Below are 72,089 nucleotides of genomic sequence, written 5' to 3'. Positions count from 1 at the left end.
TCTCACTTCATGAAGGCCAAAGTCAAATAAGGAAACAAAAAAATAACTACTAGATCTACCTGACAACGACAAATAACTAAACGTCAATTACAATTTTTGAAAGAAAGCTCAGAAGAACTAAAACTGGACATCAGCTACAATTTCATAGCAAAATAGATAGGAGATAGCTCGCAGAGCACATGCTTAGCTGCACAGAGCTCAAATTTAAGAGAAATGAGGCCAAATAGGGGCTGGAATCAACAAGCTTAAAGCCTAGACCAAAAGTTAATTACAAAGAAACACTGAACTAAGCTATAAAGCACCATAAAACAAAGTAGTAAGGCTGAACTCATAACAGAAAGCTGAAAACATATTTTGAAACTTTAGAATTTCCATCTTTATTCCTCAAATCAATCTTCATATGAGGTAGAATGTAGAAGTGTACCTAGAAATCGAAAAAAGAAACAAAGAAATATGGAGTCAATGACCAACAGCAGTGGAGCAGTAACAGGAATCAGCTTCAGATTCAATAAAATCGCAAAAACGGCTGATGAACACCAATGGAACAGCAACCACCCAGCAGAATTCAAACCAAAACTTTCTAAAATCCGAATTTAAACTATTTCAATCTCAGAGAATCAGAAAATGTTTCAGTAATTGAAGAACTTCAGAGATCAAAATAGGGAATTCAACGGAACAGTATTTTCTTTAGATTTTCAGCCATCTCTGATTTTTCTGTATTTTCTATCTAAAAAAACCCCTATTCAATTCCCATTAGCAATGCCTTTATAGGCAAGCTATTAGGGCAGCCTCAAGGGTTCAATTTTACTCAGAGCCCCCTTTTCAATTAATATTTTTGCTACTTGGTCCCTAACTTTCTGACTTGTTGGCCAAGTAAGCCTATTTTCAACTTCTAAGAAGCTTCCTAAGGCTGTTATTGAAAGATTCCCTAAGTGAACCACCCAAATTACCCCTTAGTTACCCCTGTTATTTACTGTAGGACACCAGGAGGGTCAAAGTTTGACCCAAAGTTCCCATTCTAAAGCTGGGCTAGCCAGATTGGGTCAAGTCCCTTTGTCGGGCCTCTGGTTTTTAGAGTCCCATTATCAACAATCCATGATTCCCAATTTGAAAGGTTGACCCAACATTCCTTAAGAGAAACCCGGGACCCCATTCTTTTAAAACTCAAACAACAACAAACAAGAAATTGACTAAACTAAGACCTAATTAACTAAGCGATTTTAACGAACCAGAAATTCATCATGCTTAACAAACTAAAACAGAGTTCTCAAAGAAAGGGAAGAAAGGAGAAAAAAATACTGAATGGAGGAATAGCCTGAACTCCAAAGACGAATTGAATTCCACCAGATTATTATGAAACTAAGGTAAAGAAAAGGGAGAATGAGGATAGTAAGATGATGGCAGAAAGAAAACCAAAAGGAGAAAGGGCCTTACCGGATTGAACCTTGAAACCAGACGGAGACACAGGGGCTTAACCAAACTTATGTCGATCCTTTGTTCTTTATCAAGAATAAATGAATCGGCATCAGTTTCGTTGAGTCCGGACCTCAAGATTTGGAGGAATAGCAATGCATGCTACCAGGCTTAATGGAAGATGCTTTTGAACTTTTGGGTTTGAACTCGGATTTAAGATTCGATGAGTTCAACGTTGATTCGAGGAGTATGGGTTAGGGATTTGGAGAGAGGAGATCATGGGGGCTTCAGGGTGTTAGTTTGGGGCTGTTTGATAGTGGCGCCACCAGGTTTATGATGGTGGAGAAAAGGGGCGGTGGGTAAGGTTTAGGAGGGGTCTCTGAGGTGGGGTGTTGTGAGAGAGACGATTGAGAGGGGGGAGACGATTTGGACACTTATATATTAAGTGTCCCTCACTTCTGAACCGTTGGATTAAGCGAGTTTAATGGCTCAGATCACCTGCTTGCTGAAATGGGGTTGTTTGGATAAGTGGGGGAGCGGGTAATTTTGGAGTGGGTTTTGGGTCGGGTTTGGTTGGTTTGGACGGGTATTCAATTGTGCTGGGAGAAAAATCAATTAATTTTGGCCCAAATTTCTATCTCTTCAATTCCCTTTCCTCTTTTCCAAAGTAATCCTTTTTATTTCAAACTCTTTTTAAATTAATTTTCAAATAAAACCCAAAATAAATCCTAAATCAAATCAATCATAACACATTAAATTAATTAATTCTAATTAAAACCAAATCTAAGGAAAAACTACCAAAATTCAAAAATAAAATGAAAAGTACAAATTAAACTATTTTTCGTAACTTTCCCATTTTTATAAAACAACTAATTTGTTAATTAATCCTAAAATGTGAAATTAAATTCTAAATGCAAATGCAACATTTTTTTTATTTTTATTAATTAAATAAAATAAACATGCACAGACAAATGCAAACAATTGACAGAAAATGCTACAAAAATCTACGAAATTGCAAATAATGGAAAAAATTATTTTGTTTTGAATTTGTGGGAGTAATTCATATAGGGCAAAAATCACGTGATCACAGGGGTCTTAGCACTGACGTCTCTCACAAAGACCAAATAAGATAAACAACTCTTCCCAACCATCTGTTGGGCCTTCAAATAAGAAATCACTCTACTGGGGACATAATCTAAATAACCTCGCCACTCAATCTGTGACAACCCCGGCATCGCCATCGTCAGAGTCTTAGCGTGAAAGTCCAAAATAGCATGACATGGAGACAACCAACACATACCCAATATCACGTCAAAATTGACCATACTGAGCAGCAAAAGATCAACTCTAGTCTCAAATCCCCCAATAGTCACTACACACGACCTATACACATGGTCCACGATAATAGTATTGCCTATCGGAGTAGATACATGAACAGATGAAACTAAGGACTCATGGGGCATATCCAAGTAATGTTCAAAATACAATGATACATATAAATAGGTTGAACCAGGGTCAAATAATACATAAGCATCTCGGTGAATACTGAGACAATACCTGTGATCACTATGTCTAAAGAAATAACATCTGGTCTGGCAGGGAGTGCATAGAAACATGCCTGACATCTACCTAATCGTCCTCCCCCTCTAGGGCGACCCCTAACTGACTGAGCTCCACCCCGAACTAACTGGTGGGTGGTGAAGTAATTGGCGCTGAAGTCGAATGCTAACTCTTCTATTGAGATGAACCTCCCAAAAGGCGGGGATAATACCTCTTGATATGACCCAAATCTCCATACTCAAAGCAACCTCTCCCGGCAAATAGCGGTGGGGAATGAAGGGAGTCCCGATCACCGGAATAACCACTAGAAGGACCTGATATAGATGAACCTCGAGCCGATGGTGCATGAGACAAACTCTGAACTGGAAGGGCACAGAGAGATGAGTGACCCTGCTGAGAACTATGAGAACCATGGCCAGATAATGCACCATGGTGAACTGGGCGAGCCATCTGAGCATGCCTGTAGGGACGACCCCTGCCATAGTGAAACTGACCTCTAGAAGGAATGCCACCAAAACTACTTGATCCACAGACCTCTTGGTCTCCCTCTCAACCCGCTATTGGCTGCGGACCAACTCTATCATTCCGATCAATGTCAATAACCTCATCAAAAGTAGCACCAGACACCCGCTCTCTAGTCATAAGCACTCGCAGTTGAAATGTGAGGCCATCAATAAACCTCTTGATCCTCTCCATATTAGTGGGAACTAGCCAAACCGCATGATGGGCCAAATCAGAAAACCTCATCTCGTACTGTGTCACTATCATATCATCCTAACACAACCTCTCAAACTATCTACACAGCTCCTCTCTGTGAGACTACATCATATATTCTCCAAGAAGAGAATGGAGAACTCCTGCCACGTAAGTGGCGCTGTACCAACCCGCCTACACCCCTCAAAAGCCTCCCATCAGGTGAAGGTAGCTTCAGTAAATTGAAAAGTAGTGAACGATACCCACTGGTCTCCAAAATACCTGTTGTACGGAAGGATCCTCTAACATTTGTCCAAGAAAACCTAGGCATCCTCCGACTCTGCCCTGCTGAAAGATGGAGGCTGAAGTATACCACACCTTTTTAGTCTCCGCTGCTCATCATCATTCATAGCAGGAACCTCATGGCCATGAGCAGCTACCACTGGCAGGCCTGGTAGTGCCCTCGATGTCTGGAGTCCCTGCATCACCTGCTCTGGTGTACGGGTGGTAGGAGTCTGAGTTCCTCCCCCGGCCTGAGAAGTAGATGATGCGGCCAGAACAGAGACTGCCTGATCAAGACTAGTGCACACGGTCAAAATCTGAGCCAAGGACTCCTGAAGGCCTGGAATGACAATGGGCACAACTGGTGCTTGAGCTTGTCCCGCTGGTGCACCCGTATTTGGGACCTGATCCTAGATTGGGGCAACTGGTGGATCTGCAGGTGTTGCCCCGACTGCTGTGCAAGCTGCGCCTCTGCCCCTACCATGACCTCTACCTTGACCTTGACCTCTCGCGGCCCTAGCTGGTGGTACTGGTGGTTGTCTGTCCTGCCTAGTAGTATGTGTCCTCACCATCTGTGAGAGAATAGAATAACAGAAGTTTAGTTACCAAAATCAACAAATTTGCAAGACAAGAATTCAAGAATGTGAAGTTTTCTAAGGGTTCTTCAGCCTCTCGAAGATAAGTACAGACTTCTCCGTACTGATCCGCAAGACTCTACTAAACCCGCTCATAGCTCGTGAGACCTATGTAACCTAGTCTCTAATACCAACTTGTCACGACCCAAAACCAATTGTCGTAATGGCGCATATCGCGGAGCTAGGCTAGCCTCTACTTAACAACTCATCATAGCAAAATAACTTTAAAATTAAAGACGGAAGCAGTTTACATTAAAGAGCCCTTTTTGAAAACAGAATAAATCCCAAAATATGATACAATCCAACCCAGAACCGGAGAGTCACTGAGTACATGAGCGTCTAAATCAGAATACAGTCCACTATAGTGTTTAGAGAAATAACTAAAAATACAACTATTGATAACGAAGGAGAGTCAAGGCCTGCGAAGGTCGTGCAACTGCATTGATAGTCTCTGAACTCTGAAGCCTCGATCAGCAACTACCGCCGTGACCAGAAGGGTAGTGACGAGTCCAACCGGTACAGATAAAATAGAATAATTGTGCAGAAACATAGGCATGCTTTCAAATTAAATAGGCAGCTCAAAACAGTAAAGTAAAGTAGGTCTGAACAGTATAAAGAGTATAACTCTGCTATCTTTACATGCCAATGCACATGATGTATGTGATGCACCATGATGTCAGTCTCATATGCTCACACTCTAAATGCTCAACCACTCGGTAGTGTATATGGCCCAAACGGCCCAGGAAAGATCCATCCTGGAACATATACATTACTGACTATATGTCACCCAGTACCGAGGAAGGCCAATCCAGCCCTGTGGAGAAGATCCATCTCTAGGTATCAAGTACTTCGGACAAGATCTATGTCCAAAGAAGATACATCCCTCAATAATATCAATCGCGCTCACTGGGGGGTGTGCACAGACTCCGGAGGGGCTCCTACAGCCCCAAGCGCTATCAAAATTTGGTATAACCGCTGCAGTGCAGCCCGATCCCATAATTGTCACTCATAATTAGGCTTTCGGCCTCACTCAGTCATCAATCTCTCCAGTCTCACTCACGGGCTCACAATGTCATGAAAACTAGCCCGAAACAATGATATGATGTATCAATAAATAACAACTAAGACTGAGATATGATATGAAAAGCATGTACATGGCTGAGTACAAAATATCAATGAAATTAGTGAGATAACAGCAAGAAACGACCACTATAGGTCCCAACAGTATCGGCATAAAGCCTAAACATGATAACTAGCGTGATTGACAGCTCTATTACTTTATCACATGGTGAAAATACGGATATCAACAAGATAAGGTAACTATACAATGCCATAGAATCAACCAGGTCACAATTCTCACGGTGCACGCCCGCACGGCCGTCACTTGGCATGTGCGTCACCTCAATACTAATCCCATAACATGTAATTTGGGGTTTCGAACCATCAAAACCAAGTTTGAAATCATTACTTACCTCAAACCGAGCAAATCTCTACTCCGAAATGCCTTTGCCTCTAAAATCGGTCTCCAAACGTCCCGAATCTAGCCACAAGTAGAACAATACAATCAATATAGGCTAAAGGGATCAATTCCACAAGAAAAGCACCAAATTATAGCCAAAAATCCAAAATTGCCCCGAACCCGGCCCCCAGACCCACGTCTCGAAGTTCGACAAAAGTCACAAAACCCGAAAGTCCATTCACTCACTAGTCTAACCTTACCAAATTTGCTCAAATCCAATAACAAAATCTCATTCAAAACCTCAAAAATCCATCTCAACACTTCCTCTTTTTCCCCAATTTCTCACCCCAAATCACAAATTAGATGATAAAATTAAGGATATAATCATGGGATTTAACCAAAACCAAGTAAGAATCACTTACCCCAATCAACTCCACGAAAATCCCTTCAAGAGTTGCCCAAATCTTTTGTCTCTAGCTCAAAATATGAAAATGGGTTCAAACCCTCGTTTTGAAATTAATATTGTCTTCCCAGATATCCTTCATCGCTAACACGACCGTCCTCTCGCGTTCGCGTAGACCAATTTGACTGCCTCTCAGCTTAACTCATTATGAATGCGTCCCTCTCTATGCGAACGCGGTGCTTTACCAATTCTAACTGCGCGAATGTGACCCATGCCTCACGAACGCGTAGAACAAAAGGCTGGGGGTACCCAGCTACCTCTCTCCTCTTCATGAACGCGACCCCACTCCCGCGTTCGTGATGCACACGTAGACAAAACCTTCGCGTTCGTGTCCTCTTCTTCACGAACACGAAGAATAAGTCATCCTCAGCTCAGCAACACTCTTCACGAATGCGAGGCTCCTCTCGCGAATGCGTAAGAGGTAGCTAGACACATACAACAGTAGATAACAACTATCTCACAAAGGCCAAAAATGATCCATTAACCACCCGAAACTCACCCGAGGCCCTCGGGACCTCAACCAAACATACCAACAAGTCCCAAAACATCATACAAACTTAGTCAAATCCTAAAATCACCTCAAACAACATCAAAAACACAAATTACACACAGATTCAAGCCTAATGAACTTCGAAATTTCCAAATTCTACAAATGACATCAAAACATATCAAATCACGTCCGATTGAACTCAAATTTTGCACACAAGTCATAAATGATACCACAGAGCCAGTCCAACTTGTGGAAATCCAATCCGACCTTGATATCAAAAAGTCCACTCCCAGTCAAACTTTCCAAATTTCCAACTTTTGGCATTTCAAGCCTAATTCTACTACAGACCTCCAAAATACAATCCGAACGCGCTCCTAAATCTAAAATTACCTAACGGAGCTAACGAAACCATCAATATCCAAAAACGAGATTGTTTACACATAATTCAACATCCGGTCACCTTTCCAACTTAAGTTTTCAAATAAGAGACTAAGTGTCTCAATTCACTCTAAAATTTCTCCGGACTCGAACCAACCAATCTGATGAGACAAATACAGCTGAAGAACACAAAAGAAGCATAAAATAGGGGAATGAGGCTACAACTCTTGAAACGATCGGCTGGGTCGTTATAGAAGACTGTCGTTGCCATGATTTGAACATTGTTGCTCCTGATCTAGTAGAGTGTGTGACCATATCCAAGTAGGTTTTTACATATTTTTACATATACCCCTTTACTTTGGGTGCATTCTCTTTGAGTGGAGAGCTTGACTTCGTTATTACAGAGTTCTACATCCGCTACCAGGTGTGTTTGGAACAAGTGCTTATCTCTGGCGCTTGTGCCAAGAGATGAGAGAGGAGATATCTTTAGCTCATGTGATTAATCTCTATTCCCCCAAAATCTTCATCAAGGGAATGATAATTTTTAGCAAACATGGCCATCATACCCTGTTATCTAGCATGGATGATGATAACGACCATGGGTAGATGGAATGGTTTGTTGCAGTTGCCACCAATGACATCATTCTGGAAACGGCTTCATCCTTTCCAGAAGCGTGGAACCACACTCGTAAGCTTCTTGTTTAATATTTCATATTTCTTTTGTTAGGGATTCTTCCATATCCGTATTGATCCTCCATCTTTCGCCTATTTCAACAACTCGATGGGTTCCACCTATGGTTGAAGGCTTGGACTAGTGTGTCCAAAAACTCTTTGATGTCACTATGCCCGAAACCCGCACGTGGAAAGAACTGGCCCTCAAATATAGATAGAAGGCCAATAATCATGGTAAATCAGATTCACCTTGTTTCAACTTTTTACGTGAAGAAATTTATTGATCCCTTCCACCATTTCTCTAAAATAAGGTCTACCCATGGGCTTAGTTGTTGTCCCCGAGAAGGATGTTTTGGCTGACCATGCTGAGCGGCGAGGCTACTTCAGGAGGCGCTTACTCGAACAGGTGTCTTCAAGCTTGCTTTGGGTACACGCATTTCATTACGAAGTCCCCAGCCTGAGAACAAGCAACCTAAAAGAAGGCTTCCTTCCCGGCCGGGGGAAAGAATAAGAGGGCGAAGACTATAGCCCCTCAGTCATCTCCGAAAGTTTTGATGACTAGCCCTCTTCCCCGGCTGGTCATAGACACCATGATGAACGATTATGATGGAGAAACTAGTGATGAGGGAGCTTCTCTAAATAGAAGACGACGATCCTTATCATCTCAATAGGATGCTCAACCTAGTGAGTTAGTTACACCAACCGAGAATGATATCTCGGCGCTCTTGGGGTAGTTTGAAATGGTAGAGAATTCCAACTCTCGTTGCCTCATCCTAGTTGCTATGCCAGGTATCGTGAGGCTGAGTATCGGTCCCCTGTCGTCTTCAATTAATAAGCAACCAACAACTAGCACTGCGTTCCCCGCAGTTGCTTCTCACTCTTCACCGCCATCAGCTCCATCTCCTTCTCTACCAACTCTTCCATCAGCAACTACTACATCATCTACATCGGCCGCACCTGACCAAGAAGAAGAAGTTCCTCTTCCCTAGTCCCCAGTTCATGGAAATTTGGGGCAAAATTATGCTGCCTCTTCTGAAGATCCACAAAGGAGGAGGAACATTACTATTTCGGTCTCCACCGGATGCAACTTGCAGTTCTGGTGGAACTTACTAATTACCTGAAGCCTTTGGCTTTAGAGAAAGATTGGGAAAAGATACATGCTCTCTCGGAAGAGTGCTTGTCGAACAATGTCACAGTGGTACATTATTTACTTTCTTTATTATTTCTTCTATTTTTGACTAAACATATCCTGAGTTTGCATTTCTTACATTGTAGGCCAACTTTCTTGCTTCTGAGGGCCTTCAGAGGTTGATTCGGGAAAAGAGGAACTTACCTCCGAGCGGGATCAACTTTTGGTCAAACGAGATCAAGTGATTATTTGCCTCTCGAAATTGAAAACCAAAGCTGTTGAGGTTGTTGTGTTGGAAACTCGTTTGCAGCAAAGTGAGCAGGAAGTGGAGACCCTTAGTCAAGAGATTGCCCCATTGAGGGTTCAATTTGAAGAGGCTAAAGCCAAATGGGTCAAAGTTCATAATGTTGTTCTTGTTGCATCCGATCGTGAGGCTGCCTCCACTGAAATATTGACCAACTTAGAGGCAGCCTTGAATTCCAAGACTGAAGAGCTTGCTGCTGCGGGGATTAAATATGCCTAGTTTGAGGACAAGCATAAGAGGACCATTGAGAATAATAGAATTTTCAACTCTACTGTTCGCGATATTGATGTTAGCCTCATGTCCATTAGATCCGCCCAGGAAAACCTTTCTACCGAATTGACCTGCGTGAATGTGGGATGCTTTGTGCGTCGGGCGGAAGGACCCTGCATAAATATGTGATAACCCGATAGGTCATCTCATGTTTTAGAACTAAATTATGTGTTCCAAAGCTTTAAATATCTTATTTTAGCCTTTCTCGATTTGCGTGCATGGTCCGAATATTTTTTCGAAAGACTTATATGTTAAAATCTGACAAAAATAAGAATTTTTGCCTTAAAAATTAAATTGAGTTGACTTCGGTCAACGTTTTGAGTAAACAGGCCCGGATACATATTCTGACAGTCCTGGTGGGTCCGTATCGAAATATGGGACCTGGGCGTATGTCCAGAATCGAATTCGGAGGTCCTTAGCTCGAGTTATGAATTTTTGTTGAAAATTGAAAGTCTAAAAATTTAATGATTTTTAAGAATTGATTGATGTTTGGTCTTGTTGACACCAGATCCATATTTTGGTTTCGGAGTCCGGTATAAGTCCATTATAATATTTATGACTTGTTTGTGAAATTTTTTGTGAAACAGAATTGGTTTGACGTGATTTGACGTTCGGTTGAGAAAATAGAAGTTGTAAAGCTTTCTTGAAAATTTCATTCGATTTGGTGTTCAATTCATAGTTTTAGGTGTTATTTTGGAGATTTAATCACACGATCAAGTTCGTATGATATTTTTAGACTTGTATGCACTTTTGGTTTAGAGATCCGAGGGCTCGAGTGAGTTTCGGATAGGCTACGGAATAAAAATTGGACTTAGAGCATTGCTGGTTCTGCAATTTCTGTGACTAGTGTCTGATCTCGCATTTGCGAGATCAGTGATCACATTTGCAAACATTCTCCATGCTAGCAGTCTCGCAATTGCGAGCACATTCTTCGCATTTGCGAAGTGTTCCTGGGTCAAGCTTAGTTCGCATTTGCGATCATGAGGTCGCATTTGCGGGGAGGCAGCGTTCACATTTGCGGACAAACCTTCGCAATTGCGAAGTGGGAGCTGGACAAGGAGTGATCGCAAATGCAATCAATGGGTCGCATTTGAGGAAAAATCAGAGTTCCCATTTGCGAACTATTTGTCACAAATGCGATGAAGATAGTAATGTGAAACCTTCGCATTTGCGATATGTTCTTCGCATTTACGGGGCTCGCATTTGCGAACCCAATGTCGTAAACACGATACCTGCAACTGATCAAAACTTAAGTTAGATGGGATTTTTGTCTCATTCCTCAAATTTTCAAATCCTAGAACCTTAGAGGCGATTTTTCCAAGACCATTTCTTCCCTAAAATATTGGTAAGTGATTCTAACCCATTTTCTTTCGATCTTTCTTTACATTTCACAAATCTTTAACCTATATAATAGGATTTTGAGAAATTGGGATTTAGGCCTCAAATTAGTGTTGGATTCCAAAACAAATTACATAACCGGGCTCGGGGTGAATGGGTAATCGGATTTTGGTCCTAATTTTGGGTTTGGACCAAGCGGGCCCGGGGGTTGACTTTTGTTGACTTTTTCAATAATGACCTACATTGAATCTTTTGCAATCGTGGGTGATTCCTAAGACTTATTTTGAATCGTTTGGTTGGTAATTTGCTAGATATTATTGGTTCAGAGGATTATTTGAAAGGAAAAGTTGTGGTTGAGCTTTGAGTGGTCGTTGGCGCGAGGTAGGTGTTGTGTCTAACCTTGACTTGAGGGAATTAGGAACCCTTGGACTATATGCTATGTGATACTCATGTGAGTAGCGTATATGCGAGGTGACGAGTACTTATACCCCGCCGAATTATCTGCTTTCCCTAATTTTCCGCTCTTCCTTAATTATTTCCTTTCCTGTCTTAACTGTAATATGCTCTAAATGCTTTCCATGCTTAACTGCTACTTGTTAATCAATATCTTCTCATGTTAATGATGTTAGTTCTTCCATAGTTTTATGATTCCTTGCTATTTGTTTAAATTGACTTACTTGCACCTTCTAATTGTCAATTACTGGATTGGTCTTGCTGTATAGTATTACTCGTGTAAATTTCTTTACTATACAAGTTCCTTTTTGGTTCAGTTTGGTATTTATTGACCGTAAAGGCTTTGCGGTTGAACTATTGATATGATTGTGCCTTGAGTATTTGGTACTGATATGGTGGGATCGGGCTGCACGCCGTAGCAAGTGTAATAATGGTGGATTGATATAGTAGAATAAGGGTGAATATGTTCTATACGGTGGGATCGGGTTGTATGCCGCAAAAGGTAAATAAGGGTGGATCGACATGGTGAAATAAGGGTGAATTATGATATTGATATTGACATATGGTGGGATCGGGTTGCGCGTATATATATATATATATATATATATATTATTTACTATTGTTGAAACTATTACGGTAAAATAAGGAAGGATTTTGTGTTGTCTGGTGGGATCGGATTGTGTGCCGCAACAACCTATATGTTTCCATTTCTTAAGTTGTGTTGGCTTTCTGGTATTTGTATTTGAACTATTTGAGGCTGTGGTTATTATTTTCTGTTGATTGTTAAATTCTATTTAGTATTCCCATTTCATGTCATTATTATATACTGCGTACAGGTTGTAATGTAGGTGACTCGCCTTAGCCACGTCACTACTTCGTCGAGGTTAGGCTCGGCACTTACCAGTACATAGGGTCTGTTGTGCACACTGTGCAGATTTTAGAGTCGTCCCAGCGGCCGTTATTAGCGTGCTCGGATTGGACAGTTGCGGAGACTTGAGGCACAACTATTCAGCGCCCGCAGCTCCTGGAGTCCCCATCCTCTTTCTATTTAGCTGTGTATTTTCATTCAAATAGCTTTGTTATTATTTCATACCCTTGTGTGTATTACTTTAGAAGTTTTTGCACCCGTGACACTGGGTTCAGGGATTTTGTAGTAGGAGTTAAACAGTTTTAGCTTCCGCATTTATATTTTAATTATTGCAGTTAAATCAGTTCTTCTTCATTAATTAATTTTAGACTGTTAAAAGGGATAAATTGTTCTATGTTGGCTTGCCTACCAAGTGAAATGTTAGGCGCCATCACGGTCCCGATGGTAAAAATTCTGGATCTTCACAAAATACGAGATGTTTTGTGCGTCGGACTGCCCTTTAAATAATACCCCAATAATAATCCGTGATAAATCTTAATTCACTGTACAGTGTACCTGGTTAATATTGAGCTCATGCAATATGCAATATGCAATCATTAAAATTAAGGTCATATTATTCTATTTAAAATAAGCTAAAATTAATACTAATACGATGACAAATCTTATCGTATATAGGGCAACTTTCAACAAGTACAACAGTACGTCCTTCCTTCGACCTTGGCTTCATCACCGGAACATATCACCAGTGGAGGATGTGGCTATCATGCTATGCGTTCTAACTGAACTCTATAATAACGGTATGTTTTGCACGTTAATGGATTCTCATCATCAAATTAAATTAAACCATTTGACTTCTGCTAAATTTTAAAAAGAAAACATCTTATGAAGAGCGATGGTTTATAGTACAATTTTTTTTTTTCCGATTCTCGTACAATAATTGTGATGTGGAATTTAAAGACATTTTCTATAGTTTATTCCATGTGCGTGCATGCATTGAAACAAGCGTAGTTTTGTTTCAATCGTTTCATTTCCCTTTATTGGCACACTAGTTCTTTTCATTTTACTAATTCTTAATATAAATATATGTTAATAGTGTAAATATTTTAAATGCTTAATGTAAAATTAATTCGACATTATTCAAAATTAATTCGACAATGATTCCTATTTAGTTAACTCGGCAAAGAATGAATGCCATATCTTTGATGAATTAACGTGCAGGCTTCTAGCCAAATAGAAATATTACAAAAGTACTTGACAATGATTCAAAATTCTATAAAGAACTATACTACCTTCTGACATTAACAAAATGAAATATTATTTATATTCTTCTTAATATTTACAAATGGTACAACTTCATAATTCTTTTCAAATTACATTGCATGTTTAGGGTACCTAGCATATGCTATGTGAGTCAGGTTGCCCAAAGTAGTTGATGCATGGAAAGTGGTGGATGGTGTAATATTACCAATTCTTTGTTTTGCTTTCTTCCCATCTTCGATAAGTAATCGTCACAATTGTTACCTTATCTCAAAGTATGAACTAGACAAATTTGAAGTTCGGACATGAGGCGCCTACATTCTTCTATCACATCATGATCAAGGTGACTTTCGACATCATTTCTCACACTTAGCAACATTAGGGCATCATTTGAGTCAGTTTCAATTATAACCTTCTTTTAAGTTGTAATTTTAGTTAGGGTTGGACCACCATGTATAGCCCATAATTCCATAGTAAGGTAGATGTTGCTTTCCTACTAAGCTTGCCGTAGAATCCGCCTATCCACCTTCCTTTGTCGTCTCGTGCAACACTTCCAAATCCCGCTAATCCCGAATTGGATATAAAATTGTCATCCTAATCGTGAAGGAGGGAAAGACCAACTGATATAGACGGGCGCATTGCTCTGTTTGATTGTTCACTGAGCATGGCAACCCGAGCTGTGTGTTCAATACCGGAAAAATGAATAGCTTGCCCATTAGTACAAGGCACATACAATGCCATGCTTTACGCACTGGATTCTGATTACTAAGTGTAATGTGAAAACAAAGGGAATGAAGAGTATAAATAATAGTAGTAATAAGGATCTGTCAAATCCTAAATGGTTTGGGATTAACCATTTAGGAAAAGCAAAAGAATCCAAATTGTTTAGGATTAGGATTCTAACGTTTAATAGAAGGGAAATAGGAAAAGACTTATATTACTTCAATTGAACATCTCTTTCTGTTTTTTTACAATTCTATTAATTTATAGTTAAAATTGGTTAAAATATTTGTCAAAAGTATATTTAACGGATTATTTAAACATACGCCCAAATATAAGTGATACTTTTGTCATTTTTGCGCATCACATAACTTTTAATGCTTATTAAAGTCAAAGGGAATATGATGTTTGCAATCAAGTTAGCCGCATATATACATACTAGTTGGATTAGCCGGGGCTGTGCCCGGGCCCAATTACCATATCTTCCTCATCTTGTATAGCATGAATAACTCCATATGTTGGAAATTGAATACTTTTGATTCCCTTCAAATGTAACTTTTCAAATTTTAAGTTTGAAACACAAGAAATCAACATCGCATGAGATTTTATATGATTTAACATAAAAAAAATTATTTTAAGAAAAATCTTTACCAAACTCCAAAACTAATGTACAAAAAGCAAAACTTTTCATATAAAACAACAAATTAGAATAACAAAAATCTCCTTTTTGAATAAAAATTACCATCAGAAACAGCTTAACACCACAAAGCTATATTCAAAAATTACACTCTGTTTAAAAATTTATCACATGTCTATAAAATTACAAGGCCCACACGATATGCCGTTAGACGCGGGTGCAATTTTATTAATAAAATTAACATTGTATACTTTGTTGGACGGATAACTAGACGGAGGATATCTATAAACCATTTATCAAATGACAAGGGTAGTTTAGATCCTTTTATGTATATAGTATACATTTTACATAGAAATCCTAAAAGTTAAATAGCTTCAAAACAATCAGCTACTATATTTTACAAGTATTTCATCACAACATGTTTGGATCATTGTTACCTATTGTATTTTATCGTACTGTTACTTTAAATATATTATTTATTTTGATTATTACTTATTATTATTTTGTATTGCTAAATTGATCATTACTTAACGATGAAATATTTCATTTTATGTAATCAATCTCATGTGCTCAGGTCGTTACCTTTTTTTTTTCCTTCTCATTTCGTCCTTAATAATTTTTTGATATTTATATTTCACCTTTTATTCTATTTTAATAATAAGTCTATCTCGTATCATACTTTTTCTTTATACTATTGTAAATGTATCCTCCAAACTGTTGATGTGTGATATTAAAAAACGATGAGAAATGATATAATCTATCCAAACGTTGTAATCGAAATAATACAGTATAATACATACAATAGAATACGATATACACTATAAAACATGGATAACGATCATCCAAAAAATACAACAAAAGTTGCAATTTCAACGCACGCACACCTGCTTTGCTTGCATAAGTTACTCATTTCACGAAAGTTTAATTATTAAAAATCTCTGTTCTTTTTCTTTTGATAGGACATAAGTTATCTTTTCTTTGCACATAATTATTTTTCATCTATCATGCTTACGGTATCATCATATATTTAATCTAGACAAATAAAATATTCCAATGATATCTTCCTATGCACTGCTAATTAGTTTTAATTAGTTTCATCTAGCCTTTTGTCCTTTCCACGTCTTTAATTCGTCTTACAATTTTTATTTTCTAAATTTTAGTTAGTAGAAAGTTTAGTTGACCAATGCAATATCTTTTAACGAAAATAATACTATGCTACAATTTTCATTTGAAATGATTTTGTCATTTTTGTAAAAAGAAACTCTATAATAAATTAATTAAATTGAGGTATCTAGTATGCATTTACAAAACATTGCACGTGACTATTACAGTTGAGTGAGCACGAGGAAGAAATTCAAATGGGGCCCACTTATTAGAAAAGCTATACACACAGTACTCACGTTAGCCAAATGGTAACTTGAGAGCTGTCAAACTATGGGTGTTTATCTGGCGGGCTGGGACGGGTTGAACGGGGAAAACCCCAATCCGTTCGGTTAGCGGGCGGGCTGGGGATAGCGGGTTCTTAGTGGGCTGTGTTTTTTCGGGTTTTTGTAGGCCCGTAAGGGTTAGGGCTCAAACGGGCTCGGGCGGGCCGAGCTCCAGTTTTTTTTTTTTTTCTAATTTAAATTTTATTTTTTTATTCAATGTTATTGATGGTTAAGTATTTGCAAACATTTAAGGGTTAGAATTAAACTTTGAAGTTTAAAGTTTAAAGTTTTAAATTTGAAATTTGTATTTTAAAATTATAAAATAAAAATTAGAAAGTAAGTGGCTACAAAAAATTATTTAATAAGAGTATAAGACCAATAGGCAATGTAAGGAACAAACTCCGAAGGCTTTCATTTATATTTTTAATACTTCAAATTAATTTGCAAGTTCTTTTTTTATTTTTTTTATTTTTGAACTTGCAAATTAAAACTTAAAAGTTTACAATAATTATAAAAAATAAGAAGTAGTACATCACATGCTTTGCATCATTTTTGTAAGTTTTTCCATGTCAACATGAGGTTTTTGGTTTCCGACATTGGTTGAATCGGAACCATAAACCATTATATCTCCATTTTCTTGGTCATCCTCTTTGTCTACCTCGTCATGCCCTTGAATTCGCCGTTATGATCTTATCCAATCTCTGAAGCACACTAGAATTTTCAAAGCGTTGCTGCCCAATGAATGACAAGTATCTCCTAGTTGCTGCCTTGCTTGGCTAAATGCGCTCTCTGATGCGATTGTTGAAATCGGCACATTTAGCACGTCTTGAGCCATGGCCGAAAGAACAGTAAATTGATTTGAGTTGCTCCTCCACCAACCCAGCGGTAGAAAATCCTTTGTGAGAGGCTCTGGTGACTTTTGCAAGTAGAATTGTAGTTCATCAATATTTCTGCTACTGGTTTGTTGATGCTCTCCTAGTGTAGACCAAATCTGATAATCTTGAACACAATCATCATCATCCATAGTGATGTTGAAGGATTGGTTGAAGGAATATTTGCATCTACAACCGAAGAAGCATCAACAATGTTCGCATAATAATTATATAAAGTTTGTAAATGTGTGTGTAGCTCAGAAATACAAGTGTCACTATCAGGAGTTTCAGTTGGGTCAATATCCATATAAGTATATAAAACTCTAATTAATTGGCGACACTTTATCATTTGACAATAGGGTTTAAAATAGCACCAATTAGGTAAATATAGGGAATTAGATAGAAATACTTTTTAAACTTATCTAGCATAGATTCAACAACAGTATCATATCCTTCTTTTTGCTTTATATTATGTAGTAAAAGAGAAATTTCAGCAATATGAACTAAACCATTTGAAATGGTAGGATAATAAGCTCCAGAAAACTCAAGTGTAGCCACATAAAATTTTTGTAAAAATTGTATAACATCATGAATGACTTCCCAAGTTCTAGATGTTAACAAACGGTTAGGATCGGTACAATTAGAATTAGCAACTTCAGTTATAAGCATTCTATATTTATAACATCTTAAGAACAAATAAGTATAATTCCACCTAGTAACTATTTCTTCAGGCATGAGTCTTGGTATTAGTCCATAGTGTACACATTTTTTCTTAAATGCATTTAATCTAGCACTTCTATTATTTCTTTGAATTACACCAACAGCTCTTCTAACTAAAGTAATTTCATCTCTAAATAATTCAAGGTCACTCTTCACAATCAAGTTATAAATATGACATGCACATCTAACATGAAATATTTCAGGAATTGGTGGGTGTAGATGCAATTTTAATATTGTAATAGCAGCAGTGTTGTTAGAAGCATTATCAAATGACATACACAAAACTTTTTCTGCAAGATTATAAAATATAGCAACTTCATGTATAGTATTACTTATAAATGCACCAGTATGACTTTGATCTTCATCATATTTAAAAGCAATAATACGTTTTTGCATACAAAAATTATCATCTATCCAATGGCATGTAACAGTCAAATAATCATTTCCATTCACAGCACGACCAATATCAGAAGTAAGAGAAACTTTACAAGGAAGACTTGCGAACAAATAACGTATATATGTCTGATATTGTCCAAAAAGCCTAAAGATATCAGCTCTACAAGTACTTCTAGGAATACCTTTAAACATAGGGTTATAAATTCTTTGAATATAAGTAACAAGATACGGTGAAGAAGCAAAACTAAAAGGTAAACAACCTAAAACAATCATTTTAGCTAATTCTTCCCGATCTTTCTTAATATCATTTTCCAAATAACCCACCAGTACTCGGGTTAAGTCTTTGTTGCCCAGATAACTCATCTACTCCCCAATCAAGAGGGTGTTTCTCTTCCATATGCTTACGAATTTGACTTGTTCCCCCTCCTTTACCGGGATACAAATTTTACATTTTACATAATTTTTTTGATCTTCTAATTTTTCAAAAAACATCCAACACTTGCTTCTTAATCGACGATTCTTCTTAATAGGGAAAGGAGGCCTACTTGTTGCACCCCTAATATTTTGAGTTTGACTAGCATTACCAGGTATAGGTGATGATGTTTCAAGATTATCGGGTGATTGAATATTATCTAACAAAGCATCTAAATCATCATCTACACCATAATTTTCTTTCATTCGCTTATAATCTACATTTAAATTTTCAGGTGAACTTTCAGAAATATGTGTAAAGCTACTAGAAGAACTAACACCACCTCTTATTCTTTTTGAAGTTTTCTTACTACCACCTCTACTAGTGCACGCTTTTTTGGCCGCTCTAAGTAAATCCATTATATAAATTAAAGTAAGAAATTAAATTAAGAAATTAAAGTAAGAAACTAAATTAATAAATCTAAATAATAAAATAAGTGTACACCAAATAAGAGAAAGAGACGAAACGAGTGTACCAGGATTTCTTATGCCGCACTAATTTTGAATTTTTGATATCAAAATTCAAACTTCAATTGATAGACCGAAACTTGATAGTTGATAATACTTGATACCACACTTCACTTGAATAATTGATATTTGATAATAATAATTTGTAATGACTAAACTAAATCATTGATGAAACTTGAAATAATAAATAATTGAGAATTTGAGATTTGAGAATTTAAGAACTATAATATCAAGAGAGAATTGAGACTTGAGAGTGAATTGTCAGAAAAAATGAAGAAGAAGGGGGCTATTTATAGATTTTAAAAGGTTAAAAAAGTAATTTGCAATTATTAGAGGTGGGAGGGCTATATTTTTAATGTGGGGGGGGGGGGCAAAATTGGCCATTTTTGCAATTTCTGGCCGTTGCCCAATGGTCATTTCTCAATTTGACCGTAGGGAACGGTCCAATTAAATTAAAAAAAAAAATCCAACGGTAACCGGGCTGCTGTGTTCAGCCCGTTAAGACATTTTCGGGTTCAACGGGTTAGGACCACCGTTAAACTAAACGTGAACGTCCACAACCCGCTCCCCTAAACAACCCGTCCCAACCCATCCATTAATGAATAGTAGCGGGCTGAACCGGGCTGACCCGGGTTGAAGCGGGCTGAAAACGGGTCAGCCCGACCCGATTAACACCCTTATGTCAAAATGCGCTCCACGTATTAGGCTATAATTGCAATTACAATTTTATTTTTGGGCCAGACAGACATGTTGACCATGAGCTGCCTAGTTATTCCCATTTATAGTATAGGAATAGAAAACTTCATAATCTGCATAAAGAATGTTAACTATAGAGGAATTTACATAGAATACAACCTTTTTAATATTTATTTAAATTTTCTACAACTACTTTCACAAAATTACATACGATACAAATTATTTTAAAATTTACAACATTTTATATCCCTAATATATCTCTTATGAAATTCTCTCACCTAAAATGTACCTTAACATCTCTCTCTTAAGATTCTCTCACCTAAAAGTATCTATCATATCAATTTTCCCCCAATTTCTCTATTAATGTATTGTATACTGCATATTTTCTTATATAAATTTTATGTTATCTATATTATATTAAAAGCACGAAGGCCCTTAGCGAAATATCGTTCGCCTTTTTTTATCCCTTTAAAGATAAATTTCATATTGGACAAAATAGTCATTTAATTATTTTTTTAAAAATTTAGGACTTTAAAATTAATTGCTAAAATTTTGACCATTAACTCTTTCTTTATTTGAATAAAGTAAGTCTTCCTATTAGGGATTTCAAATCAAAAACCAATTTATTCATATGAATATTTTGACTAACGTTTAGTGCATTGGAATTCTAAGGTAAATTAAGTAATTGTACAAACTAATAATAATGGTTTTTTTTTTTATGTAAGGAGTATTTTACCTTTTTATCGAGCATCCAACGTATAGTGCATTTATATTATTTTTATTTTATTTTTCCAGTCATTTCAATAAATTATTCCTAATTATTTTTTTATATAATAAATAATTTACTGTAGATTAACATTGGTTAGATTGCCTATTTCTTATCTTCAATATTTACAAATTACCCATTATTGTTAATTTTTTTAAGATACTATTTTTTTTTAAATTTTCAAGTTCTGAACATTCAACAGAATAATTAATACAATCAACCAAATACCCAAAAAAAAAGTATTTACTAGCAACAAGAAGTATTTTAATTTTTTTTTTTAAATATCGTTCATCTTCATATAGAATTTATTGCCACGACAAGAACAAATTAAAAGATTGAAGAATAAAGATAAAAAGATGAAAAATAAGAACTAATTTGATAATGTTAAGTAATGAGAGCAAACAAGAAGGAGAATCTCAAGACTGGATCCAAAGTTCTAATAATTTAAACTGTACGTAGTTAGATTATTCCAAGTTTTAAACATAATTAATAGTTATAATTTTGTTCAATAAGAATCTATCTTCAAAGGGTAGAATACTTATTTTCATACTAGACATAATTTTTATTTAATTATTTTTAAATATTTAAAATTTTGTAACATTTAAATATGTAAGAATTCTAACATTGGGTTGGGGGTGGTGTTGTTCAACAATTACCTAAATATGCACTCTCTCCCGAGTTATATGAGGGATCAATAACCGAGGGTTTAAAGGCGGGATTAGGGATAACGAAGCCTTGGGTGCGATCTGAAGTGAGCTGTATCAAAAGCCAGCTAGCGTAGCTCGGGAGAGTGCGTCTAGTAAATTGTCGTGATTACTCGGGAGAGATTTACGGTAATAAGAGTGCTCATGATCGGTAGAGAATACTTAGGCGAAATTATAGAAGACATAGCGGGAAGGATTCCGACAATTGGGGAAATCATAACTCTAGACCTCCTTAATCTTGTCTCTAACTCTTAGTATCTTTAGTTGTTAATTTATTATTTTAATTTGTTAATCAATTAGTTAAACACAAGAATCTAAATATCTATAAGTTAGGAACTGTTCAAGCTTGTCTTCTTGGTGATAGTGAACAGCTGTAGCTAAGCCTTAGTTCTCTGTGGGATTCGACTCCGGACTTGTAAACCGGATTATATTTGCAACGACCGCATTGTCCTTTTTATAAGGCATAGTTGGGCGTGATCAAATTTTGGCGCCGTTGCCGGGGAACTAACGGTGTAGCTGTAGGTGTACATATAATCCGGTTTACAAGTCCGGAGTCGAATTCCACAGAGAGTTAACCTATCAATCACAATCTTTAGACCCACTAAACTCTTCAGAACCAGCTTCCCAATTGTTTGAATCACAAGTTGATGGTTTCTTTAGTAACTAAGATTGCAAGTAAATTAAACAAGTTGTAAACTAAAACGCTAAGGTTGTAAACAATGATGAGATAAAGCTAAGGTAAAGATTTCCCCTATTGATGGAATCCCTTCTGTTTATACTTCATACAAATGTACCAACACTTCTCTATCAATCATGAACGCTCGTCTTACCATAAATCTCTCCTGAGTAATCACAGTAATATACTATTGCACTCTCCCGAGATACACTAGCTAGCTTTAATTAACACAGTTCACTTAAGATTGCACCCAAGGCTTTGTTATCCCTAATCCCGCCTTTAATCCCGCAGTTATAGATTCCTCTTATACTTTAGGAGTGGTGTTATTCAACAATAAACTAAATATGCACTCTCTCCCGAGTTATGCACACTAAATAGGCACAACTAATTGAGGATCCTGTCAATTAACTACAACAAGAACATAGTTGAATAAATAATGATTGAAACTAGCAATTTGTATTCACATAAACAAGAAGTTCATCCCCCAATAGATTCCATCAAAACCTTAGACAAAAGATTTAGCTACTCATAACTATGGGTAAACAAACTAAGAGAAGATCCATCATAAACTAGCAATCAAAATCAAAGAAAAGAAGAAAGATGTTTTGGGTGATCTCTCACATTGTTTTTCTTGCCAAGATACCCTAAAAATCAATACATGCCTCTCTTGGGCGAAGTCTAGTGTTTAAAATAGGTTTTAGGCTAAAAATCCCGTGTTTGCACTTTAGTCCCTGCACTTTTCTCGCGCCTGCCGCGGTTCTGCCGCGGTCGCGGTGGAACCGCGGCCAAACAGCTCCTCTGAATCTCCTTCTGTCCGCGAGCATCCTTCACCACGGTTCTACCGCGGTCGCGGTGGAACCGCGGCAGAGTCATTTTTCTGATTCTTCAGCCTGTTTTTGCGTGGTTCACTTGGGACATTTCACGGTTGGCCTCTCTTTCTTCATTTTTTGACTCCAAAAGTGCTCTCTAGCCTTCCCTAGTCATATATAACCTGCAAATCATGAAAAGCACTAATAAGAGCATTTTGTTATCACTTTTATTATTAAAACTATGCAAGAAGGCGGTTATTTATGGCCTGAATATAGTTAAATTCACCTATTATCAACACCCCACACTTAAACCCTTGCTCGTCCTCGAGCAAGCTAAACCACACTTAAAAGCCTAACCATTTGATGCTTTACCCCAAATATGTCACACCCACCATTTTGACGGAACAACCTTAGCAATGTGTCGGTCATACCCCAGATGTAGACTCTACTGCCATGACACACTTGCGCTCACTCTAGTTACTCTAACAAAGGTGAAGACTTACTTTTCCTTCCCGAGTCACATTCCCTCACATCAAAAGTCTGAGAGAAGTTCCACACGCATAAAATTCAAACACAAGGAACTGAAGATAGAAAGAATTCACTCACTCTCAGCAAAGAACATTCACATGCCGCACAGACACCATAAGCTTGCCCCTAGTGTAGTACTCTACTAATCGAGCTGTTTTAGTCAAAGATCAAGAGGTCTTTATTTGGTTGTAATGTAGGCTAAGGGACGGGTAGGATACATTTGGACGTAGTGACTAACCTCCCTAAGCACTTTTAATGCACACATCCTTTTATCTCAATTTCCCTGCTCAGCCTAATCATTCCTCCACATTTTTATTTCACAAGTGACCCCTACTTTCCTTTAGGTGCAACTGGCTTCTTTCTTTTTTTTTTCTTTTTTTTCTAAGGTACCAGTGCACCATTCAAATAATTCATTCCTGATTCCCCATTTTTTTCGCTAACTCCCTACCACCCCACACTTTGACTTTTGTATGTTCTTTAGTGATTCAAGTGCTTTTCGGAGGTATAGGTTCAAACAATCAGCTATTCAAACACAGGGATATAGGTCATTATAGGGTTATTAGAGAACATGCTTCAGGCTCAAAGGGGTTAACTATGGCAATATAGATAGGAGGATTCACCATTATATGTAGGCTTACACAAAGAAATGCCTCAATCATCTCTAAAACCCAACAACTTCTATTTCGCTTTGCAAACACACAGGGAAAGTTCTAGGTATCGCACGCACGCACAGAATGCAAGTAAAATCTCACACACACTTAGCATGTAACTCGTTCGGGATCAGTCTATCAACACCCTCATACAAGCGTTCAAGCAAAGAAAGATGTGCAAAGTTAAGGCATAGATTTACAAGTCCACAACTGAGCCTAGACGTCACACTCTCAAGTTCATTTTAGTTAGTTGCAGGTGTGTACATCAGAGGTAGCATTACAGCCTTTACCCATCTTAGTCTTAACTACAAAAGAAAAATCTACCTAACCCGGTTCAAGAAAAACCCTTGGAAAAGAACCGTGACCAAAAGAAAAACCAAGGGGGACTTACTATACTACCTAAAAAGAAAAATAAATAAAATAAAAAATTCTTCATGGACTTCTTCCCTCAAGAGTACTGTCCCAGTGGTCCATCCTCAGGAAGAGTCCTCTACCTTTAAATTTTTTTTTTATATAAATATATCCGACTTGGACCCTCAAGAGACCCGTCGACAAGTGTCCGTCGTTGAGCCAAGTCAGACTCCTAATATAATTACAGTCAATTATATACAGCAACATCAATTTCATGCTACAACATACACAATGTCTATGTATAATACACATATAACTAGAGCAAGTCTCCCACCCCACACTTAAAATCATGGCATGTCCCCATGTCATATCAAGAACGTAAAGAGCAGAAGGGTAAGGAGACTTCCCTAAGACTCAATCAGAGTCGGAGACTGTGCTGGGGTCGACATGGCAAGCTCTCCCCAAAGCACAGAACCAGGCCATAAACCTGTTCTCAGACCGAGCCTGCCTCTGAGACATGGCATCCATCCGTGTGTGTAGGCCATCCACTGAGGTGCGGAGATCCGCGACCTCTTCCTCCATGGAACGCAGCATAGGCCTGGTAGACTGAGATCTGGCAAAGCCTGCCCCAGTATGGGGGTGCCGAGAGGGTCCGGCACTGTCATGAGATCTCCTGGACGGTGCAAGAGGAACCAGGTCATCAGCCTCATCATCTAGCACAATTGTTGTACATGTGCCCCTGCCCACTCTAATGCGTGAAGCTCGGAATGATGCTTCAGGTGCCAATGCTCCATCAGCAGGATTAGTGGGGACCCTCCTCCGCAAGCACAGTGCAGTTACCATGGAAGGGAAGTAAAATCCCTTTGACAACAGCGGTCCCCGCAGGACTATTTCGTCACCAATTACCTGTGCTGCATCAAAATCCTTCTTCGCCACAAAGCACCAAGTCAATAGGGCTTTGTTGAAGTTCAAGTCTGTGGTGTTGCTGGAGGGCATGAACCGGCTGCAGATGATAGTCAATCAACACTTAGCCAAGTGCGTGAATGAGTTGGAGTTCAGGGTGATGTGGTCCTTGATCCAGGTTGGTCGCCCACCAGCACAAACTACATCAGTCATAAATTCCCACGTGACACCTGGTCTGTCGTGGTAGTAGTCAATATCGCCCGTGAACCGGGGTAGCCTCAATACCTAGCGGATAGTTTCAATTGAGACATCTACCCCTGTGCCTCGCATAGTCACCTCCCGCAGCATATGTGTTGGGTAGTTCGCGTAGAACTCCCTAACCATCATCCAGTTCACTGGGCCGGGGTCATCAAAGAGGAATTTCATTTCTCGCCTTCGAATTTCTTCATACATTTCCTCATGTTCCACGCGGAGGTCTGTCCAGTCAATTTGCAACTCATGAATGAAGTTCTTACCAGCCTTGGCATTAAAATCGTCCTATGCTCGTTTCGATTCAAACCTGGACTCATCATATGTCGGTTGTTGGGATGTGCCCGCCCCTCTCTTTTGCTTTTTATGGGCCATAATACCTGCAATGAGTCAGGAAAATTCATAACCATCAAATTCATCCTAATTAGTGTCCGTCAGATGGGTACTCCGACTTCGCCACCCGATGGCACCAAAACACCATCCCCATTGAGTTCTTCTTGGCAGACTAGCCACACAAGCAAGGTAGGTAAGGTTACAATCTTCACAGAGGCCTCACAACAGAACTACGTACAACATTCGGCCTACAGCACCTCACACTACTCCTGCACATATTATCAAACAGTGACAATACCCCCAATCACCAAGTATAACACCCCCTAATTAGGAGTGAGTATAACCCACCCCATAATATCACAAAAACTCCAATATTTCAACCCACATGGTGCATAATACAACTACACCCCAAAAAATGATTTCTAGGCTAAAACACCATGAAGGCCCACACACTATGACACCAAACAATTTCACAACAGTACCATACAATAATAAAAACCATGAAAGAAAGCAAAAATTGACAAAAGTTATACTAACCCTACCTAGGGTTAAACTAAATACAATTATGCTAAATTATACTAAGTTAGAAGATGAAATAGAGAGAGAGAGAAAGAGCAACTTACTTGTTTGGTTGAGGGAAAGCGGATGAAGAAGGTGGATAGTAGGGGAGGATGATAATGGAGTGATGTGAAGGTGAGAAGAGAAGAGAGAAGATAGAGAGAAGTGGGAGAGGAATTAGAGAGAAGGGAGTAGGGGGTGATTTGCTGAATCTGGGCGAATTGGGGGGGGGGGGGGTTTAGTGGTAGGTGGGGGGTATTTTGGGTAAAAGGTGAAAAGAGAAAAAATTTAAAACGAAAAACTAACCTGGACCCCGTCTGCGTCTGCCGCGGTCGCGGTAGGACCGCGGTAGACCAAGTTCAGAGGGTCTCCTTGGCCGCGGTTGTACCGCGATCGTGGTGTAACCGCGATGGCCTGGGTTCAGAGAAGGGTCAGTACTGCAGTTTGACCGCGGTCTGACTGCGTCTCTGATTCTGACGTTTTTTTAGGGAGAGTTACACTTACAACAATTTCATGGGTTGCCTCCCATGCAGCACCTGATTTAACGTCGCGGCACGACCCAGATGAATGCAGTTAAAGCTCGCTCGACCTCCCCGGTTCAGTCAACTGCAGTTGAGACCCTTCCTTGGGCTCGCTCATACCCACATACAACTTCAATCTCTGACCATTGACTCTAAATGTACGAGAGTCATTCTCAGTGGCAACTTCAACTGCTCCTGACGGGAAACTTCAACTACTCGAAATGGTCCAGACCATCATGACTTCAGCTTACCCGGGAACAACCTTAGTCTTGAGTTGTATAGCAATATTATGTTCCCAGGTTTGAAGTTCCGCTCAACGATGTTCTGATCGTGTAGCCTCTTTATTCTCTCTTTGTACAGCCTTGTGCTCTCAAAAGCAAGATACCGGAACTCCTTAAGCTCATGCAGTTCTGTGACCCTTGACGTGCCTGCAGCTTCTATGTCTAAATTTAGTTGTTTCAGTGCCCACCACGCTCTTTGCTCAAGTTGTACAGGTAGGTGACAGGCCTTCCCAAACACTAACTTGTATGGTGACATACCAATTAGTGTCTTGAAAGCTGTCCTGTAGGCCCAAAGTGCATCATCTAACTTCCTCGCCCAATCAGTTCTCATAGCGTTCACAGTTTTCGTTAACACACTCTTGATTTCCCTGTTGGATACCTCAACCTATCCACTAGTCTGCGGGTGGTAAGGAGTAGCCACCTTGTGGCGCATATCGTATTTTGTAAGCAACTTCTCGAAGGCTCTATTGCAGAAGTGAGTGCCTCCGTCGCTGATAATCGCTCGTGGTGTCCCGAAGCGGGTGAATATGTTCTTCTTTAGAAACCCCACCACCACTTTCGCATCGTTGGTGGGCAATGCTACAGCTTCCACCCACTTGGACATATAGTCTACGGCAACAAGGATGTACTTATTACCATAAGAGCTGACGAAGGGACCCATGAAATCAATCCCCCAGACGTCGAACACTTCTATCTCCTGAATTGGGTTCATGGGCATCTCGTGGCGCCGGGAAATGTTCCCGGTGCGTTGACATTCATTACAAACCTTCACCCATGAGTGGGCATCTTTAAACACAGTCGACCAGAAAAATCCGGCCTCTAGCACCTTTGCTGCTGTCCTGATCCCTCCAAAGTGTCCACCATAAGCCGATGCATGACAAGCCTGCAAAATAGAAGATTGTTCTATCTCGGAGGCGCATCTCCGGATCATGTTATCCAGGCATATTCTAAAGAGATACGACTCATCCCAATAGTACAAGCGGCTTTCACGAAAAAATCGCTTCCTCTGGACCGATGAAAGGTCGTGAGGAACTATACCACTGGCCAGGTAATTAGCCAAGTCCGCATACCATGGCGCTTCCTGATGAGTGATGGCGAGCAGTTGCTCATCTGGAAAAGTTTCCAGAATTTCCTTAACTTCAATTGCATTTTCAGCTCCCTCAAGTCGTGATAGGTGATCAACGACTTGATTCTCAGTGCCTTTGCGGTCACGTATTTCAAGATCGAACTCTTGCAGTAGCAACACCCAACGAATCAGGCATGGCTTAGAGTCTTTCTTTTCTATTACGTACCTGAGAGCAGCATGGTCAGTGTATACAATTACCTTTGATCCTATCAGGTAGGGCCAGAACTTGTCGAATGCGAACACCACAGCTAGCATCTCCTTTTCAGTCACCGTATAGTTCAATTGAGCTCCACTCAGCGTTCGACTGGCATAGTAGATTGGGTGCATCAATTTGTCCTTCCGCTGGCCCAGCAATGCCCCCACTGCGTAGTCACTAGCGTCACACATTGGTTCGAACGGTTGCTTCCAGTTGGGGGCAACAATGATGGGTGTTGTGACCAGCTTCTGCTTCAACTCCTCAAACGCTACCCTACAATCATCAAAAAACACAAACGGGTGATCTTTCTCTAATAACTTACAAAGAGGGTTGGTGATTTTGGAAAAGTCTTTTATGAACCGCCGGTAGAAACCGGCATGTCCAAGAAAACTTCTGATTGCTTTGACCGAAGTTGGTGGAGGCAGCTTTGCTATTACATCAACCTTTGCTCGATCTACCGCTATTCCCTTGCTAGACACCCGGTACCCCAAGACTATGCCTTCTTGTACCATGAAATGGCACTTCTCCCAGTTCAGCACCAGATTAGTCTCGATGCACCATTTCAGCACACGCGTCAAATTCACCAGGCACTCATCAAATGAACTCCCCACCACTGAGAAGTCATCCATGAACACCTCCATTATATCCTCAACCATGTCAGTGAATATGGCCATCATGCACCGTTGGAATGTGGCAGGTGCATTGCATAGGCCAAAGGACATCTTCCTAAAGGCATAAATGCCATAAGGGCATGTGAAGGAGGTCTTCTCTCAGTCCTCAGGTGCAATGGAAATCTGATTGTACCCTGAGTACCCATCCAGAAAACAAAAGTGTGACCTCCCTTCCAATCTATCCAGCATTTGATCAATGAAGGGAAGTGGGAAGTGGTCTTTCCGGGTGGCTAGATTCAACTTTTGATAATCCATGCAAATTCTCCAGCTTGTGACGGCTCTCGTTGAGATTAGTTCATTGTTGTCATTCTTCACAACCGTCATGCCACCCTTATTAGGCACACATTGAACTGGGCTCACCTAGTTGCTGTCAGAGATTGGGAAAATAATTCCCGCATCTAACCACTTTATCACCTCCTTCTTCACCACTTCCTTCATATTTAGATTCAGCCTCCTCTAATGTTCCATGGAAGGTTTGTGCCCTTCTTCCAGCAGAATTTTATGCATGCATTAAGCGGGGTTGATCCCCTTGATGTCTGCCATAGTCCACTCAATGGCAGATTTGCACTCCTTCAATACCTGTAGAAGCTGTTGGACCTGTACATCTAACAAACCAGATGAGATAATAACAGGTAGAGTGGAGTCGGGTCCCAGAAATTCATACCTGAGGTGGGTTGGTAGTGGCTTTAGTTCCAGCTTCGGTGGTTCTTCAATGGATGGCTTAGCTGGAGGAGTTTCTCTCTTTCCTAAGTGTAGAGGATCGAACTCTAGTTCTCTATCCCAAAACCCTCGACCTTCCAATGCCAACACCCATTCTGCCAAGTCCTCACCGTTCACTTCCTCCAAATTCGTCAAACATGCAGCGAGGGGATCCTCAATCGTCAACACTTCATCATCACACTGTACGATTACATCCACGACATCAATAAGAGAGCAATTTGCGAACTCACTTGGGTGCCTCATATATTTCTGCACATTGAATATGATCTCTTCGTCATTGAGCCTCATCTTAAGCTCCCCGGTCTCACAATCAATAAGAGCTCTCCCTGTGGCCAAGAAAGGTCTTCCTAAGATTATAGGAATTTCTTCATCCACCTTGCAATCCAATATTACAAAATCTGCAGAGAACACGAATTTCCCCACCTGAATAAGTACATCATCCAGGATCCCAAATGGACGCTTCACAGTCCTGTCAGCCAGCTGCAGCAACATAGAGGTGAGTCTAGCTCTCCCAATGCCCAACCTCTTGTAAATGACCAGGGGCATAAGATTAATGCTGGCCCCTAAATCACAGAGTGCTTTCGTAAAAGCAAAGTTTCCAATTGTACATGGAATAGTAAAACTCCCTGGATCAGAGAGCTTTTCAGCAACAGGTCTAGTTACCACTGCACTGCACGTCTGAGTAAGTGTCACCGTAGCCAAGTATTGGAAATCAAATTTCCGGGACATTAAGTCTTTCATCATTTTTGCGTATCCAGGCATATCCTTTAAGACTTCAATCAATGGAATATTTACCTGAATTTGCTTGAGCATCTCAAAGAACTTTTTGTACTACTCATTCTTTTGATGCTTGGCTAACCTCTGTGGAAATGGTGGAGGAGGTCTTTTCTTCCCAATCACTTGGGACTTTTCTTCCTCGGCTACTATCTCCACTACCGGCTCTTCAACCGCTTCAGCAACTTTCTCGGTCTCCTGCAGAGTATTCTTTTCTTCCTGAGCAGGCTGGACTGTCACATCTGTCAACCTTGTGGATTCATCCAGCTCAATGGGTACCTGAATGAGTGTCTCAGCCTGTATATTGTCACGAGCTCTCTCTTGCTCTTCGTCGAGATCCCTACCGATACGGAGACTCACCGCCATCAGCTGCTTCGGGCCCTGATCTTTAGGATTGATTTGGGTATCTGCAGGTAGCATCCCTTGAGGACGATTGTTCAGAGACATTGAAATTTGGCCCACTTGCACTTCAATATTTTTGATAGCTGCGTCATGTGCATCTACTCTCTCATTTATCTTCGCAGTGGACCCAATAACCTGCTGCATCATTGCTTCCAGTCTAGCAAACCCATTGTCCTATCTTCCACCATGCTGCTGCTGAGGAGGTTGTTACCCCTGATGCTGGTTGTTGTACCCCTGTGGTCTAGGATACGGTGCCATGTTGTTGGGGGGTCTCATACCTCCCATGTTTCCGGCGTTATATTGTGGCTGAGGTGGTATGTACTGTTGCTGAGTCTGCTGACCCCAGTTCTGATTTCCCTGTCTCTGACCCCCATAGTTAGCAACATAGTTCATATCTTCAGGGTGCTGATGATGATGATCAAGCTCTGTATTCCAAGGATTACCAATTGGCTGACTAATGCAAGATGTGCACATGCCCCCATTGGTAGTATCTACTATGTGTACCTGCTGCTTCTGTCCTGATTCCTCCACCTTTTTGGTGAGGATGCTCATTTGTGTCAGGAGAGTCGCCATATTTTCAGCCATAGTGTTTGAAGTATCAAGAGGCACTGAGTGCACCACTGGAGTGATGGGTGCATTCCTGGATGTCCATCCCGAATTCTGTGCTATTTTATCTAGTAAACTCTGACCTTCACTCCATGTCTTGCTCAGGAATGCCCCACCAGCTGAGGCATCCACAATATTTTTCAACCCATCTGATAGTCCCATATAAAATCGTTGTCCCAACATCTGTTCTGGAATACCATGATGTGGACACATAACCAACATTCCTTTGAACCTGCCCCATGTTTCATGCAGTGTCTCCATTGGTTTCTGCTTGAAGCTCACGATCTCATCAATTTGTTGGGCAGTTTTGTTGGGTGGATGAAACTTGTTATGAAACTGCTTGACTAACTCATCCCACGTTGCTATAGAATTTATGGGGAGTGAGTTTAGCCAAACCTGTGCAGCTCCTGTCGCCGAGAATGGGAACAATAATAGCCTGATAGCCTCTGAGTGACATTGGGCTGCCTCTGGGTCTTGCAGATTGATAGGAAGTTCTTCAGGTGTTGCTGAGGATCTTCAAGTTGTGTCCCAGGGAAGAGTCCCTTGTTTTGCAACAAGTGCAGCATGTTATTTGTGATCTGGAATGACTCAGCTTGTATTGCGGGCACAACTATGGCAGTAGCCAAATTGTCAGATGTGGGTTGTGCCCAGTCATACAGTGCACCCTCGGGCACTAGAGGTGCTACTTCTTTGACATTCAAGTTGACTTGCTCATGCCTGCCGTTTCCATTGGGGTCGATTGCGTCTCCCATGTTAGTTTCGAATTTGTCTGTTTGTTGAGGTGGTTGAAGTCTTCTGTTGGCACGGTTCAATGCCCTGAATATTTTCGCAAGGGTCTGAGAGTCCTTCAAGTAGTTCTCCAGTCCTGGTAGAGATTCTAGGCATACACCTGTGCAACCAAGTCAACAACCGTCAAAAGTTTCAATCAAAAATTGGGTGTAGAGAAACTGGCTACACTAAGAATTTTTTTGTATTTTTATCAATGGTAATTGATAATTCCGTTAACTCCCCGGCAACGGCGCCAAAATTTGATCACGCCCAACTATGTCTTATAAAAAGGACAATGCGGTCGTTGCAAATATAATCCGGTTTACAAGTTCGGAGTCGAATCCCACAGAGAGTTAACCTATCAATCACAATCTTTAGACCCACTAAACTCTTCAGAACCAGCTTCCCAAATGTTTGAATCACAAGTTGATGGTTTCTTTAGTAATTAAGATTGCAAGTAAATTAAACAAGCTGTAAACTAAAACGCTAAGGTTGTAAACAATGATGAGATAAAGCTAAGGTAAAGATTTCCCCTATTGATGGAATCCCTTCTGTTTATGCTTCATACAAATGTACCAACACTTCTCTATCAATCATGAACGCTCGTCTTACCATAAATCTCTCCCCAGTAATCACAGTAATATACTATTGCACTCTCCCGAGATACACTAGCTAGCTTTAATTAACACAATTCACTTAACTTTAAACCCGCAGTTATAGATTCCTCTTATACTTTAGGAGTGGTGTTATTCAACAATAACCTAAATATGCACTCTCTCCCGAGTTATGCACACTAAATAGGCACAGCTAATTGAGGATCCTGTCAATTAACTACAACAAGAACATAGTTGAATAAATAAAGATTGAAACTAGCAATTTGTATTCACATAAACAAGAAGTTCATCCCCCAATAGGTTCCATCAAAACCTTAGACAAAAGATTTAGCTACTCATAACTATGGGTAAACAAACTAAGATAAGATCCATCATAAACTAGCAATCAAAATCAAAGAAAAGAAGAAAGATGTTTTGGGTGATCTCTCACAATTGTTTTTCTTGCCAAGATACTCTAAAAATCAATACATGCCTCTCTTGGGCGAAGTCTAGTGTTTAAAATAGGTTTTAGGGCAAAAAATCCCGTGTTTGCACTTTAGTCCCTGCACTTTTCTCGCGCCTGCCGCGGTTCTGCCGCGGTCGCGGTGGAACCGCGGCCAAACAGCTCCTCTGAATCTCCTTCTGTCCGCGAGCATCCTTCACCACGGTTCTACCGCGGTCGCGGTGGAACCGCGGCAGAGTCATTTTTCTGATTCTTCAGCCTGTTTTTGCGTGGTTCACTTGGGACATTTCACGGTTGTCCTCTCTTTCTTCATTTTTTTGACTCCAAAAGTGCTCCCCAGCCTTCCCTAGTCATATATAACCTGCAAATCATGAAAAGCACTAATAAGAGCATTTTGTTATCACTTTTATTATTAAAACTATGCAAGAAGGCAGTTATTTAGGGCCTGAATATAGTTAAATTCACCTATTATCAGGGGGATACGAAAAAATCGATTATTGTATAATATTAAGCTTCAAATTGGAAACATACAAGATTATAGCAATAAGGATGAATTAGTAGACAACAAATATATTCTAAATGCAAACTTATAGCAATAAGTTTGTATTTTATATGAGATGTCATTAGTTATTTTTCTTTTTTTCTGCATTCATTCTGACCAGTGGCAACTTCATATAATTTTTTAATATATTAAATTATTTGTTATAAATATTAATTCAACATTAATTATTCATAGACATTATAATATCACTTGCCAATCTTTTTCTAGAAGCTAAAGGGTCAACCTCTTCATTCGCAAATCTCCATAGACCAAAATATTCAATTTTTTTAATTTTATTATTTTGAAAAATCTTTGAAGATTTGTGATTAAAGTATGTTTGTATTACTTGTTTGTTTTTTGTATTAAGTGGCAAAAATAACAACAAATTCATAAGATATTCACAGCCATATCAGGAGTTCTGTGGGGCATGATTTCTTCTTTTATTGAGCTAGCTAAATAGATATCAATATTACTATTTTCAAAAACTTATACTATTTTATATATCTTTTTATTAAATAAAAAACTTAAACACATTGTTTAATATTAATATTTATGTAAGTTTTTGAAACTATATAAGGGTATACGTGCAAAGCGGGTACTCTAAGACTAGTATAATTAAAATATATAATAATATGTTATAATATATTGAATATATATAAGTTTAAGAAAAGTTCAGTGGTATATGCTATAGTAACATTAAGTTATCTTTTTTGAACTTTCAAAAAATGAGGAGTATTATGTCAAAGAGCAAGAGAGTTATATCTCGATGCAAATTACTCTCCGAATGAGGTAGAGTTTAATGAAGAGAGAATAAATATGTTAACAAGTTCCAGCAAGATTACCACTACTGCTTTGGATGGAAGTTATCCATATAAGTTAGTTTTAACCATAGTAGTTAATTCTCTGCAAGTTAATTAGACAAAGGACACCTTAAAGTGATTAAATTAGCAGCCTTTACATTTTGCCAGCTTGAACTAGGAATTTATTGTTTAAAACTATTAGCCAGTTTTTCATCTATTTTGATTGAAATTAAGTAGTCATACAAACAGAAGAATTGTGAAAGGCTCATAGCTAATCTGTACTAATAGTATAAGAAACATTCTTGGACCAACACTAGTGCAATTCTTCTATTATTTACTTCTTGATTTAAATATTAGTTATGATCATCATATGCATTAGCATTAGACAAACAGCTGAAGGGATTTTGCTGTATATATGTCGCTTTGATCTTCGAGTCCATTAGCAAATGGTCACTCAACTATTCGAAATTACCTATTAAAGTCATGTTTCTTTCGTTTATAACAGAATAGTCACTTAACCGTGCATATAGCACTAAAAAGGTCATACAAGCAAATTTTATCTATAAGTTCTAAATCATCAAATTGAAAAATTGAGATCAATAAATCAGGTTAAATTTTTTATAAAGCTCTATCCATCTGTAATACACTTCTTTAAATGCCTATTTTTCAATTGCTATACAATCTATTTTGAGATGTCATTTACAAAACTTAATGATAATGAATCAATAAACAAGAAGCTGCCGGTTTCCCCATTCTTGGTGTAAAGAAGAAGTTGAACAACAACATGAAGTAACTGAGAGGAGCAATACTTTGTGAAGATCTCCAGCAGCTGCACCTTTCTTGATTAGTGAAATGATGTAGTCCATGATGACTAAATCACATGGTAATGTAATAGGGCCGCCACTTGTCAACCCCAACTCTTCTTCAGACGTGTTTAGAAGTTGCAAAATGACCTCATTTTCCAGATAAGCCAATGGAATCACAAAGCGTCATTGATCACTTGCAAACAACAAACTGGCCTTTTCCGGCTGTAAAAGATGAAGATGTACTATAACTGTTTGCAGCATTGACATTTCTTGGAAGTGAAATCCTCCTCCTCTGCATAGCCGCAAACTTCTGCCATTTCCTGGCCATCTTGATGAGTTTCTTAACGTTGAGCATTGTTCTTTTCTCCGAAGACTGAAAGCAAGAAAGTAAAGTAAATATCTAGAGGCCTTTGATAGCTGAATAGGTTCATGGAAGGTGGAATATTTATATAAGAGGCTGGAGACAGAGATTGAGTTGGAGTTAAAATTTTTGTCACTAACTACCAAAGGCAAAGTCATGTGCTGATGCTTGTTGGCCAAGTTATATGGGGCCTTAAATTTGAAATATATATAAGATGATCCGTTTCTTCATCTCTTCACATTCGTCGACAACAGAATGTGGAAGTCATATGTAGGACTTTCCACAAGTGCCAATAGTTTGTGAGACCTTTAATTAAAGATTTGATTTTTCGGTGGCAGATTATGTTTTGTTGATGAAAGGCAAGACCATGCGTTGCTGCCTGCTTGGTCATGTAGATAGGTCTCTTCGGACTTATTGATTCCAGTGCCAGCCAGCTGTTGGGTAACTGAATGATAATTCAAAAGCAACTGTTTGATTTTCATGATCAATATAAGCTTTCATCAACAGTAATGAGATGAAACTTATCCATATGACTGTAAAAACGGCTTAATGCAGCTTTTAACATAACCTTATTCATTATTCATTTAATTGTGAAAGCCAAAAGCTGGATATGCTAAGTGCACAACCTGTAAGGGATTTAAAACAGAACTTTGGTATTTTTTGTATTTGTCAAGTCAAATCATCAGTCTGCGACCAGCATTAAGGCTCATGAAACTTTCCTGGTGGTTTCTCTAACAATGGATCCAGATATTATTGCTTACTTACATCAGATTACGGAGCTAACTAGAATTGCACATGCAATGTCTTGATATTTGAAGAGCTGGCTTTGGTTTATAGGGTGAAGAGAACTAGTAAGATTAATAGATATTCTTAACAACAAAGAAGCAGTCACTAACTAGACTCAGGAATATCTGTGTCCAAAAGATAATGTCCGACGATATTCACCACTATATATTTGAATATGAATGACCTATTAGTAGAAATTTGAATCCAAGTGGTGAAGAGGTAAGTATGCTACAGATTTGTTGTTACATTCCAAATGATTACATTCTTGTAATCTGCAGCCCTTTTTTTTAAATTCTAGATTGATTAAGTATGAGATTTAATGCCATGGAAGGGGTAAACTTTTATGATTTTACTGCATTTGAACTCTTTAGAGTTAATTTTCGTGTCATTAAGACTTGCCTGGGCATAATTCATTTATCTGTAAGTTTTCATTGACTACTCGGATAGTGACAGCCCAAGATGAGATTAATCTAGAAGTTTTCAATCACCAAATTGAAAATTGGAAGGTACTAATCAGGATTCAAGTCAAAATTCATATAAAGTTGTATTCCATCTGTAATACACAATTTCAATTGCCTACACTATACAATCTGTTTTTATCTATCATTTACTAAGTTTTGATTGAAAATTGTTTATCATTGACTAATAAACAAGGAGCTGCTGGTTTCCCCATTCTTGATGCAAAGAAGTTGAACAACAACATGAATTAATTGAGAGGAGCAATGCTTTACGAAAATCTCCAGCAGCTGCACCTTTCTTGATTAGTGAAATGTAGTCCATGAAAGAGGAATCACATGGTAATGTAATAGGGCCGCCACTTGACAGCCCGAACTCTTCCTCAGACATGTTTAAAAGTTGCAAAATGACCTCATGCTCCAGATAAGCCAATGGAATCATAAAGTGCCTTTGATCAGTTGTATAAACTACAAATTGGCCTTTACCGGATGTAAAAGATGAAGATGTACTACAACTATCTGCAACATTGCCATTTCTTGAAAGTGAAATCCTTTTCCTCTGCATGGCTGCAAACTTCTGCCATTTCCTGGCCATTTGGATGAGTTTCTTAGCACTTAGTATTGTTCTTTTCTCTGGAAGATTGGAAACAAGAAGTAAAGTAGGTTTTTAGAGACCTTTGAGAGCTGAATAGATATTGCTTGTGGTTGATGATGAAAATGTTCAGTACTCTCGTTTATATAAGAGGCTGGAAACAGGAGTTGAGTTGGAGCTGAAGTTTTTGCCACTGACCACCCAATGCAAAGCCATGTGCTGATGCTTGTTGGTCATGTTGATATGAGACCTAAAATTTGTGAATGATGCTAGTTTGGAATGTTCGAAAGACGATAAGTTTCTTCCTTTCTTTGTTTTGAGTGATAACAATAGAATAGACATATTAATTATGAATTATGATATCAACTCATATGTAGGACCTTTGAACAGTGTCAATAGTTATGACTTCTCAGTGGTAAATTATGTTTTGCTGGTGAAAGGAAAAACCATGTGCTGGAAAGGGTGAGGCTCTCATGTATAATTAACTAATGGTTTTTTGTCTACCAAAGAGAAAACAAGAAAAAAACCTATCATCATCTATGCTTCAAACAATATCCACACTCTAAAAGTCCCCAAATCAACATTACCAACATGCATTACCACAATGCTTTGTCTGGTGATTAGCTGCAAAATCTTTATCTGCAACTCAAAGTCTATCTCCAGCCTCTTTTATATATAAACCTCTTTATGAGCCTTTACATCATCCAAGACAAGTATTGTCAGTTTCTTTCAAAGTTCTCAATTATCTAATTTTTATTGTCAAACAATGATCAGTGCTGAGAATGTGATGACCCGACCAGTCGTCTCATGAGTTACCACTCTATTTTCCCCCATTTCAGCTTCTTTACGCTTCGTTATCCGTATTTTATGCGATCGAGTTGATTAGTTTGGGTTCGGAGAGGATTTGATAAGAAATGAGACAGTTAGTCTCTTTTAAGAAGGCTTAAATTAGAAAAGTCAACCGGATGTTGACTTATGTGTTAGAGGACTCAGATGTGAGTTCCGATGGTTCGGTTAGCTTTGGAAGGTGATTTGTGACTCAGGAGCGCGATCGGAATGGGTTTTGGAGTTGTAGAGAAGATTTAGGCTTGAATTGGCGAAGTTGATATTTGGCGCTTCAGGAAAAAAAAAGTTTTAGACGACAAATTGAAGAGATAAGAAGCTATCTATACGCTACAGTTTAGGGAGCTGTTAATTGAGGTCTTGTAAATTAGTTCATGGCTAATTATGGGAAGTGCAATGAGGGCTTTCATTATATTATCTATAGTAGCTGCAATAAAGACTTTAAAACTATGTATTACCACATGTCTAATAAAGGAGAGTTGAATGGTCAAACTAGACCTTGCATAGGTGACTGAAACTGTCCAGAATATTGATTAATATAGTGGTAAGTGGACAACCACATTTAAAAGTCTTAAAGTGAGATTTTGGGCTGCATTTTGAGAAGTGCACAAGAGAAGTATATTTATAAAAGTTAGTGGGCCCCCCACTATTGTGAAACAAGTCATGATGGCTATGTATGGCAGCAAAAGGACACAAAGATGCTCTCTCCATTATAGTAAAGTGAAGATGGGAATTCGGATGGTTTCCCCAAGGATCTTATTTGTTTGATTCCTCATTAAAGGTCAAGGAATTAAGTGGTTTGCTGCTCATTCATCTAAATAGCTTCAAAAAGATTTGACCATCTGCTCCAAAACTCATTGCGGAACGAGAAAGGGAAACAAATATGCATTTGGTGGAAGGCACAACCACTACTATAGTTGAACTAACAAGAAATTGCTAGAATCTTCAAAAACGCTCTAAGAGGGGAAACAATCAGAGGTAAGAATTTCGGACCTAAAACTCGATTATATTGTGAAATCCACCAAGAAAATCATGGAATTTAAGCTAAAAATGGAAGAACTAGGGCTTGGAATTTTGAAATTCTTATTGGGGATTTGGAGGACCATTTGGGGTCGGATTTGAGAAATTTTGATATGTACGAACTCGTGGGGAGATAAGGAACCCGTTGATGTAAAAAATTTTGAGTTTCAAGAGGTGGGCTCGGAGGCTCGGGTTTTGCTAATTTTGGGATTTTTAGTATTTTTCAATTGTTTTCGCTTGGGCTTTGTTCCCTTAGCATATTGGGACGTATTCGTTCTGATTTTGGATAGATTCGACGCGCGTGAAGGTAGATTCGAGGGGCAAAGGCGTCGCGAGCTAGAGTTTTAGTCGATTCGAGGTGAGTAATGATTGTAAATGATGCTCTCAGGGTTTGAAACCCCGGATTGTACATCGTAGTGCTATATTGAGGTGAGACACACACTTGATGACGATCGTGTGGTCGTATACTATTGGGGATTGTGACTTGGTCCATCCTGATTGATGATTTTACCACGTATTTGACTGAAACTAATTTGTTATCATCATGCTTTGGGCTAATTGCCATATTTGGGCTTCGTGCCAACTATTTGAACCCTTCAGAGATTTTTATTACCATTTCCTCACTATTTTGAATTATTACTTGAACTCAGTCCCGTTATTTTCCACTGTTTTACTACTCAACCATTTTTACTCAGTTTTTAGACTTAAATAATATTTTAAATGATGTTTTGGGCTGAGAAATACTGTTTTACTATTGCTCGAGGGGCTTGTGATGATTTTTGGACTGAGTAAGGCCGATGGCCTAGTTGTGAGGATACATTGGAACTGATATGAGGCCGAGGGCCTGAGATACATATATACGCCATGAGGTGGCTTGATTGATATGAGGCCGAGGGTCTAGATTTGATGCCACGAGATGGCTTGATATTGCGCTTGGGCCGTAAGGGACCCCTCCCGGAGTCTATACACCCCCAGTAAGCGCGGGTATCCATTATGATATGAGATTGAGCCCGAGGGGCTGGTATTGTTATGAGATTGAGCCCGAGGGGCTAGTACTATTCTGAGATATTGCCCAAGGGGCGGATTTGTTGATACTGTGCCCGGGGGCAAACTTCTATTTGATTACTTACCTCTTAATTACTTGTTTTACTTGTTGAAAAAGGGATCTTCACTTGACTTTTCACTGTTTTAAGTAATTTTACCACTTCAGTATGAAATGCCTTGTGTTTTACGTGATTTCTTACTTTCAGTCATTACTTATATTTATTACTCACTGGGTCGGAGTACTCACATTACTCCCTGCACCATGTGTGCAGATTCAGGCATTGCTGGTTCCGCTCCTGAGTGCTGATTCCTCCAGTTCCAGGCATCTTTCAGGATTACGAGGTAGTTGTTGACGTCTGCAGTCCTGTGTCTCTATTATCTTGTCATTTCTATTCCTTTCGAACATTTGTACTAGTTATTGGATCTAGCAGACTTGTATTATGACTCATAGATGCTCATGACTTGTGACACCCCGGTTAGGACTGTGTCGGGTTGGATTTCTGTATTGTTATCTATATTTCCACTATTTAGTATTATTTAAACCATGTTTAGACTATATTTGTGTTAATTAAGTTCTTTAAAAGATGAATTGGATTTAACTGGATGGCCTTGTCTTCACGAGAGGCGTCATCACGATCGGGTTCGGGGTTAGGATCGTGACAAGTTGGTATCAGAGCCTAGGTTACATAGGTCTCATGAGTCATGAGCAGGTTTAGTAGAGTCTCGCGGATCGGTATGGAGACTTCTGTATTTATCCTTGAGAGGCTGCAGAACCTTTAGGAAAAACTTTATATTCTTGAATTTCTTGTCGTGCGAACTTGTTAGTCCTAGTACTAAACTTCTGTTATTCTATTCTCTCACAGATAGTGAGGACACGAGCTACCGGACGAGGTGGACGACCACCAGTGCCACCAGCTGCGGCCACAAGAGGCCGAGGACGTGGTTGTGGTAGAGGCAGGGGAGCGAGGGCAGCACCTATTGATCCATCAACTGCCCCAGCTCAGGATCAGGCTCTAGCTATGGATGCTCCAGCCGTACCAGTTCAGGCACCAGTTGTGCCTATCGTGATTCTGGGTCTTCAGGAGGCCTTGGCACAGATCTTATCAGTTTGCACTGGCTTGGCTCAGGCGGTTTCAGCCACTGCAGCCACAGCTATTTAGAGGCTGGGGGAGGTACCCAGACTCCCGTTGCTCGCACACCCGAGCAGGTAGTGCAAGGACTTCAAACACTGGAGGCACCTCCAACCTAGCCAGTTGCACCAGCTCAAAAGTTTGTGGTACCGCTTATGCCGTATGATGAGCAGCATCGCCTTGAGAGGTTTGGTAAACTCTAGCCTCCGACATTCAGCGGTGTAGAGGGCGAGGATGCCTAAGGTTTCTTGGATAAGTGCCAGCAGATGCTTCGTACAGCAGGGATTCTTGAGACTAGTGGTGTGGAATTTACCACCTTTCAATTTTCTAGGGCTGCCTTCACTTGGTGGGAAGCGTATGATAGGCGTAGGACTGTTGGTGCAGCGCCCCTTACTTGGCAGAAGTTCTCCATTCTCTTCCTAGAGAAGTATGTGTCGTAGTCCCGTAGAGAGGAGCTGCGTCGATAGTTTGAGTGGTTGCGATAAGGGGATATGACTATGTCACAGTATGAGTTGAGGTTTTCTGAGATGGCTCGTCATGCCATCTGGATGGTTCCGACAGACCAAAAGAGGATCAGGAGATTTGTTGAGAGCCTTAATTATCATCTCCGTATTCTTATGACCAAAGAGAGAGTAATGGGTTCTACATTTGAGGAGGTGGTTGATATCGCTCGTGAGATTAAGTTGGTTTGCCTTTAGGAGCAAGAGAAGAGGGAGGCCAAGAGGCCTCGAGGATCTGGCAGTTATAGTGGTGCTCCTTCGAGGGGCCAGTTTTAGCATGGTAGAGGCCGTTCATTTAGGTCTACTCAGTCGGCTCGCCCAGGTTATCGTGGGGCATCTTCAGGTCATGGTTATCATGGATCTCAACAGGGCCAGTCATCACTCAGCGTCCTTCCAGCTCAGAGTTCATCTCGTGCCCCATCAGCTTAGGGTTCTTTTATGTCGGGCACATCTGCTAGTCACTCTGGTGCAAAGGGTTCCCTTCAGTCCCCTTCTCCAGCACCTGGGAGTTGCTTTGAGTGTGGAGAGTTTGGGAATATGTAGAGGTAGTGTCCTCGTCGTGTTGCTAGTTCATCCTAGTAGAGGGGTCAGTCTTCGGCTTTAGCGCCAGTTTCTTCACCACCACCCGCTCAGCCAGTTGGGGGTGGGGGTCAGTCAGCCAGGGGTCGCCCTAGAGGGGGAGGTCGATCAGGGGGCGGTCAGGCCCGTTTCTATGCACTCCCCGGCAGACCCGATGCTATTGCTTCAGATGATGTTATCACATGTATTGTTTCAGCCTATCACAGAGATGCCTCTGTATTATTTGATCCGGTTCCACCTTTTCTTATGTGTCATCATACTTTGCTCATTATTTGGGTACGCCCCGTGAGTTTCTTGCTTTACTTGTTCATGTATCTACCCTGGTGGGCGATACTGTTGTTGTGGACCGTGTGTACTAGTCATGTGTGGTGACTATTGGGGGTCTGGAGACCCGAGTGGATCTATTGCTATTGAGCATGGTGGATTTTGATGTTATTTTAGGCATGTACTGGTTATCTCCGTGTCGTGCTATTCTGGACTATCATGCTAAGACAGTCACTTTGACTATGCCGGGTGTATCACGGATCGAGTGGCGTGGTGTGACTGATTATGTTCCTAGTAGAGTGATCTCTTTCTTGAAGGCCCAGCGTATAGTTGGGAAGGGTTGTCTGTCATATCTAGCATTTGTGAGGGATGTCGGAGCTGAGACTCCCAGTATTGATTTTGTCCCAATTGTAAGGGATTTTCCCAATGTGTTTTTTGCAGACCTGCCGGGCATGCCACCAGATAGGGATATTGATTTTGGTATTGACCTGGTGCCGGGCACTCAGCCCATTTCTATTCCGCTGTATCGTATGGCACCATCGGAGTTGAAGGAGTTGAAGGAGCAGCTTCAGGAACTCCTAGATAAGGGGTTCATTTGGCCTAGTGTGTTACCTTGGGGTGCACCGGTTCTGTTTGTGAAGAAGAAGGATGGCACAATGATAATGTGCATTGATTATAGGCAATTGAACAAGGTAACAATTAAGAACAAGTATCCTTTGCCTCGCATTAATGATTTATTCGACCAGTTTCAAGGAGCGAGGGTGTTCTCCAAGATTGATCTCCGTTCGTGTTATTACCGGTTGAAGATCAGGGATTCGGATATTTTAAGATGGCGTTCAGGACCCGATATGGTCATTACGAGTTCTTGGTGATGTCTTTTGGGCTGACCAATGCCCCAGCAGTGTTCATGTATTTGATGAACAGCATGTTCCGACCTTATCTCGATTCTTTTGTCATAGTCTTCATTGATGATATTCTGGTGTATTCGCGTAGTCAGGAGGAGCACGCAGAGCATTTGAAAAGTTGTGTTGCAGAGATTAAGGGAGGAGAAGCTTTATGCAAAATTCTCCAAGTGTGAGTTTTGGCTCAGTTCAACGGCTTTCTTGGGGCACGTGGTGTCCAGCAAGGGTATTCAGGTTGATCCGAAGAAGATAGAGGTGGTTCAGAGTTGGCCCAGACCATCCTCAGCCATAGATATTCGCAACTTTCTTGGTTTGGCAGGCTATTATCGCCGGTTTGTTCAGGGATTCTCGTCTATCGCATCGCACTTGACCAAGTTGACTCAAAAGGGTACTCCATTTGTATGGTCGGACGAGTGTGAGGAGTGCTTTCAGAAGCTCAAGACAGCTTTGACCACAACTCCAGTGTTGGTTTTGCCATTAGCTTCAGGTTCATATACCGTGTATTGTGATGCTTTGAGAGTTGGGATTGGTTATGTGTTGATATAAGAGAGTAGAGTCATTGCTTATGCTTCTCGTCAGTTGAAACCCCATGAGAAGAACTACCCCATTTATGATTTGGAATTAGCTTCCATAGTTCATGCATTGAAGATTTGGAGGCATTACTTGTATGACGTATCTTGTGAGGTGTTCACTGATCATCGCAGTCTTCAGCATTTGTTCAAGCAAAAGGATCTTAATTTGAGGTAGCGGAGATGGTTGGAGTTGCTTAAGGATTATGATATCACCATATTGTATCATTTGGAAAAGGCCAATGTGGTGGCCGATGCTTTGAGCTGAAAGGAAGTGAGTATGGGGAGTTTGGCATATATTCCAGTTGGGGAGAGACCTCTTGCAGTTGATGTTTAGGCCTTGGCCAATCGGTTCGTGAGGTTGGATATTTCGAAGCCCAGTCGGGTGTTGGCTTGTGTGGTTTCTCGGTGTTACTTATATAATCGCATCAGAGAGCGCCAATATGATGATCCGCATTTGCTTGTCCTTAGGGACAGAGTTCAGCATGATGATGCCAGAGATGTGACCATTGGTGATGATGGTATGTTGAGAATGCAGGGCCGGATTTGTGTGCCCAATGTGGATGGGCTTCGGGAGGTGATTCTGGAGAAGGCCCATAGCTCGCGATATTCCATTCATCTGGATGCCGCGAAGATGTATCAGGATTTGAGGTAGCACTATTGGTGGAGAAGAATAAAGAAAGATATTGTGAGATTTGTAGCTCGGTGTCTCAATTGTTAGCAGGTGAAATATGAGCATCAAAGACTGGGTGGTTTGCTTCAGCAGATGGTTATTCCTGAGTGGGAGTGGGAGAGGATCAATATGGAATTTGTTGTTGGACTTCCACGGACTTTGAAGAAGTTTGATGCTATTTGGGTGATTGTAGATCAGCTGACCAAGTTTGCGCACTTCATTCCGGTGTGTACTACTTATTCTTCAGAGCGGTTGGCAAGGATTTATATCCGGGAGATTGTTCGTTTGCATGGTGTTCCGGTTTCCATTATTTCAGATAGAGGTACCCAGTTTACTTTGCAGTTTTGGAGAGCCGTGCAGTGAGAGTTGGGTACTCAGGTTGAGCCGAGCACAGCTTTTCATCCTCAGACGGACAGACAGTCCAAGCGCACTATTCAGATATTGGAGGACATGTTGCATGCTTGTGTCATTGATTTAGGAGGATCATGGGATGAGTTTCTACCGCTTGCAGAGTTTGCTTATAACAACAGCTACCAGTCGAGTATTCAGATGGCTCCATATGAGGCTTTGTATAAGAGGCGGTGCAGATCTCCAGTTGGTTGGTTCGAGCCCGGTGAGGCTAGGCTATTGGGGGCTGATTTGGTACAGGATGCTTTGGAGAAGGTGAAGGTGATTCAGGAGAGGCTTCGTACAGCGCAGTCAAGGCAAAAGAGTTATGCTAATAGGAAGGTTCTAGATGTGTCCTACATGGTTGGCAAGAAGGTTCTGTTGAAGGTTTCACCCATGAAGGGTGTTATGAGATTTGGGAAGAAAGGGAAATTGAGTCCTCGGTTCATTAGGCCTTTTGAGGTGCTTCGGAGGATTGGGAAGGTGGCTTATGAGCTTGCTTTGCCGCCTAGCTTGTCGAGTGTGCATCCGGTATTTCATGTTTCTATGCTCCGGAAGTATATTGGGGATCCGTTTCATGTCTTTGATTACAGCACGGTTCAGTTGGATGATGATCTGACCTATGATGTGAATCCAGTAGCTGTAGACATGTAATTTTTGACCCACGCATTAGAATCACCTCTAATAGTCCTAGTACTTTTAGGATATTTATTTGATTTTATTTCTATAGGATTTTACTTTATTACTAATTTTAGTTCTATTTTTAAGGCACATAAAATTAAAAAAATACAAAAATAGTTTCACTTTTTATTTAATTCAGTATTAGATATTTTTAGAAAGATATATTACTTTTAACCTATTTTAATCCTAATATAATCCTCGAAAATACCAAAAATAGTCCCAACTTTAATTTCTAGTTTTATTGTTAGTACTAATAGTTTATCAAATTAATTTAGAGTTTTTATAGGTATTTAATTTGAATTTGTAGTCATTTTTGACCCAATTTCGCACATTTTTGAAGCCCAAATCAACAACCCAACTCCTAAAGCCTGCTGACCCGCACCCAGTCCGCCCGCCCCGCCCCGTTATTAATTTTAAATCCTAGCAATCCAACCCTTCTAATCCTAAGGTCAAGATTAATGCCCCACACCCCACATAAAATCCTTATCTCTTACAAACCCTAAACCTAAAGGAACCCAAATAGCGCCCACCCCTCTCTTACACTTCTCTACCGCGTCCCTCACTCCAAACTCTCCAGAAAAAACTCACCAACCCAGCGAGTTAACTCACATGGTCCCCTCATGGTCCCCCCTCATCATTAGCATCTGATTTTAACGCGTTTTCTTCTCATCTCACGCGCTCTTCTCAATTTCTTTGAAGAATCCGAGCCATTCATAAATGGATGATAGTTAAATGGGAGCCATAGGATCGAGATCTTTGGATCCTAAGCGTCCATTTGCCTAAAACCCGTTTACACGAAAAAGGCTTTCGGATTTTTAGGAATATTTTCAGATTTTGGAGAAAAAATCGAATTTCTTGGAGAAGAAGGAAGAGGAAGCTTCTAGGGTGCCTATAATAGAGGATTTCGAGGAAAAATCAGAAAATTGGAAAAAGGGTTCTAGGGTTCTTTTAGTTTTGGGAGATTCTTTTGTTTGGTTTGATTTCCCAAAATAAAATACGAAAAAATATATAGTTTGAGTTTAGGTTTGTCGAATTTTGTTTCCGTTTCAAAAATCAGAAAATACCACATAATATTTTAATTTCTTCCTTTCAATTTCTGTTTCCGAAGATGGTTGAAGTTGCATATTACACTGAGGTTTGGAGCCGATTCGAGTTCCTGCTAGTCGTCCGAGGTCTGGTCGTGGACCTAATCGCAGTTCGTTCATTCGATTTCGTTGCTATTTTTCGTAGGATTTCAGAACCAAGGAGTGTATATTTGTTGACTTTTCTACTGTTATACTGAAGGCAATTTTCCGCACAAGTTTATTCTGTTTCTCCCTTTTTCGTTCAGTTTTATTTAGATGCAATCTTCTTCCGTTACTTGTGCTCCGTTCTGCTCCTATGTTTATACATGTTAAAGATTTGAATATGCTTGGTTTAGACATGTCGGATTGCGGTTCGATCTGATTTTGTGATCACTGATTTCGTATTTGATAGCTTGGAGTTTGTTTACCTGAACTTTGAATTTTTTTTTATGATTCTCATCTTTGAAAATTTTAAAAGATGAGTTAAATTTCTTTCCATTTACCCAAAGTTTGAATTCGTGTTAATTATGTTTTTGTGGCTAAGATTTGCGATATGCTATTATTGAGTTTCAACTGGTTTGGCTACGAATCGCACTTGTTTTGGTGCTCGCTGCTCGGCCATTTATGAATAAATTAAATATGAAAGTGTGTCGTTGTGGTGGCAGTGATAATTTTTTTTAACTGGATTATATGGGAGATTGATCTAGTTATGAACTCTAACTTTCATTCTTAGGAAATTTGCATATGTTGGTGGTAAATAAGGCCGTTTTTTTTAATTGAGTAGTCATTGTAAAGAATTCTTATTTCCTTAAAGCCTCCATGTGAATTAAGCTATAGAATGTTTTCTAGCAATCACTTCTTCTGACATTTAACAGTTATAGTTAGTAAAATTGGAATTCATGGTTTGAGCATGCAAGTGTGTGTAGTTGTTGAAGATCTCTGAAAGTATGCGTTTGCAATGTGTGAACATGTGACCTTTGGAGTCAGTTTTCTCATTTTTTGTGACTAGTTAATTTCTTTATGGAAGTTGGACCTTTGGAACATTTTCAAGTTTGGGCTTAACGAGAGTTTTTTTAAAAAAAAAATCTAATACTAACAAAAGGTTAGGAAAAACGAAATGGTTAGCCAGAATTTAGAAGGCTCTTATCATGCTTTGATCCGTCATTTTTTTTCATTATTCTTGTATTCTTGATACTTTGCTTGGACATTTTGGATGGATGAAACTTGGTCGTGGGAGTGGGAAAGGCCGAAGCCCATTAGCAATTGATTTGTCTCCATGCTTAGGGTGTCGGGCTCGGTCTAATAAAAATAAAAAGTTAAAAGGGAATGAGCATGAAATTAATTTTTATTTCTTTAGTTTTATTTTTTTTACTTTTATTATATTGTCCGCTAGGAGCATGCTTAGGTCGATCCCACTCGGGTAGGCAAGCCTTAGGATTTTGTTAGTTTCGAGGCAAGAGGTCATTCCCATAGCTAAATTTATCCGGGGAATGCCCCGAGGGATTTGTATATATTTTATTTCAGGGGTATGCCCCAAAGTGAATGTAATTGGAGGTCGTGGCGAACATCGTAGAAGAAGTAGCGTAGGATAATTTAGAACTTTAATTTTTCTTCTTTTAATTTTCTTTCATTTAGGTGGGGACGACCTCGAGCCTCTTTTGATTGTTTATTTTCTTTTTGTGTGTTATTACCTCAATTCGAATATTTTTAAAAGCTGACTAGATCAAGTACGCAACCGTGCTAGTTACGGGACTTGGGGAGTGCCTAACACCTTATCCCCGAGTCAAATGAAACCCCTTACCCGAATCTCTGGTGTAGACTTAGTTTTGGAGTCAAAAGTGTTTTAAAAGGAAAATCATATTTAAAACGGTGACCTGGCACACTGAAACTAATGTCAGGTGGCGACTCTGAGTTATTTCCTTTTGAACACTATCTTTTGTCACTTTCAAAATTGAAAAACCCTTTCGAGCTTCACATAATCCTTTTATTATTTTTAAGAGGGTTAGTGAGGTTTGGAATGAAAAAAAGGGTGTGACATCTCTGGCGACTCTGCTGGGGACAAGTAGGTTCGAGCTAGTACTTGATCTTGTTGGTTTTTAGGATATTCAGTTGAGGTTTTTATGTGTTTCGCTTGCTTTTTATTTTGTTTATATCATTTTTATTTGCTAGTTGTTTATTTGTTTACAGCCTTATAAATTGTCATCATTTGCATAACCATGAGTCTTCTTTCTGCAACAAGTCTTCTGGAGAACGTTTGAGCGTACACGACCTTTTTGTGAGTCACTCATGTCTTTAGGGGGGTGGTGTGAGAGCGTGGAGTGGGCGGACAGCTAGAGCAGCCACCATCGACCACGTACCGCCCCAAATTGTCTTGTCTAGTGAACCCCAATCGTAGGTCAGCCTTTAGGTCATACTTATATGCATCATATCATTCAAACCTAGCCAGCTTCGGTCCCAGGCACCATGTCCCGTTGTAGGAGGCCTACCCAAATTATGTCAAAATGGGCTCATGGCCCAAAAAGATATTTAATCATCCCTATGTGCTACATATTGCATCTCTTTAGGGGTAAAATGGTCATTTGGCGGACCAAGGATATTTGAGGGTGAAATATAACATGAAGTAGGTGATTTTACACTTTTCCATTATTTTCCAGAAAAAGACAAAAAAATTGAAAATAGAAAATCCAAAAGATTTTACACTTTTCTATTATTTTCCAAAAAAAATAAATTCAAAAAAAAGGGAGAAAAAGAAAATCCCAAATAGATTTTACATCGTTTATCATTTTCCAAAAAAATTCAAAAAACAAAGATAAAAAAGAATCCAAAAATATTTTACATTTTCCATCATTTCTCAAAAGACAAAACAAATGGTTTTCCAAATTAGTTGCATTTTTTGAAGGCTTTATCCCATGTCCAATCTTCCCGAACTACGCGAACCTGATTCTCGTTTTTCGAGACGTAATACGTAGGCAATCCACATAGGGTCCGGTCTTCCTAGTGTCTTAGGTTCTTGGCTTTGCGGGGTCTTAGCCATATCTTGCATTTCTAGCCACTTTCGACCACATCAGCCATTCTTGCAAATTGGGGTCATTTTCGCAAGGTGGTTCAATAACCCATGTATTAGGATCTTGAGTCCACAACTAGGTGTCATATTATTTTAAGGTCCGTCCTTTTCAAGTTTGCATCTTTAGCCACTTCTGGTCATATCGGTCATTTTTGCAAAACGAGTCATTTCTGCAAATTAATTTTGGGCCATGATTATTAAGATTTAGAATTCATATAAGCTTTAGTGAGGTATTCCCATGTCTTCTAGGTCACCTTTCTTGAGTTTACATTTTAGCCACTTTTGGCCCCTTAGGCCATTTTGCAGAAATAGCCCAACCGTCCCCTAGGAAATGTCGTGGTGTCACATAATGTCTTGAGTCATTAACCATGTTTTTCTCATTCAGGTATGGATCTACTCACCAATGCTATAGTATCAATGGTGGTCAAAGTCCCTAGAAGGCTAGTAAAATGGTGGAACATGTTCACATTACTTGAGCAACATGATTTGATAGGTAAATTAGGGACTCTTATTTCTTTGATGGACATCACTCCCCGTCCCAAACTTGTAGAAGCAATGTTGACATTTTGGGACCCACAGGGAATGGTATTCAAGTTTGGGGATCTTGAGATGACACCCACCTTAGCTGAGATAGTCGGGGTAACCCGCCTGCCATACCTAGATAAGGATTTAATTTACACAAGGGCTCATTCAAGCACCAAGTTCCTTAAGATCATAGGGATGGATTCAGAAACTCACATGGGATGTCTAGATCAATATTGGGTACCTTTGGACTTTTTATTCGAGAGGTTTGCTCGTCCTACGAGGTATGAGACCTTCATAGATGAATTTTCCATATCATATGATTCTTGGAAGAAGAGGCGTCCTATGGTCTTCGCTATTGCATTGTTGGGTTTCCAGGTATTTCCTTTGGAGGGTAGACATATTAGCACGCATCTGGGGTCAATAGCCTTTGCACTCTTCCATGATAAACACAGTGGTAAGGTCACCATGGTTCCGACAATTTTGGCAGAGATCTATCGTGCTTTGACCAGGATTCGAGAAGGTGGGAGGTTCTTTGAGGGAAACAACTTGTTGCTACAGCTGTAGATGATGGAACACTTACATCCCGCCACCATGTTTGAGAACGATGTGATTGACCGTTGTCTGATAGATCGAGTGAAATGCATCGAGCATAGGATGATGTTCGATAAGTTTGCCTTACCACTCGGAGTTCAGGATTGGGTTGATTATTTAGGATCCTTGACTGAAGAGAAGATTTTGTGGTCATACCTATGGAATGATTTGGACGTGATCTTAGCAGTGTCTCGCGTGCAAGACTTCTTGGTACTGATCGGACTTTGGTGTGCTAGACCATATACCCCTGCTAGAGTGATGCGTCAATTGGGGAGGCGGCAAGAAGTCTCTTACATTCCTGATTCTCGTGACTTCATTAAGGAATTTGACACTATGCCACATAGGGAGGTCGACATCCAGACCTATTGGCGTCATGCAATGAAGATGGGTAGGGATACTTTAGTTGCTGACCCACATTCAACCTGGGTATACCCATGAGTACTTCATATGGCTACCGTCTACTCAGCGGGGGGTTAGCAGGCCATTGCCCCGACGTGTTAGAGGAGTATTTGACGAGGAGGCCACCTCACGGATATTGCTTAGACAGTTGATGGATCGATTTACCCAGGAAGAAGAGGCCCATGCAGCAGAAAGGGTTGGGGTTCGAGCTACACTTCAGTCACTGAGATCACAGTTGGTAGGGTTGGTAGAGAACATGGGATAGCACTGTGAGTACCTTACTAGAGTCAGCCTTCTAGATCCAGGCGCGCATTCCAGGATTCTCATTCCCAGCATCGAGGTGTCCTTGCAGGGTATAATACAAAGCTTAGATTTGATAGGATTGACGGGGCCATCCGGATCTTCATCGGACCCATCCCAGCTAGGACCGTCGCATTCAGGAGCGGCTTGAGGAGTCATTCTATTTAGATGTTTTGGAGATTGTCTTATGTTGTCTTTTACTTTCATGACTTGTCTAGGAGTACTGAGTCCTTTAGGTTGTGTCAGAGTCTATCATAGTGTAGTCAAGTCTATCATGTCTTTCATTATCGTACTTCCCATTGTATTTTAATATCGAAAAGGCTTTAAATGGAAAAATCCCAAAAAGATTTTAGTTTTAATTTATTTTCTATCACTCTTCCAGAACTACGCTTGGTCTGATTTATGAGGGACATGATACGTAGGCAACCTACAGTGGGTTCGATCAAATCATTTTTGGTTCAAGAAAAAGAGAGAGATAGATAGATAGAGAGAGAGAGAGAGAAGAGATAAAAGAGAAAAAGGGATAAGAGGTGTTGGAAAAGAAAGAGAAGGAAGGATCGAAATGAGCAAATCAGGATGATGCCTTATGACCCTGCGACCCTCAAAGCCATTTTAGAACCGTTAATTGTTGCTAGATGCATTGCACGTAATATGATATTATTATTTGATAAATGCCCTAACGCTAATGTGGTGGTTTTGTGTTGATGTCCTCTGTTTCTTTATTTAATAACAGGAAGGTGGTTAGTTTGTTGGCATCCTGGCAAGTCATCCATACAACATCCGATCAAAGTGTCAAACAGTCATGGCTAGAAAGGAAATAGACACTAGAGTTGTAGACCCACCAAGAGAGATTGTTGAGTCGGAATCGGAATTGCAAGAGGAGGTCCAGAGGTTGAAGCATCAGATGGCGGAAATGTATCCGGCCTAGATTAAGGGACACCCTCCACCCTCGTTCCCTACCAACTACACAGAAAACCTTGCTTCTATTCCACCACTCTCTCAATCCCAGATGCACAATACCATTGATCTTTCCCCACAACACGCACCTGGTTTTACCCCTTACCACAACTACCCCGACACTTCAGCCCAAACTGTTCATGCTCCGCCAGCCAAAATAACCTCGTACCCTGCTCCGACATCTGCTCCTATTTTTGTACCCCCTCCACAAGCTACCCTCCACCGATCCTCTAGTGAGCCCGCATTCCCCGCTACAGATGCCCACTACTATGTACCAGAGCCCACCTTCAAAGTCCCAAATCATTACTCTTACACTCCTAATTTGAGCCTCATGTTGAAACTGACAAACCACCCAAGAACACAAAGCAAGAAGAGATGTTTAGGAAGGTACAAAGTCTGGAGCAATCATTGAGAAATATGCAAGGGTTGGGAAACCAGGTGAGTGTGGACTATAAGGATTTGTGTTTGTTCCCCGATGTCCAACTGCCTGCTGGGTTCAAGATGCCCAAGTTTGACTTGTATGACGGACATGGGGACCCTGTAGCTCATCTGAGGGGTTATTGCATAAAATGATGGGCGCCGGGGGAAAAGACGAATTGCTAATGGCATACTTCAACCAAAGTCTGAATGGGGCAGCTTTAGAATGGTACACCCGCCAGGACGCTAGCAGGTGGTACACATGGGACAATATGGCTCAGGCCTTCGCCCGACACTTTCAGTACAATATAGACATTGTTCCAGACCGCCTATCTTTGACCAAGGTGGAAAAGAAACCCAGTGAAAGCTTTAGAGAATATGGGTTCCGATGGAGGGAGCAAGCTGCACGAGTCAATCCTCCGATGGAAGAAGACGAGGTGGTTAAATACTTTCTTCAAGCCCTGGAGCCCACTTACTATGGCCACTTGATCTCAGCCATTGGTAAGTCTTTCAATAATGTGGTAAAGATGGGAGAAATGGTGGAAGAGGGGCTCAAGTCGAGTAAGATAATGAGCTATTCTGCTATAAAAACAACCACCCAGGCAATCCAGAGTGGTACCGGAAGTTTTCTAGGCAAGAAGAAGAAGGAAGATGTTGCTATGGTTGTCTTCGGATCATGGCATGGCCAGAGGGGTTCACCTCATCAGTATACCCATCCTCGACCCCGACCTCAAACCTATGCCCAAGCTCCATATAATCCACCAACATTACTTTTCCCTGCAAAACCCCCAATAGTCAGCCAGGCCATCCCAATACCTTGTTCACCATGCACATGCATATGCTCAACCCCCTCCTTACCCACAATGGCGTGTCCCAGTCCCACAGAATACCTACCCAGCTCCACAAAATGTCTATCCACCTTCACAATCTTACCAAAACCCTAATGGTTCAAATTTTCGATCAAGGCCAGAGTATAAAAGAGAGAGGCAACAACAAAAACAAACTTTTACCCTGCTTGGAGAATCCTATGCTAGTCTGTTTCAAAGGTTAAGGCAGTTGGACGTCTTGACGCCGATTGAGTCAAAGATACCAAATCCTCTTCCAAAGAACCTTGATTATTCCCTGAGGTGCGCCTATTGTTCTGATGCTCTAGGGCATGATATAGAGAAGTGATGGCATTTGAAAAGGGCAATCCAGAAGCTCATTGATGCAAACCAAATTGTAGTCCAAAGCCCAGACGCACCAAACATCAACCAAAACCCTTTGCCAGCCCATGAAGAGACACATATGATTGAAATAGTTCACAAGGATGGGGAGACCAAGAAGTCTTCTAAGTCCATCATGATGAGTCGAGCCAGTGAAAGTAATTTGGTTAAAGCTCCAGACTCTACCAAAGAAAAGCCTTTGACAGTTGAAGGGGAAACAGAAAAACCGAGCCCACTCAATTTGAAACCACCGGTGTTGGTCGTGAAAGGGATGTCAAAAGATATTGGGGCAAGTCCAGAAAGCTCAAAAGTGGCAGTGCCAGGGATTCCAAGTAAGCCTGTCATAGTTGTGAAAGGGGATCCTATTACCCCTATCATCATTAAACTAGTAACCCAGTTACCAGTGGTTGATGCCAAGGTTATTCCGTGGAATTACAAACAGGTGATAGTGACATACAAAGGAAACGAAATAGAGGAAGTAGTTAATGAAACTAGAGGATTGACTCGTTCTGGGAGATGTTTCAACCCAGAAGAATTAAGAAAAGCCAAGCCATTCAAGGATAGCCAAATGCCAGTAAAGAAATCGGTCACCGAAGAAAAGGCTGAGGAGTTCCTGAAAAAGATGAAAGTGTAGGATTATTCCATTGTAGAGCAGTTAAGGAAAACACCAGCTCAGATTTCTCTTTTGTCTTTGCTGATACATTCAGATGAACATCGTAGGGTCTTGATGAAGATTTTGAATGAGGCACATGTTCCTGATAAGATCTTTGTGAATCACTTGGAAAAGATAGCTAGCAAGATCTTTGAAGTAAACAAGATCACTTTCTTAGATGATGAACTTCCTATGGAGGGTACAAAACACAACCGAGCTCTTTATCTCACGGTAAAGTGCAGAGATTCTGTTGTCTCAAGGGTTTTGGTTGGCAATGGCTCTAGTGCGAATATTTTCCCCCTGTCTACTCTGCAAAAACTGAAGATTGGCACCGAAAGAATCCACTTGAATAGTGTATGTGTTCGAGGCTTTGATGGGGGAGGTAAAGATTCTGTTGGAGATATAATGCTCGAATTGTCGATAGGGGCAATTGAGTTTACCATGGAATTCCAAGTGTTAGATGTGGTTGTCTCCTACAATCTGTTATTGGGCAGGCCCTGGATACATGCTGCTAAGGTAGTCCCATCTTCTCTGCATCAAATGGTGAAGTTCGAATGGGACAGGCAGGAAATAGTTGTGCACGGTGATGAGGACTTGTCAGCTTGTAATGACACAATTGTTCCGTTTATCAAAGCTGAAGATGATAAGGGACCTTGGGTCTATCAGACTTTCAAAATAGTGTTTGTTGAGAAAATTCCTGAAGGAAAATGCATTCCGGGTCCTAAGCTATCCTCCGCATCCGTCATGGTTGCGAATGAAATGTTGAAGAATGGTTTTGTGTCGGGCAAGGGTCTGGGCTCATCTCTGCAGGGTATTGTGCATCCAGTGCGCCCTAGTGGGAATCCTGGTACATTTTGTTTGGGATTCACACCCACTGAGAAGGACGTGAAAAGGGTTAAAAATCTGAAACAGAAGGTATGGTCGCTCCCCAAGCCCGTCCCACACATCTCTAAGTCTTTTATCAAGGCAGGGGCCAAAAAACCTCCAACCTCCTCAATCCCAAAACCTGTGGTCGATGTTGATGAAGAGCTGATCAAGAGGTTCCAAAGTCTATTCGAAGAGGTCAATATGGTAGAAGTTGGTGAAGGCTCTAGTAAAGCAGATGTGCAGCTCGTTGGCCCAAACGTGAAGCTTAGCAATTGGGAAGCTACTCCTCTCCCCACCAGGAAGGAGTTTTGGTAGTTTGCTTTGTTTTTCTTTCTATTATCTGGGTTATTGCAGGGTTGTAATCCAGATTTTTAGTTTTTGCTTGTTTTGATGTTCAAGCCATTCTATCCGTTTATTTTCAATGAAATGCAATTTCCCGTTTTCCGTTATTCTTAATAGTATTTTATTTTGTTTTTTTTCTTTTGTACAGTTCTTTTTATACTGGTTGCAGTGACATGACATGCATGAAGAATTTTTAGCCAAATCTTAAAAGCCAATCTAATTCTAAAATAATAATCCAAGAAGTAGAATATGATGAAGAAGCAGCATTTGAGGAAATCAGTAAAGAGCTAAAACAATTTGAAGAAAAACCAAAGTCTAATTTGAGTGAGACTGACACAATCAATTTAGGGGACCAAGATGATGTTAGAAAAACCAAGATAAATGTGCATTTAGAACCGCAAGTTAAGGAAGAAATAATCAAAACATTATTTGAGTACAAAGATGTCTTTGCATGGTCATATGACGATATGCCGAGCCTGAGCACTGATCTGGTAGTTCATAAATTGCCGACTGATCCAGCATTCCCTCATATCAAGCAAAAGTTGCGAAAGTTCAGGATTGATATGAGTGTGAAGATTAAAGAAGAAATCACAAAGCAGCTTACTTCAAAGGTCATTCGGGTCACTCAATATCCCACTTGGTTAGACAATCTTGTGCCAGTACCAAAGAAGGATGGTAAGACCAGGGTCTGTGTTGATTATCGTGATCTTAGCAAAGCAAGCCCAAAGGATGATTTTCCATTGCCGAACATTCACATTCTGATCGATTCACATTATGCCAGATATCACCAGATCTTGATAGATAAGGAAGATGCAGAAAGACAGTATTCATCACGCCATGGGAAACATATTGTTATCGGGTAATGCCATTTGGTATGAAGAATTCTAGGGCAACTTACATGAGGGCGATGACCACCATATTTCATGACATGATACACAGGGAGATTGAGGTTTATGAAGATGATGTGATCATAAAGTCAAAGAAGCAGTCTGACCATGTTAAGGACTTGAGGAAGTTTTTCTAAAGACTCCGCAATTATAACCTCAAGCTCAATCCAGCGAAATGTGCATTTGGTGTCGTGTCGGGGAAGATTCTAGGATTTGTGGTTAGTAGACGCATCATTGAGTTAGATCTATCGAAGATCAAAGCCATTCAAGAGCTACCGCCACCAAAGAATAAAACAGAGGTGATGAGTTTGCTTGGAAGATTAAATTATATCAGTATGTTCATTGCTCAACTCACGACAACCTGTGAGCCCATCTTTAAGCTGTTTAAGAAGAATGTTGCGGTCAAGTGGACTGATGAGTGTCAACAAGCATTTGATAAGATTAAGATGTACCTGTTGAATCCACTTGTGTTGGTCCCACCAGAGCCTGGAAGACCTTTAATTCTCTATTTGATAGTCTTGGATAATTCTTTCGGTTGTGTATTGGGTCAACATGACATCACAGGAAAGAAGGAGCAAGCAATCTATTATCTCAGTAAGAAGTTCACTCCCTATGAGGTTAAGTATACTATGCTTGAGAGGACATGTTGCGCCCTGACTTGGGTGGCACAAAAGTTGAAGCATTATCTGTCATCCTACACTACTTACCCCATTTCTCACATGGATCCTCTAAAGTATATCTTCTAGAAGCCTATGCTTACGGGAAAACTTGCAAAGTGGCAGATTTTACTTACAGAGGTTGACATCATCTATGTGACTCGGACCTCAATGAAAGCCCAAGCCTTGGCCGACCACTTGGCCGAGAATTCAGTGGATGATGAATATGAGCCACTGAAGACTTATTTTCCGAGGTTGACCATAATGAAAAGCCAGGTTGGAAACTCTACTTTGATGGAGCTGCTAACATTAAAGGGGTCGGAATAAGGGTTGTACTTATCTTTGAAATAGGGCATCACTACCTTGTAACAGCCCAACTTCGATTTTATTGCACCAACAACATGGCTGAGTACGGAGCATGCATTCTGGGTTTGAGGTTAGCTATAGACATGGGAGTCCAGGAAATACTTGTTCTGGGAGATTTAGATTTGTTGGTTCACCAGATTCAAGGAGAATGGGAGACTCGAGATTTGAATCTCATACCGTACCGACAATGCCTGCATGATCTTTGTCAACGATTCAAGTCGGTTGAATTTAGACATATTCCTAGGATTCATAATGAGATTGTTGATGCCTTAGTTACTCTGGCGTCAATGTTACATCATCCGGACAAGGCTTATGTCGACCTCGTGCATATCCAAGTTCGTGATCAACATGCTTATTGTAATGTGGTGGAAGAGGAAATCGATGGAGAACCTTGGTTCCACGATATCAAGGAATACATTAGGTCGGGGGTATATCCACTACATGCCACAGGTGACCAAAAGAGAACCATTCGACGTCTGGCTAGTGGATTTTTCTTAAGTGGGGGAATCTTGTACAAAAGGACTCCAAATTTGGGACTGTTGAGGTGCATGGATGCTAAAGAAGCTTCAACTATCATGGCCGAAGTACATTCTAGAGTTTGCGGGCCGCATATGAATGGGTATGTGTTGGCAAAAAAGATACTTCAAGCAGGTTATTATTGGCTCACCATGGAACGAGATTGTATTAGTTTTGTTCGCAAGTGTCATCAATGCCAGGTACATGGTGATCCTCCCCCATCTGAGTTACACACAATGTCTGCACCTTGGCCCTTTGTTGCCTGGGGCATGGATGTCATTGGACTAATTGAGCCGGCAGCGTCAAACGAGCATAGGTTTATTCTGGTGGCCATTGATTACTTTACCAAGTGGGTCGAAGCTGTAACTTTCAAGTCCGTGACTAAGAAGGCAGTGGTGGATTTTTTTCATTCAAATAGCATTTGTCGGTTCATAATTCCCAAGGTGATCATCACGGACAATGCTGCTAATCTCAACAGTTATTTGATGAAAGAGGTATGCCAACAGTTCAAGATCATGCATCGGAACTCCACTCCATATCGCCCCGAGGCAAATGGAGTTGTTAAGGCTGCTAACAAGAATATAAAGAAGATACTTCGTAAGATGGTGCAAGGTTATAGGCAATGACATGAAAAGTTGCCTTTTGCCTTACTGGGTTATCGCACTACTGTTCGCACTTCAGTAGGTGCAACTCCTTATTTGCTGGTATATGGAACTGAGGCGGTTATACCTGCAGAAGTTGACATTCCATCCTTTCGGATCATTGTAGAAGCTAAAATTGATGATGATGATGAGTGGGTCAAAACCCAGCTCGAGCAGTTGAGTTTGATTGATGAGAAAATATTAGCTGCAGTATGTCATTGTCAATTGTATCAGAGGAGAATGGCAAGAGCATACAACTAAAAGGTGCGTCCTCGGAAATTCGAAGTGAGCTAGATGGTATTGAAACGCATCCTCCCTCATCAGGCTGAAGCTAAAGTCAAGTTCGCCCCAAACTGGCAGGGGCCGTTCATACTGACAAGAGTGTTGTCCAATGGTGCTTTGTATTTAACAGACATAAAAAGCAAATGTGTAGATATGACTATCAATTCTGATACAGTTAAGAGGTACTATGTATGATTTCTTTGCTTACCTTCAGTTGTATTTTATACTTGGCATGTTCAAAGTTGAAATGACGAAGGTATTTTGTTCCACTACCCAAACACTTTCATCCCTTGCCACCCTTTTTGAGCCTTATTTATTTTCTTTCATACCCCTCTTTTGGAATCAATAGAAGAAGTAGAGAATAAAAAATAAATAAATAAAAAATGATGATGAATGAGTGAAAATAAGAAAAATGAAAAAGAAGGAAAAAGAAAAAAAAGAAGAAAAAGAAGGAAAAAAAAGAAGAAAAGAAAAAGAAAAGAAGAAAAGAGAAGAAAAGAAAAGCAACAAAAACAAACAACTTTCTTTTGAACTATGTTCGACCTGATTCCTTTTAAGGATACGTAGGCAGCCTCACGGTTCGGTCCCATCAAAATAAAAATAAAAATTCCCCAGACCCAAAGAAACAGGGGAAGATGTTTTGGTTTTGAAAAGATCTGATTCCAAAAGTTGTAATTTTGACCCCTTTTCATCTTAAATTAGTTTGAGCCATCATGCCACCCTTACTTTCTAACCCTGTCCAAAAGCCTACCTTACGGTCCAAAAAAAGACCTTCCGATCAATCTTTGAGGATGCCAGTTCAAGCGAGACAGAGGTATGATTTACATCATGGGTAACACTTTGTTCATGCGCACAAAGGAAAAATGAATAAATGAGAGAGTCTTATTGGTGAAAACCCTCACGGGCATCATAAGGCGATGGTGAGTTGAGAGAAAATTTAAAATGAGAGAGTCTTATTGATGAAAACCCTCACGGGCAGCGTAAGGCGATGGTGAGCTGAGAGAAAAATTTGAAATGAGAGTGTCTTATTGGTGAAAACCCTCGCGGGCACCGTAAGGCGAGGGTGAGTTGAGAGATGAACAAATGAGAGAGGCTTGTTGATGAAAACCCTTTGGGGCACTGCAAGTCAAATGAGGCTCGCGACTTCACGGGGGAATTGGATTAGTGAAAGCCCGGTTTTTGAAGTATGAAGACATGACATAAACTGAAAAAATGATTGGTTGGGCGGATTAGGCTAATCAGTCCAGAATGCATGTCATGATCATTGGAGCTGGCTGCTTCCCTCAGATAAGTCCTCTTTTTCTCATTCTTCTTCACATAGTCATCTGTGTTCAAAATTTTCATTTGTTTCTTTTGTCAAAAATAATTTTCACCTTGCTCTTTGAGTCTATCTTTATGAGTCTCTTTCGAATTAGCCCTTGTTGAACAAGCAGGAAAGGATTTCAAAGCCTACTACCAGCTTCTAAATTGCACAAAACAGAGTTCGGCCAGGCACATCACAATTGTCTTGATTTAGAATAAGCAGTATGGTGATATCTAAGGTTCAGGCAATCAAGTGAATCTTGAATTTTGAGAAAATACAAGGATTCAGCAACTTTCAAAATGAAAACACAATGCAACGAGTGAGTGTGAGAGATTCAGGTCATGTAGAGGTTTTGTGGTCCAGTTCCAATCAAAAGGTCAAACAACTCCTTGCTAGCCCGAAGCAGCTAATCAGAATGAAGCATGACAGTGGCGGAAGCAGGCACTCAGCAATGATGCCACAAGCTAACCACCACATTTTCAAACTAACAAATTTTATTTGTCTGAAACATGTGCAAGAAAATTTGTTAATCCACAGGGACACTCCCACGAAGTAGGCATGGTTTAGGGGAAAGAAATTCTGTTCAAAATCCTCTAAGAAGAGAGCATGGCTCAGGTAAGTTCATTCTCGACTTTTCAAGACCCTCCTGGATAATGAAATTTAATTTAAAGTCTCAGGACCCTCTTAGATAATGGGATTTAATTTTAAATTTTCAGGACCCTCCTGGATAATATTTAATTTTAAATTTTCAGGCGCCCACCTGGATTACGAGGGAACACAGATTCAAGTTTTGGTAATCAGGTGCCCACCTGGATAACGAGGGAATACGTTTCAAGTTTTAGCAATCAGGCGCCCACCTGGATAACGAGGGAATACAATTCAAGTTTTAGAAATCAAGCACCCACCTGGATAATGAGGGAATACAATTTCAAGTTTTAGCAATTAGGAGCCCACCGGGATAACGAGGAAATACAAATTCAGGTTTTGGTAATCAGGCACCCACCTGGATAACGAGGGAATACGTTTCAAGTTTTAACAATCAGGCACCCACCTGGATAACGAGGGAATACAGTTTCAAGTTTTAGAAATCAGGCGCCCACCTGGATAACGAGGGAATACAATTCAAGTTTTTGGTAATGAGGCGCCCACCTGTATAACGAGGGAATACAATTCAAGTTTTGATAATCAGGCACCCACCTGGATAACGAGGGAATAAAGTTCAAGTTGTTGGTAATCAGGCACCCACCTGGATAACGAGGGAATACAATTCAAGTTGTTGGTAATCAGGTGCCCACCTAGAGAACAAGAGAATCCATTTCAGAATTATTGTGATTTTCAAGTGAGGAACAGGCGCCCACCTAGAGAATGAGGGAAGTCATCTCAAGTTTCAAGTTTCAAGTTTTAATGGCAGGCGCCCACCTGGATAACGAGGGAATACAATTTGAGTTTTGGTAATCAGGCACCCACCTGGATAACGAGGGAGTATAGTTCAAGTTGTTGGTAATCAGGCACCCACCTGGATAACGAGGGAATACAATTCAAGTTGTTGGTAACCAGGCACCCACCTAGATAACGAGGGAATACAATTTAAGTTGTTGGTAATCAGGCGCCCACCTGGAGAACAAGGGAATCCATTTTCAGAGTTACTTCAATTCGCAAATTTAAGAAGCATCAGGAGCCCACCTGAAGAACATGGTTCATTTTTCAGTTTCATATTGAAGATCAAGTAGAGATTCGCGGAAGATTCGAGACAAGAAGTAGATAGGATCTTGTATTTTTCTTTTACTTCTGCTGTAATTTTTTTTTCCTTTTTATTTTTGATGTAATGGCAGGAATCGCGGACCGTAACCTCGATGACACTTCACTCGATCTCCACCTCGGTATACTCCATCGCTCTTCTCACTCCGAACTACACGTAGCCTGATTCCTTTATAGCCAAGGATATGTAGGCAGCTCAGATACCAGAGCTCGGTCACATCCACTTTTCTTTAGATTTTGTCTCTCAAAATAAGGGTCGGGGCAAAAACATGTCTTGTTGTTCTTTGTCTGAAAACACTTTGTGTTTCCCGTCAAAGAGGGGCAGCTGTAGACATGTAATTTTTGACTAACGCATTAGAATCACCTCTAATAGTTCTAGTACTTTTAGGATATTTATTTGAGTTTATTTTTATAGGATTTTACTTTATTACTAATTTTAATTCTATTTTTAAGGCACATAAAATTAAAAAAATACAAAAATAGTTTCACTTTCTATTTAATTTAGTATTAGGTATTTTTAGAAAGATATATTACTTTTAACCTATTTTAATCCTAATATAATCCTCGAAAATACCAAAAATAGTTCCAACTTTAGTTTTTAGTGTTATTTTTAGTACTAATAGTTTATCAAATTAATTTAAAGTTTTATAGGTATTTAATTTGAATTTTCAATCATTTTTGGCCCAATTTCACACATTTTTGAAGCCCAAATCAACAACCCAACTCCTAAAGCCTGCTGACCTGCACCTAGTCCGCCCGACCCGCCCCGTTTTTAATTTAAAATCCTGGCCATCCAACCCCTCTAATCCTAAGGTCAAGATTAATGCCCCACACCCCACATAAAATCCTTATCTCTTACAAACCCTAAACCTAAAGGAACCCAAATAGCGCCCACCCCTCTTTTACACTTTTCTACCGCGTCCCTCACTTCAAACTCTCCAGAAAAAACTCGCCAACCCAGCGAGTTAACTCACATGGTCCCCTCATGGTCCCCCCTCATCATTAGCATCTGATTTTAACGCGTTTTCTTCTCATCTCACGCGCTCTTCTCAATTTCTTTGAAGAATCCGAGCCATTCATAAATGGATGATAGTTAAATGGGAGCCATAGGATCGAGATCTTTGGATCCTAAGCGTCCATTTGCCTAAAACCCGTTTACACGAAAAAGGCTTTCGTATTTTTAGGAATTTTTTCAGATTTTGGAGAAAAAATCGAATTTCTTGGAGAAGAAGGAAGAGGAAGCTTCTAGGGTGCCTATAATAGAGGATTTCGGGGAAAAATCAGAAAATTAGAAAAAGGGTTCTAGGGTTCTTTTAGTTTTGGGAGATTCTTTTGTTTGGTTTGCTTTCCTAAAATAAAATACGAAAAAAATATATAGTTTGAGTTTAGGTTTGTCGAATTTTGTTTCCGTTTCAAAAATCAAAAAATATTACAAAATATTTTAATTTCTTCCTTTCAATTTTTGTTTCCGAAGATGGTTGAAGTTGCGTGATTACGCCGAGGTTTGGAGACGATTTTAGTTCCTGCTAGTTGTCTGAGGTCTGGTCGTGGACCTAATCGCAGTTCGTTCGTTCGATTTCATTGCTATTTTTCGTAGGATTTCAGAACCAAGGAGTGTATATTTGTTGATTTTTCTACTGTTATACTGAAGACAATTTTCCTCACAGGTTCATTCTGTTTCTCCCTTTTTCGTTCAGTTTTATTTAGATGCAATCTTCTTCTATTACTTGTGCTCTGTTCTGCTCCTATGTTTATACATGTTAAAGATTTGAATATGCTTGGTTTAGACATGTCGGATTGCGGTTCGATCTGATTTTGTGATCACTGATTTGGTATTTGATAGCTTGGAGTTTGCTTACCTGAACTTTGAATCTTTCTTATGATTCTCATCTTTGAAGATTTTAAAAGATGAGTTAAATTTCTGTCCATTTACCCGAAGTTTCAATTCGTGTTAATTATGTTTTTGAGGCTAAGATTTGTGATATGCTATTATTGAGTTTCAACTGGTTTGGCTATGAATCGCACTTGTTTTGGTGCTCGCTGCTCGACCATTTATGAATAAATTAAATATGAAAGTATGTCGTTGTGTTTGCAGTGATAATTGTTTTAACTGGATTATATGGGTGATTGATTTAGTTATGAACTCTAACTTTCATTCTTAGGAAATTTGCATATGTTGGTGGTAAATAAGGGCGTTTATTTTAATTGAGTAGTCATTGTAAAGAATTCTTATTTCCTTAAAGCCTCCATAATAATTAAGCTTGATATAGAATGTCTTCTAGCAATCACTTCTTCTGACATTTAACAGTTATAGTTAGTAAAATTGGAATTCATGGTTTGAGCATGCAAGTGTGTGTAGTTGTTGAAGATCTCTGAAAGTATGCGTTTGCAATGTGTGAACATGTGACCTTTGGAGTCAGTTTTCTCATTTTTTGTGACTAGTTAATTTCTTTAAGGAAGTTAGACCTTTGGAACATTTTCATGTTTGGGCTTAACGAGAGTTTTTTAAAAAAAAATCTAATACTAACAAAAGGTTAGGAAAAAACGAAATGGTTAGCCAGAATTTAGAAGGCTCTTATCATGCTTTGATCCGTCATTTTTTTTCATTATTCTTGTATTCTTGTGTTCTTGATATTTTTCTTGGACATTTTGGATGGATGAAATTGGGTCGTGGGAGTGGGAAAGGCCGAAGCCCATTAGCAATTGATTTGTCTCCATGCTTAGGGTGTCGGGCTCGGTCTAATAAAAATGAAAAGTCAAAAGGGAATGAGCATGAAATTAATTTTTATTTCTTTAGTTTTATTTGTTTTACTTTTATTATATTGTCCTCTAGGAGCATGCTTAGGCCGATCCCACTCGGGTAGGCAAGCCTTAGGTTTTTGTTAGTTTCGAGGCAAGAGGTCATTCCCTTAGCTAAATTTATCCGGAGAATGCCCCGAGGGATTTGTATATATTTTATTTCAGGGGTATGCCCCAAAGTGAATGTAATTGGAGGACGTGGCGAACATCATAGAAGAAGTAACGTAGGATAATTTAGAACTTTAATTTTTCTTCTTTCAATTTTCTTTCATTTATGTGGGGACGACCTCTAGCCTCTTTTGATTGTTTATTTTCTTTTTGTGTGTTATTACCTCAATTCGAATATTTTCAAAAGCCGACTAGATCAAGTACGCAACCGTGCTAGTTACGGGACTTGGGGAGTGCCTAACACCTTCTCCCTGAGTCAAATGAACCCCCTTACCCGAATCTCTGGTGAAGACTTAGTTTTGGAGTCCAAAGTGTTTTAAAAGGAAAATCATATTTAAAACGGTGACCTGGCACACCGAAACTAATGACAGATGGCGACTCTGAGTTATTTCCTTTTGAACACTATCTTTTGTCACTTTCAAAATTGAAAAACCCTTTCGAGATTCACATAATTCTTTTATTATTTTTTAAGAGGGTTAGTGAGGTTTGAAATGAAAAAAGGGGTGTGACAGTAGCTATTTTGGGTCGTCAAGTTCGAAATTTGAGGTCAAAGGATATAGTTTCAGTGAAAGTGCAGTGGAGAGGTCGGCCCATGAAGGAGGCTACCTGGGAGACCGAGCGGTAGATGCGGAGCAGATATCGTCACCTGTTTGAGGCATCAGGTATGTTTCTTGACTCGTTCGAGGACGAACGTTTGTTTAAGTTGGGGATGATGTGACGACCCGGCCAGTCGTCTCATAAGTTACCACTCCGTTTCCCCCCATTTCAGCTTCTTTATGCTTCGTTATCCGTGTTTTATGCGATCAGGTTGATTAGTTTGTGTTCGGAGAGGATTTGGTAAGAAATGAAACACTTAGTCTCTTTTAAGAAGGCTTAAGTTGGAAAAGTCAACCGGATGTTGATTTATGTGTTAGAGGGCTCGGATGTGAGTTCCGATGGTTATATTAGCTTCGGGAGGTGATTTATGACTTAGAAGCACGATCGAAATGGGTTTTGGAGTTGTAGAGAAAATATAGTCTTGAATTGGCGAAGTTGATATTTGGCGCTTCAGGAAAAAAAAATTTAGACGACAAATTAAAGAGATAAGAAGCTATCTATACGCTACAGTTTAGGGGAGCTGTTAGTTAGTTGAGGTCTTGTAAATTAATTCATGGCTAATTATAGGAAGTGCAATGAGGACAATGAGGACTTTCATTATATTGTCTATAGTAGCCGCAATAAAGACTTTAAAACTATGTATTACCACATATCTAATAAATGAGAGTTGAATAGTCAAACTAGACCCTGCATAGGTGACTGAAAAGTGTCTAGAATATTGATTAATATAGTGGTAAATGGACAGCCACGTTTAAAGTCTTAAAGTGAGATTTTGGGCAGCATTTTGAGAAGTGCACAAGAAAAGTATATTTGTAAAAGTTAGTGGGTCCCCCACTATTGTGAAACAAGTCATGATGACTATGTATAGCAGCAAAAGGACACAAAGATGCTCTCTCCATTATAGTAAAGTGAAGATGGGAATTCGGATGGTTTCCCCAAGGATCTTATTTGTTTGATTCCTCATTAAAGGTCAAGGAATTAAGTGGTTTGCTGTTCATTCATCTAAATAGCTTCAAAAAGATTTGTCCAGCTGCTCCAAAACTCACTGCGGAACGAGAAAGGGAAACAAATATGCATTTGGTGGAAGGCACAACCACTACTATAGTTGAACAACCAAAAAATTGCTAGAATCTTCAAGAACGCTCTAAGAGAGGAAACAATTGGAGGTAAGAATTTCGGACTTAAAACTCGGTTATATTGTGAAATCTACCTAGAAAATCATGGAATTTAAGCTAAAAATGGAAGAACTAGAGCTTGGAATTTTGAAATTCTTATTGGGGATTTGGAGGACCATTTGGGGTCGGATTTGAGAACTTTTGATATGTACGAACTCGTGGGGAGATAAGAAACTCGTTGATGTAAAAATTTCTGAGTTTCGAGAGGTGGGCCCGAGGCTCGTGTTTTGCTAATTTCGGGATTTTTAGTATTTTTCGATTGTTTTCGCTTGGGCTTTGTTTCCTTAGCATATTGTGACGTATTCGTTCTGATTTTGGATAGATTCGACGCGCGTGGAGGCCAATTCGAGGGGCAAGGGCGTCGCGAGCTAGAGTTTTAGCCGGTTCGAGGTGAGTAATGATTGTAAATGATGCTCTGAGGGTTTAAAACCCCAGATTGCACATCGTAGTGCTATATTGAGGTGAGACACACGCTTGATGACGAGTGTGTGGTCGTATACTATTAGGGATTGTGACTTGGTCCATCCCGATTGATGATTTTACCGCGTATTTGACTGAAACTTATTTGCTATTATCATGCTTTGGGCTAATTGCCATTTTTGGGCTTCGTGCCAACTATTTGAACCCTTCAGGGATTTTTATTACCATTTTCTCATTGTTTTGAATTATTACTTGAACTCAGCCCCGTTATTTTCCACTGTTTTACTACTCAGCCATTTTTACTCAGTTTTGAGACTTAAATAATATTTTAAATGATGTTTTGGGCTGAGAAATACTGTTTTACAATTGCCCGAGGGGCTTGTGATAATTTTCGGACTGAGTAAGGCCGAGGGCCTAGTTGTGAGGATACACTGGTACTAATATGAGGCCGAGGGCCTGAGATACATATATACGCCACGAGGTGGCTTGATTGCATGAGGCCGAGGGCCTAGATTTGATGCCACGAGATGGCTTGATATTGCGCTTGGGCCGTAAGGGGCCCTCCCGGAGTCTATACACCCCCAGTGAGCACGGGTACCCATTGTGATGTGAGATTGAGCCCGAGGGGCTGGCATTGTTCTGAGATTGAGCCCGAGGGGCTGGTACTGTTATGAGATTGAGCCCAAGGGGCTGGTACTGTTATGAGATTGAGCCCGAGGGGCTGGTACTGTTCTGAGATATTGCCCGAGGGGCGGATTTGTTGATACTGTGCCCGAGGGGCAAACTTCTATTTGATTACTTACCTCTTAATTACTTGTTTTACTTGTGGAAAAAGGGATCTTCACTTGACTTTTCACTGTTTTACTGTTTTAAGTGATTTTACTGCTTCAGTATGGAATGCCTTGTGTTTTACGTGATTTTGTTACTTTTAGTCATTATTTATATTTATTACTAACAGGGTCGGAGTACTCACATTATTTCTTGCACCATGTGTGCAGATTCAGGCGTTGCTGGTTCCGCTCCTGAGTGTTGATTCCTCCAGTTCCATGCGACTTTCAGAGATTACGAGGTAGTTGTTGACGTCCGCAACACCGTGTCTATATTATCTTGTCATTTCTATTCCTTTCGAACATTTGTACTAGTAATTGGATCTAGCAGACTTGTATTATGACTCATAGATGCTCATGACTTGTGACACCCCGGTTAGGACTGTGTCGGGTTGGATTTCCGCATTGTTATGTATATTTCTGCTATTTAGTATTATTTAAATCATGTTTAGACTATATTTATGTTAATTAACTGCTTTAAAAGATGAATTGGATTTAACTGGCTGACCTTGTCTTCACGAGAGGCGCCATCACGACCGGGTTCGGGGTTAGGGTCGTGACGGAAAAATTTATTAAGATGGACAAGAAATGGCAGAAGTTTGCAGCAATGCAGAGGAAGAGAATTACTTTTTCAAGATCCAATGAACATTATGCTGATAGTTGTAGCACATCATCCTTTGTAGTTGACAAAGGGCATTTTGTGGTTTATACGGCTGATCAGAAGTGCTTTGTGGTTCCTTTGGCTTATCTTCAAAATGAGGTAATCATACGACTACTGAACATGTCCTAAGAAGAGTTTGGACTCTCAAATGACAGCCCTATTACATTACCATGTGATGCCGCATTCATGAACTATATCATAACACTCATCAAAAGAGGAGTAGTTGTAGATCTTCAAAACGCTTTGCTTGTATCAGTTGCTTCCAGTCGATGCTCATCAGCTACGTGCCTAGGAAAACAAAGAAACACGCAATTGCTAGTTTATTGACCTGACCGTCATAAGTTTTGTAACAGATTCATGATGTTCAACTGATCATGATAAGTTTTGTATCAGATTCATGATAGTCAACAAGTGTACAACATATTAACTTCTATTATTTATCCAATCTCCATAGTATTTTCTCTGAATTGTTCTATTCTCTTACTATTATTTAAAAGTTTCTGATTTCTTTTCATTTTCTTTCTAACAGTCTTATGAATTTAATCGATTTACAATGATAATATAAGTGAATACTCAAGAGGTATGATCAGGTTTTATTTAGTAAATTGGCCTCAAAAGTATTCACTAAACAAGTTGCGATGACATTGAACTCAGGATCAAATACTGTGACTTCAGACTTATACTTGTCATGTATTACAATTTATCAGAACCATAGTATTTCTACCTGAAAATTTTTGGCGTCTTCAATGTTGGTTGTAGGCTGCTAATTTAACTTGATAAACAATACTGCCCAAATTCGGGTTTCAAATCTATATAGGTGACCTCACCAAGGCATACAGTCAAGTAATACCATTTTAGCAGTCAAATAGGTAAGGTTCATTTCATTCCTGTTAGTAAAGACTTATTTTGATCATGAAAAGAATGCTTAACTAGATTAAACAGTTTGCTTTTGCATTATCATTCAGGCACAAAATAGCTGACACTGAAATCAATAACTCCAAATGATGTTGGCAAAAGAAAAGCAGAATTTTACAATCTAATCCAACTTTGGCCCTATGTAACTTCAATGTGGTAGTTTTTTGCATACATAGCAATGGTCATATTTAAAAGTTCCTATCTAACATGACCAAGAAGGAAGTACCACATGGTTTTGTCTTTCACCAGCAAAACATAATTTGTCATTTCTAAAATCAATTCTTCATTTAAAGGTCTCAAACTATCAGCATTCTGTTGAAGAGCATAGTGAGGAAAGGAAGAAACTTATCATCCATAAATTAAGGCCCCATTTCAACCTGGCCAAGAGGCATCGGCACATGGCTTTTCTTTCGGTGGTTAGTGGCGAGAACATCAGGTCCAACTCAAATCTTGTCTCCAGCCTCTTGTATAAATAGTTCCCCTTCCATGAGCCTTTTCATCATCAACTACAAACATTATCTATTCAGCTATCAAAGGTCTCCAAGTATCTACTTTACTTTCGTGTTTCCAATCTTCCAGAGAAATTAACGAATAATGCTCAGTGCTAAGAAACTCATCAAGATGGCAAGGAGATGGCAAAAGTTTGCAGCCATGCAGAGGAAGAGGATTTCACTTCCAAGAAAAGGCAATGATGCAGACAGTTGTAGTACATCTTCATCCTTTATAGGCAGAAAAGGCCAGTTTGTAGTGTATACAACTGATCAAAGGCGCTTTGTAATTCCATTGGCTTATCTAGAAAATGAGGTCATTTTGCAACTTTTAAACATGTCTGAGACGAGTTCGGGCTGCCAAGTGGAGGTCGTAGTACATTACCTTGTGATTCAGCCTTCATGGACTACATTATTTCACTAATAAAGAAAGGTGCAACTGCTGGAGTTCTTCACAAAGCATTGCTCCTCTCAGTTACTTCATCTTGTTGTTCAACTTCTTCTTTGCAACAAGAATGGAGAAATCAGCAGCTTCTTGTTAATTAAGTTATATTTTAGCGAATGATAGCTCAAAATAGATTGTATAGAAGGTGAA

At 39.8% G+C, this 72,089-nt stretch overlaps 3 protein-coding genes and 1 long non-coding RNA gene across 4 annotated transcripts; 3 read left to right on the top strand and 1 right to left on the bottom strand.

Moving 5' to 3' along the window:
- Positions 1-29,903: 29,903 nt before the first annotated feature.
- Positions 29,904-30,926, bottom strand: LOC138881730 (uncharacterized). The gene has a single exon (XM_070161979.1). It carries the CDS (start codon positions 30,924-30,926, stop codon positions 29,904-29,906), a length of 1,023 nt encoding a protein of 340 aa, XP_070018080.1.
- Positions 30,927-54,124: 23,198 nt separating this feature from the next.
- Positions 54,125-57,898, top strand: LOC138881729 (uncharacterized). The gene is made up of 4 exons (XM_070161978.1): positions 54,125-54,675; positions 55,157-55,802; positions 55,962-56,741; positions 57,233-57,898. Exons 1-4 carry the CDS (start codon positions 54,125-54,127, stop codon positions 57,896-57,898), a joined length of 2,643 nt encoding a protein of 880 aa, XP_070018079.1.
- Positions 57,899-58,979: 1,081 nt separating this feature from the next.
- On the top strand, positions 58,980-60,362 carry LOC138881728 (uncharacterized). Its single transcript, XM_070161977.1, has 2 exons — positions 58,980-60,057; positions 60,145-60,362. The coding sequence occupies exons 1-2, from the start codon at positions 58,980-58,982 to the stop codon at positions 60,360-60,362; spliced, it is 1,296 nt and encodes a 431-aa protein (XP_070018078.1).
- A 7,718-nt stretch (positions 60,363-68,080) lies between these two features.
- Positions 68,081-69,743, top strand: LOC138882088 (uncharacterized). Its single transcript, XR_011403568.1, has 3 exons — positions 68,081-68,174; positions 68,506-68,573; positions 69,602-69,743. It is a non-coding gene; the product is annotated as an uncharacterized lncRNA (long non-coding RNA).
- The last annotated feature ends 2,346 nt before the right edge of the window (positions 69,744-72,089 follow it).

This window comes from Nicotiana sylvestris, chromosome 11 (assembly GCF_000393655.2).
Source record: "Nicotiana sylvestris chromosome 11, ASM39365v2, whole genome shotgun sequence".
Lineage (NCBI taxonomy): Eukaryota > Viridiplantae > Streptophyta > Magnoliopsida > Solanales > Solanaceae > Nicotiana > Nicotiana sylvestris.
This window is presented reverse-complemented; position numbering and strand designations above follow the sequence as displayed.

Coding starts and splice junctions, on each gene's coding strand:
- LOC138881728 (XM_070161977.1), top strand. CDS start 58,980: ATGGCTGAGTACGGAGCATGCATTCTGGGTTTGAGGTTAGCTATAGAC. Junction 60,058..60,144: donor GAATATAAAGAAGATACTTC/GTAAGATGGTGC, acceptor GCACTTCAGTAG/GTGCAACTCCTTATTTGCTG.
- LOC138881730 (XM_070161979.1), bottom strand. CDS start 30,926: ATGCTCAAGCAAATTCAGGTAAATATTCCATTGATTGAAGTCTTAAAG.
- LOC138881729 (XM_070161978.1), top strand. CDS start 54,125: ATGGGCGCCGGGGGAAAAGACGAATTGCTAATGGCATACTTCAACCAA. Junction 54,676..55,156: donor CAGAGGGGTTCACCTCATCA/GTATACCCATCC, acceptor GCATTTGAAAAG/GGCAATCCAGAAGCTCATTG. Junction 56,742..57,232: donor TTAAAAATCTGAAACAGAAG/GTATGGTCGCTC, acceptor AAGAATTTTTAG/CCAAATCTTAAAAGCCAATC.